Raw genomic sequence first — 71,839 nt, forward strand, 5'->3', positions numbered from 1 at the left:
CGCGGAATGCAAGGCCAGCGACCGACTCACAAACACTGATCAAGCGTGGGGAGGGATCTGAAGGAATGCGAGTAGGTCTTGCCAGGAAAGAAGTTTGCTGCTTCTGAAATGTTTTGGTCTTAGCCACTGGCAGGATTGATCGATTGCAGTTAGCAAAGCGTCTTCTATACAGCCTGTCCAAGCATCTGTTTCTGTACCTCTGCACAACTGTTGCTCAAATTCACTCTTCCTTTCGAATTATCATCTTTGAAGAGCAAGAGAAAAGTCCATCCAAACCACCCTAAGTGTCCTAACAGCTTCCAAGTCCTTTAAATGAGGGTCCTTAACATTTCCCCTTACCCCCTGCCTGGGTTCAAACTTCAACTCCCAGGGTTCGCCCAAGTCCCTCCCCTTGCCCTGTCATCTAATGAATATGCAAATAACATATAATTGGCAGCCAATGGCGTGGGTTCTGGTCACATGGTGCCCATGGTAGGTGAGCGGACAGAAGTTGTGTGTTGGTTAACAGACAGCTCTCAGTCTGGGGCGAGCGCTTCAGTGAGCTTGGACCGATGCTCGGGCAATAGTCCCTGCGGCGGCAGCGGCGGCGGCGGCAGTAGTGGTGGCAGAAGAGAGGAAGGGGGAGGGTCCCGAGGGCTACACACGCTCACACTTTCAAGTTCCCTTGGAGGGAGAAGAGGTGCGGCTGCAGAAAGAGGAGGCCAGGAGCAGTTCCATCCGTCCCGTCCCGTCTCCCCCTCTTACTCTTGCTCCCTGCACCCTGGCTCTGCGAGAGTTGAGGGTTCGGGTGGCAGTACGCGGCAGTGAGGGCAAGAGGGCCAGGAGAGTGGGCACCGGAGCCAGGGGTGCGGGGGAAGATGCCCATCCTGCTGTTCCTCATAGACACGTCCGCCTCTATGAACCAGCGCACTGACCTGGGCACCACCTATTTGGACATTGCCAAAGGCGCTGTGGAGTTATTCTTGAAGGTAAAGGGAGGGGAGGGGAGAGATGGGGAGAGTTCGCTAGGGGTGGGGGTGGTGGTGGATTTAGGTGCTTCTGTAACGTTGGTATCGCCCCCTCCTCCCCCTTTCCCTTCGCGGCCCCCTCCGTCATCCCTCGTCCCGCAGCTGCGCGCCCGGGACCCGGCCAGCCGCGGAGACAGGTACATGCTGGTCACCTACGACGAACCGCCGTACTGCATCAAGGTAAAGGGGCCATCCAGGGGGTGGGCCGGGCGGGAAGCGGGAGCCGGTCGGCCTGGGCAGCCGAGCCCCCCTGCCCCCGCCCGAGGCGGTCCTGCGTCGCCCGGCGGGGCGGGCGGGGCGAGGTGGGGGCGAGGGCGGGAGTGAGTGGCGCCTCCGCGGCTTCCGAGGAGCCGCGGCGCCGGGGGTCGGGGAGGGGGCCGGGGGAAGGGCGGCCCCGGGGAGAAAGCGCAGGAGAGCCGGGCCGGTGGCGGCGACGAGCGCAGCCGCCTCGGAAGATGGCGGACATTTTGCTTTTGTATGAGCCGGAGAGGGAGACCGAGGGCGCTGCTGAGATGGAAAGGAGGGAGGGGAGGGAGGAGAGGGGAAGGAGGGCCCGAGACCCGGAGGGAGGCTGCGGGCGGGCCCGCCCCTTCGGGGCGCACCGCGCGCGGTGGAGGCCGAGGGGCCGGACGGAGCCGGCGACTCCGCCCCGAGGTGCTGCGGGCTCGCGCGCGGGTTTTCCTGGAGCCCTGGCTCCGCCTCCGACCCTCCTTCCCCCCCTCCTCCCTTCCTTCGCCGCTTCTCCTCCCCCTCTTCCTCCCGCTCCCCTCCCCTTCCTGCTGAGAGCGTGGCAGAGCCGGCCGCCGGCCTTCAAAGATTAGACTACTGCTTTTGCGCTTCTGTGGTCTCTAACCCACCCCCACCCAATGGAAAATCAGTCCGCGGAGCCAGCCTCCCAACCCCCAGGCCCGGAGAAACTCTTTTCACTTCTTCTCCGGCATCGGTCCGGTTAAGCCCGGCTCTGTTACCTTAGCTACTGTTAGTGTTTCATTGGCGATTCCACCCAAGCCGCGACAGGGTGGGGCGGAGAGATGCAGAGTCTGAACCCGCGGGGACAGAGCTTTTTAGGGACCTGGCCTACCTATTGACATCATAAATTAGGTTTGTGTTAGTCACGTAGGGATTTGTCCAGGGAAAAGAAAGGAAGGAAGGGGAGGACTCGCTGAGCGCGGTTACAATAGTCAAATGCGATGACTCGATCCACAGGGTTCTGACCTACAGGAGAGAAGTAGGGAGCACTTCACCTCCCTACCCTTGTCCTAATGGTGAGGAGATAAAGAACTGCTTTGCCTGCAGTAGCCCGATAAAATAGAACTCAGACTATTAAAGCAACCTGCATAAGACTCCTGCTTGCATATTGAAAATTTTAAAATACATCACTATAATCCTTGACGTCTTTCGCTAGATACCCTCTTTTTCTCAGAATTCTCTTAACAGGGTCGGGGAGGCACTGGATGTGTTGTAATCCGTTTTAGCCGAGTGAGGTGTTTGAAAGAATGGAACCTACCAAACTGAATAGTTGGCTATAGAGAGCGTTCCTTCAGAAATAAAACCAGAGAGGCTTTACTTTTGTAACTCGTAGCTTCGGTTAACAGTTTGATTAGTAGGGTCCCCTGAAGACCGGTCTGGTTTTGATGCTTTGTTTTCCGTTTTTGATTTATCTATTTAGAAAAATGGAGCAAGTAGACATCTTTAAGAATGCCATAAGCTTTTTAAACATGTCAGTTTCCTACAAGGGTGTGACCATTTTTTCCACATAGAAAAGCAGATGTTTGTCCATCCTAAGTATGAAAGTCTACACCCTTTGAGTACTCATACAGATAAGAACCCACCGTTTGTAGTGTGGCCATTTGAAATCCTCCTTAATTTGAAGTAGTAAAAAGGATAAACTACAAAGCAGTGTGCCTTTTTTTTTTCTTGAAAGGAATAACTTATTTAACATTTTCCTGAATGCCAAGACTCATAGTTTAAACATGATTTTTGATCTATAAAACTTTTATGGCAATATTTACAGAATCTTTGGAAAGGAAAAAGAAAGTCTGGCCCCCTTCTTAACAACCATCATTACAGCTTTTTACCTAGCATTGTAATCATAGTGTACATATTACTTTGAGTTCTGCCTTTTCCACCTATTTTGTCCTATGAATTATTCCCGGTTGCCACATAGTCTTCATAATTAAAATTTTTAGTGGCTATGTAACTTATCCATGGTATTTTAGAGGCTCCAGATAGTTCTGTGAACAGAGGGGAAAAGTTGAATTCTGTTTTTAGTGGAAATTTCATCTGTCAGCTCGTTTTATCTTGCCATCTTCTACACTACATTTTTTCCTAAAGCAAAAAACCTTCTTCCAAGTTGACATTGATCTTTCTTTTCTTATGCAGGGCAGGTATGGGAAGATACTTTGTATAATACTTTCAATTGCTGATCATGAGTTATCTTCTTTAGTCTTTAGGCTTCTCTAAAGTCATTCAGGTTTTTTCATTTTAATCTTACATGATAACTACATGTGCTAGGGAATGGTTAATGATCTTAATGATGTTCTTGTCATTTTGCTGTCTATACCTGAATTTCTAATGATATGCCATATTTTGGTAGCATTTTCTTTCTGTGAGTCCCTTTCAGTCACTCCCTGCTGCCTGCCCCCATCCCTCCCCTCAGCATGTGGTAACTATTTGTTCTTTTGCTTTTAGGATCTAGCCATTTTGGAAGGTCTGAAATTTTAGAACATTTGGTGAATTTTTCTTAAAATTTAGTCTAATCTTTCACTTGCTAATAGCTGGGAGCCATAAATGTTCTGTTTTCTGTCACACTGATTATCAAATAGGTCTTTATTTGACTGTCAGCAGGCATCTTAGTTGCTACTTAAAACTGCACTCTTCGCTGGGAGCCTGAGGTCCTTTCAGCAAAGTGATGTTAGATAGGGTTTTATTTGTTAACTTGTTTTTCTGCAGAATAACGTGAAGTGTATTTTTGGATTTCTGTACAGTTGGAGGGCCATTGTTTATCTCTTGTCAAAGTAACTGCCTACTTATTTCTCAGGTCTTGGTTATATCCAACTCTAAACACTGCAAAACCGATTTTTTTTCCTAGTAGAAGATTCAGTTCTGCTGGTGGTGTAACAGGCGTGAGTTGTGCATTTGGTTGGAAGGTTTTTTTCCTAATAGGCGTGGAACTATTCCCAGTATATCCACTTACAAGCTCTGACAATAAATCTTGTTGTGAAAAGTTACTGTGACTGGAATTCTTCACTAAAGTATACTGTTGAGCATGTGAATATAGTATTTCACCCAGGACTTAGTAGCTTCTTACTGCATACCCCTTAGGACATGGCTATGTGCTCTTTTAAAATTAGTCATACCTGTTTCTTGCAGTCAGCTGGGCATGGATGGAATTAAGTTTGATTTGGGGAACCATATAAAAAGCATATGAAATGCAAGTATTTTGTGCTACATCTGTTTCAAGTGTTGCTTTGTAGACAGGTTTTATACATAGTGTCACAAATGTTAACACTACATTTATACAATGGTATCTTTAGTGTACACAGCTGGGATGAAGCCTTTTAATATTTTTAAATTTCCAGTGTATCCTTATAAGACTAATACATGGTTTTAAGAAGTGGGGTGGGGTTTTTTTTCTTTTTCTTTTTTTGGTATAATAGTTCTTAATAGTTTTGGCTGAGGTTCTGCTGTCTTGTATGTTTTGTTTTGCTATGAGTCATAATTTCCTTTTATTCAGTGAATAGCAGAGGTAAGCTTGTCGCTACTACTAACTCTGAGCAAATTGAGGGCACCAAGAAGAAAGTGAGCCGTGAGACTGAAGTAGATAATAAGTATTCAAAATGGTTTGATGTTTGAAGCTACTTTCTTAAAGCGATTTCTTTTTTATTGAAGGAAATGCTTTTTTTTTCTAAACATAAAACTGAGTCATTTTTCTAGAAATAGCTGAAACACATGTATAAATCATGTACAGACTTTTTTTTTAATAAATAGGGAGAGTTGTTTCAGAGAAATATCCCAAGTCTGTAATTTGAAACAGAGAGCATTTGAAAAAGTGCAATTTTCCCTTGAGTGTTGCTTTTTCACATCCTGTAGCCAGCCTTGCTTACTGGTATCTGTGTGCCTTCGTCAACATGTATCAGCAAAAGGCAGTATTTTGGCTTACAGATTTAAGAAGTAAACCTATGCTTTTTAAAGGATCTGTGTTCCAAGCATTTAGTGGTATTTTTAACTAAGGCTTAACTTTTTCATATGCCCATGAGTATATTTTATGGGGCTTATTTGGAAAAGGAGTGACTTTTAGGGGAGCCTTTCATTGTGGTTGGAAGCTAAGGAAGTGGTTTTGGGTGAAACAGTGGCAACGTGGCCTGTGAGAACAACCGGAGGCAATGGAAGGTGCATTGAAAACTCAAAATGCCACAAAAGTGGGGCATTGACTTTTATAATTAGTTGTTCCTCCCCTGATCTTGCTTCCTTTTCACCTTCCTCATTGGCCATTTGAAGCGTGTGATGATAGTTATTTTGAGACGAAAAAGGGGGAAAGAAATCATCAACAAAATGAGAAGGCAACCTGCTGAATGGGAGAAAATCTTGTCAAATTATATACCTGATAAGGCGTTAACATCCAAAATATGTAAAGAACTCATATAACTCAATAGCAAAAAAACTAAACAATCTGATTAAAAAATGGGCAGAGGATCTGAATAGACATTTTTTCAAGGAAGATATACAGATGGACAGCAGGTACATGAAAAGATGCTTAACATCACTAATCATCAGGGAAATGTAAATAAAACCACAGTAATATCACCACAGGCCTGTTAGAATAGCTATTAACAAAAACACAAGTAACAAGTGTTGGAAAGGATGTGGAGAAAAGGGAACCCTCCTCCACTGTTGGTGGGAATGTAAATTGGTGCAGCCACTATGGAAAACAGTATGGAGATTCCTCAAAAAATTAAAGATAGAACTAACGTATGATCCAGCAACTCCACTTCTGGGTACTTATCTGAAGAAAATGAAAGCATTAACTTGAAAAGATATATGTACCCCCGTGTTCATTGCAGCTTATTTATAATAACCAATATATGAAAACAACCTAAATGTCCATCGATGTATGAATAAAGAAAATGTGATATATACATACAATGGAATATTATTCAGCCATAAAAAAGAAGGAAATCTTGCTATTTGTGCCAACACAGATGGACCTTGAGGGCATTATGTCAAGGGAAATAAGTCAGACAGAGAAAGACAAATACCATGTGATCTCACTTAAATGTGGAATCTAAAACAAAACAAAATGAAAACAAAAACAAAACAAGCTCATAGATACAGAGAACAGATTGGTGGTTGCCAGAGGCAGGGGTTGGAGGGTGGGTAAAGTGGGTGAAGGGTGTCAAAAGGTACAAACTTCCAGGTATAAAATAAATAAGTCGTGGGATGTAATGTACAGCATGGTGACCATAGTTAACACTGCTGTGTGGTATATTTGAAAGCTGCTAAGAGAGTAGATCTTAAAAGTTCTCATAAGAAAAAAGAAAAAATGTTGTAACTTTGTGTGACAATGGATATTAACTAGCTTTTCTGTGGTGATCATTTTGCAGTATATACAAATATCAAATCATTATGTTGAACACCTGAAACGAATACAATGTTATATATCAATTAAACATCCATACATACATACATAAAAAGTAAATGCTCCCAGACTTCTATCCAACCTGTGAATTAAATATAGTTTACTAGAAAGAATTTTAAGAATGAGGTACTCTGCCTGATAGCTCTTTTTCTTTGTGTAAGAGTAGAAGGAGGAATTAGAACTTTAGTGAAAGCTTATACAGAGAACCCTCTATCGGTCATGTGTATACTACTATGTTTATCTGCACTTTTGTTTGTTTATTGTTTTGTTTTGCAGTGAATAAAATATTTCTTGTTTAAAAAAAAAAGAAAGAAAGAAAAGGGGAGATTTAGGGGTAGAAGACTAGATCCCTGGTCAAGGGAGTAAGTGCTACTTTCACATTAGGTACCAGCTGGGAGATGACTAGGGAGTGCTGAGACAATTATGGAGTCCTGTCTGTTCTGTATCCTAAACCTGTCTTGTATCCATTCTTTCTTATTTGCTCCTCCCTTGTTTCAACTTTCATCTGGACCATTGTTTCAGCAGGCACTCAGTTGGTCTCCCTCCTGGTCTTGCTTGCCACTGATTCTTCATCCTCATCGCCACTAGATTGCTGATTCTTAAAATAAAGTAAATTAAAAAGTCATTCCCCTACTAAAAATTCTTCAGGGACTCCCCATTATATTTCAGAATAAAATCCAAACTCCTTAACCTGGTTTTGCCAACAGTGTCTCTCCACACTCTTCAGAGTCACTTCTCCAGACTCACTCTGCCTCTTGCTTCTGTGACATTGCATATGTTGTTCCCTCTGCCTGGGACACACTGGTTGGCCTGACATGCCTCACGTCTTCATTCTACGTTCTCAAAAGTCATCCTGCCCCTCTGCCCACCCCTACTCCAAATAGTGTAACAACTTCCACTATGATCCCTTAACCCTCTGTCTAGAACTTAACCCAGAAAATGCTTCTTGCTTCTTCCTGCAATCCCTTCCTCCCCTGAAGGTAGCCGTTGGTCTGACTTTTACCACCATTGTGGTGATATGACCAAAATGGTGTTTCTGGAAGATAAGTCTGACTTTGGATTGCTACTATAGCAATCTAGGCTTTCATATACCGTATGTTCATTCAACACCCTCTGTGGACTATACTATACTATACTTGGGGCCAAAGGAGACACCAAGAAAGACTTGGCCCGAGGGGAAATTGGAATAGTAAAAGATATGGTCCTAGTCCTCAAGGGTCTTGAGAATAGTCATTGGAAAAAGGTGACTGGAGAATGTGGATTAAGATACGGGAGATGTCAACAACAGTGGACTCTTAACCAACAGATTGCAGGTGAGGGAGGGAGAATTGACAGGACCCAGTGATGATTCAGTTTATCCAGTCAAGATTGCAACTAGTTAAGACTGGATCACAAAAGGGCTTCGAAACCTGCAAGCTAGAGTTTGTACATTTCTCCTGGAATGAAGAGCTATGAGGTGGATTTGAAGACAAATAGGGTAAGGCTTGTTGTCTGTGTGCTTGCATGGTTATTATGCAGAAGCGTACGTTGAGGTGGGCTGGGGAGATGAGAGAATGAGAGGTGGGGGAGATCTAAAATATGTAGTTGAAATTGCCTAGTTTTGCATTAGTGCTGGCCACTTGAGAGCTTTTGACTTTGAGGTTAGGATGGGGGTAGGAGGGGTGGCAGAAGGGCAGGGCACACATAAGGAAAGGGCAACTATTGTCCTTTTCAGTTTGCCTTTGCTTCAGGAAGATGACTAGAACTGTTCAGAAGACAGGGTTCTCAGTTTCACGGAGTGTTCCAAAATGGCAGCTGTTCCACATCTCAGGGAGAAATGTGCTTTCCAGAGAAGGGCAGGATTGAAGGACCCTCTGAATGCGGGGAGGAGGGGACAGGGATGAAGAAGGGAACCAACTGGCTTAATTTAAGTACTTAAATGAAAGCTCTTTGTAAACATGGCTGTCAGTTCCCTTTTACGAAGAGTGTAGATGAGAGATCCAGGCAGTCTCTTTGTGTGCCTATTGGAAGGTTGGAACACGCTATCTCCTGGATAGTGTTCTAAATGGTGATTAGGTTCCCAGACCTTCCTCCCCAGGAAAGCCTATTTAACCCTTAATGCCACTTAGCCATAGAACTATTGTGTTTGCTATTGTTTCTACTGGGAAATGGAGTTGGGTTTCCAAGGTGCTTTGTTAAAAACACATCCTTTCCCCCCCCTTCTTCCTCACAACTCCAGGTGGATTAGTGGTCCCAGAGAGGGGTGGGGACACTGTAAGAGCTCCAGCAAAGAGGGTGAAGGGCTGAGGTGTCCGTGAGTCATTCATGTCAGATTGGCTGTATTTGCGCCGTTCAGTACAGCATCTGCTAGCCACGTGTGGTTATTGAGCCCTTGAAGAGGCGGCTAGTTTGAATCAAGATGTGCTGTAAGTGTAAACTAAACACGGGATTTTGAAGATTTAGTACCAAAAGTATATAAAATATCTCATTAACAATTTTTATATTGACTACAAGTTTAGACAATATTTTTGATATATTAGATTAAATTAAATATATTATTAATCTCACCTGTTTCTATTTTTTTTTTTAAGATTTTTAGAAATTTCATGTAATGTCTGAAACATTTATATTAACATATTTCCATACAAATAACCCAATGAAAGTTTAGTATTAGTTGTTTTGTTTGTTGTTTTATACTGCAGGTTCTTATTAGGCATCAATTTTATACACATCAGTGTATACATGTCAATCCCAATCGCCCAATTCAGCACACCACCATCCCCACCCCACTGCAGTTTTCCCCCCTTGGTGTCCATATGTCCATTCTCTACATCTGTGTCTCAACTTCTGCCCTGCAAACTGGCTCATCTGTACCATTTTTCTAGGTTCCACATACATGCATTAATACACGATATTTGTTTTTCTCTTTCTGACTTACTTCACTCTGTATGACAGTCTCTAGATCCATCCACGTCTCAACAAATGACTCAATTTCGTTCCTTTTTATGGCTGAGTAATATTCCATTGTATATATGTACCACATCTTCTTTATCCATTCGTCTGTTGATGGGCATTTAGGTTGCTTCCATGACCTGGCTATTGTAAATAGTGCTGCAATGAACATTCGGGTGCATGTGTCTTTTTGAATTACGGTTTTCTCTGGGTATATGCCCAGTAGTGGGATTGCTGGGTCATATGGTAATTCTATTCTTAGTTTTTTAAGGAACCTCCATATTGTTCTCCATAGTGGCTGTATCAATTTACATTCCCACCAACAGTGCAAGAGAGTTCCCTTTTCTCCACACCCTCTCCAGCATTTGTTGTTTGTAGATTTTCTGATGATGCCCATTCTAACAGGAGTGAGGTGATACCTCATTGTAGTTTTGATTTGCATTTCTCTAATAATTAGTGATATTGAGCATCTTTTCATGTGCTTCGTGGCCGTCTGTATGTCTTCTTTGGAGAAATGTCTATTTAGGTCTTCTGCCCATTTTTGGATTGGGGTGTTTGTTTCTTTGATATTGAGCTGCATGAGCTGTTTATATATTTTGGAGATTAATCCTTTGTCCGTTGATTCATTTGCAAATATTTTCTCCCATTCTGAGGGTTGTCTTTTCGTCTTGTTTATGGTTTCCTTTGCTGTGCAAAAGCTTTGAAGTTTCATTAGGTCCCACTTGTTTATTTTTGTTTTTATTTCCATTACTCTAGGAGGTGGATCAAAAAAGATCTTGCTGTGATTTATGTCAAAGAGTGTTCTTCCTATGTTTTCCTCTAAGAGTTTTATAGTGTCCAGTCTTATATTTAGGTCTCTAATCCATTTTGAGTTTATTTTTGTGTATGGTGTTAGGGAGTATTCTAATTTCATTCTTTTACATGTAGCTGTCCAGTTTTCCCAGCACCACTTATTGAAGAGACTGTCTTTTCTCCATTGTATATCTTTGCCTCCTTTGTCATAGATTAGTTGACCATAGGTGCGTGGGTTAATCTCTGGGCTTTCTATCTTGTTCCATTGATCTATGTTTCTGTTTTTCTGCCAGTACCATATTGTCTTGATTACTGTAGCTTTGTAGTATAGTCTGAAGTCAGGGAGTCTGATTCCTCCAGCTCCATTTTTTTGCCTCAAGACTGCTTTGGCTATTCGGGGTCTTTTGCGTCTCCATACAAATTTTAAGATGATTTGTTCTAGCTCCGTAAAAAATGCCATTGGTAATTTGATAGGGATTGCATTGAATCTGTAGATTGCTTTGGGTAGTATACTCATTTTCACAATGTTGATTCTTCCAATCCAAGAACATGGTATATCTCTCCATCTGTTGGTATCATCTTTAATTTCTTTCATCAGTGTCTTATAGTTTTCTGCATACAGGTCTTTTGTCTCCCTAGGTAGGTTTATTCCTAGGTATTTTATTTTTTTTGTTGCAATGGTAAATGGGAGTGTTTCCATAATTTCTCTTTCAGATTTTTCATCATTAGTGTATAGGAATGCAAGAGATTTCTGTGCATTAATTTTGTATCCTGCAACTTTACCATATTCATTAATTAGCTCTAGCAGTTTTCTGGTGGCAGTTTTAGGATTCTCTATGTATAGTATCATGTCATCCGCAAACAGTGACAGTTTTACTTCTTCTTTTCCAATTTGTATTCCTTTTATTTCTTTTTCTTCTCTGATTGCCGTGGCTAGGACTTCCAGAACTATGTTGAATGATAGTGGTGAGAGTGGACATCCTTGTCTCGTTCCTGATCTTAGAGGAAATGCTTTCAGTTTTTCACCATTGAGAATGATGTTTGCTGTGGGTTTGTCATATATGGCCTTTATTATGTTGAGGTAGGTTCCCTCTATGCCCACTTTCTGGAGAGTTTTTATCAGAAATGGGTGTTGAATTTTGTCAAAAGCTTTTTCTGCATCTATTGAGATGATCATATGGTTTTTATTCTTCAATTTGTTAATATGGTGTATCACATTGATTGATTTGCGTATATTGAAGAATCCTTGCATCCCTGGGATAAATCCCACTTGATCGTGGTGTATGATCCTTTTAATGTGTTGTTGGATTCTGTTTGCTAGTATTTTGTTGAGGATTTTTGCATCTATATTCATCAGTGATATTGGTCTGTAATTTTCTTTTTTTGTAGTGTCTTTGTCTGGTTTTGGTATCAGGGTGATGGTGGCCTCATAGAATGAGTTTGGGAGTGTTCCTTCCTCTGCAATTTTTTGGAAGAGTTTGAGAAGGATGGGTGTTAGCTCTTCTCTAAATGTTTGATAGAATTCACCTGTGAAGCCATCTGGTCCTGGACTTTTGTTTGTTGGAAGATTTTTAATCACAGTTTCAATTTCATTACTTGTGATTGGTCTGTTCATATTTTCTGTTTCTTCCTGATTCAGTCTTGGAAGGTTATACCTTTCTAAGAATTTGTCCATTTCTTCCAGGTTGTCCATTTTATTGGCATAAAGTTGCTTGTAGTAGTCTCTTAGGATGCTTTGTATTTCTGCGGTGTCTGTTGTAACTTTCCCTTTTTCATTTCTGATTTTATTGATTTGAGTCCTCTCCCTCTTTTTCTTGATGAGTCTGGCTAATGGCTTATCAATTTTGTTTATCTTCTCAAAGAAAAAACTTTTAGTTTTATTGATCTTTGCTATTGTTTTCTTTGTTTCTATTTCATTTATTTCTGCTCTGATCTTTATGATTTCTTTCCTTCTGCTAACTTTGGGTTTTGTTTGTTCTTCTTTCTCTAGTTTCTTTAGGTGTAAGGTTAGATTGTTTACTTGAGATTTTTCTTGTTTCTTTAGGTAGGCTTGTATAGCTATAAACTTCCCTCTTAGAACCGCTTTTGCTGCATCCCATAGGTTTTGGGTCGTCGTGTTTTCATTGTCATTTGTCTCTAGGTATTTTTTGATTTCCTCTTTGATTTCTTCAGTGATCTCTTGGTTATTTAGTAACGTATTGTTTAGCCTCCATGTGTTTGTCTTTTTTACGTTTTTTTCCCTGTAATTCATTTCTAATCTCATAGCGTTGTGGTCAGAAAAGATGCTTGATATGATTTCAATTTTCTTAAATTTACTGAGGCTTGATTTGTGACCCAAGATGTGATCTATCCTGGAGAATGTTCCGTGCGCACTTGAGAAGAACGTGTAATCTGCTGTTTTTGGATGGAATGTCCTATATATATCAATTAAATCTATCTGGTCTATTGTGTCATTTAAAGCTTCTGTTTCCTTATTTATTTTCATTTTGGATGATCTGTCCATTGGTGTAAGTGAGGTGTTAAAGTCCCCCACTATTATTGTGTTACTGTCGATTTCCTCTTTTATAGCTGTTAGCAGTTGCCTTATGTATTGAGGTGCTCCTATGTTGGGTGCGTATATATTTATAATTGTTATATCTTCTTCTTGGATTGATCCCTGGATCATTATGTAGTGTCCTTCCTTGTCTCTTGTAACATTCTTTATTTTGAAGTCTATTTTATCTGATATGAGTATAGCTACTCCAGCTTTCTTTTGATTTCCATTTGCAAGGAATATCTTTTTCCATCCCCTCACTTTCAGTCTGTATGTGTCCCTAGGTCTAAAGTGGGTCTCTTGTAGACAGCATATATATGGGTCTTGTTTTTGTATCCATTCAGCCAGTCTATGTCTTTTGGTTGGGGCATTTAATCCATTCACGTTTAAGGTAATTATCGATATGTATGTTCCTATGACCATTTTCTTAATTGTTTTGGGTTTGTTTTTGTAGGTCCTTTTCTTCTCTTGTGTTTCCCACTTAGAGAAATTCCTTTAGCATTTGTTGTAAAGCTGGTTTGGTGGTGCTGAATTCTCTTAGCTTTTGCTTGTCTGTAAAGCTTTTGATTTCTCCATCAAATCTAAATGAGATCCTTGCCGGGTAGAGTAATCTTGATTTTAGGTTCTTCCCTTTCATCACTTTAAGTATATCATGCCACTCCCTTCTGGCTTGCAGAGTTTCTGCTGAGAAATCAGCTGTTAACCTTATGGGAGTTCCCTTGTATGTCATTTGTCGTTTTTCCCTTGCTGCTTTCAATAATTTTTCTTTGTCTTTAATTTTTGCCACTTTGATTACTATGTGTCTCGGCGTGTTTCTCCTTGGGTTTATTCTGTATGGGACTCTCTGTGCTTCCTGGACTTGGGTGGCTATTTCCTTTCCCATGTTAGGGAAGTTTTCGACTATAATCTCTTCAAATATTTTCTCTGGTCCTTTCTCTCTCTCTTCTCCTTCTGGGACCCCTATAATGCGAATGTTGTTGCGTTTAATGTTGTCCCAGAGGTCTCTTAGGCTGTCTTCATTTCTTTTCATTCTTTTTTCTTCAGTGTGTTCCACAGCAGTGAATTCCACCATTCTGTCTTCCAGGTCACTTATCCGTTCTTCTGCCTCAGTTATTCTGCTATTGATTCCTTCTAGTGTAGTTTTCATTTCAGTTATTGTATTGGTCATCTCTGTTTGTTTGTTCTTTAATTCTTCTAGGTCTTTGTTAATCATTTCTTGCATCTTCTCAATCTTTGCCTCCATTCTTATTCCGAGGTCCTGGATCATCTTCACTATCATTATTCTGAATTCTTTTTCTGGAAGGTTGCCTATCTCCACTTCATTTAGTTGTTTTTCTGGGGTTTTTTCTTGTTCCTTCATCTGGTATATAGCCCTCTGCCTTTTCATCTTCTCTATCTTTCTGTAACTCTGTTTCTATTTTTTTAATGTGGGTACATGAACATATAAAATTACATATGTGGCTTTCACTGTGTTTCTATTGGACAGCCGTGTTGGTCTCTATTTTTTCTTAACATATTTATGATGTTCATGTCCTAGAAATTGTTTCTGAAGGGGGATCCTCCCTCTCAAAGTTCTGTTTTAAGTGAGCACCTCCATAATGGAGTCATTTGTGCATGAAAGGTTATCATACAGTTCAGAGTTGATTGGGTTGATAACCCTTGGCCCTGGGGTAAAAATATGAAAGCATCCCATTCTTGTTTGTATTGAAAGCCAGTTTGGTTGCTTAGACTTTTGGATACAGTTGGTGATCCAACTGGTTGGGTTAGAAGTTTTTTTCCTGGGCTAAGTAGAAAAAAATATGTATGTGAACTCCTAATGTAACTACAGTAATTCAGAATTCTGTTTGTAATATGTGGTCACCAGTGGCACAAAATGTTCCATGCTTCTAGTGCTATTAGAAATATGTAACATATCCCTTATTAGATTTACATAGCTACTTGGCCCAAGAATTCCCAGGAACAGTATTCATCAACAGAAGGAGGATAAAGGATAAATTCTTTAGCTTGGCATAGTGTAAAACCTAAGAAACAAAGAGGGGTTTGTATCACTGCTCTTGTTGAAGGGTTTCTTGAGGTTCCCTAGCAAGGCCCTTGTCTTATATCATGGGAAGTCATCAGTAGCATTAAAAGGAGGGGGGAGGTCCAAGTGGAGCCATGGGCGGGGTCCCATGATTGTTACTTTCTCTAAGCTCAATCCTCCTAAGGGGGATTACAGGAGTGACAATGTTATTTTTTGTTACTGTAATGGCTCCCATTTAAGGAATAAATACCAATGTCTAATTCTGAGCCTGGGTGAGAGTACAGATATGTTGATGAATAGCATGTATATGATGTGGAACCATTTTATAGCCCTAGTTTTAGATCCTCCTAAAACCTATCTTATAGTCAAAGGTGTTATCTGGCTTTCACAGATATGACTCGACTTATATCTACTTCCTTATAATAATGAACAATAATATAATAGCTTTCTAATAATAGCAGCTGACATTTATTGAATAATGCTTATGTACAGGGCAATGTGCCAATGAATGTACAGTGCTTATTTCATTTATCTTCCCAACCAGCCTACATCACAGGTACTATTATTATCCCCACTTAACAGATAAAGAAACTGGGGGCCAGAGAGGTTAAGTAACACAACTGAATAGTAAACCAGGTCTGTCTCTATTCCGAAGTCTTAAGTAATGAGCCACTTCACTTTTCCTATCAACTATGGTAGAATATTCCTTTTAATAATTTCTCAGTGGTATTTTCTCATTATGGTATATGTCCTGGAATCATGTTTTTTTTTTTTATAAATTTATTTATTTATTTATTTTTGGCTGTGTTGGGTCTTCGTTTCTGTGCGAGGGCTTTCTCTAGTTGTGGCAAGCGGGGGCCACTCCTCATCGCGGTGCGCGGGCCTCTCACCGTCGCGGCCTCTCTTGTTGCGGAGCACAGGCTCCAGACGCGCAGGCTCAGTAGTTGTGGCTCACGGGCTTAGTTGCTCCGTGGCATGTGGGATCTTCCCAGACCAGGGCTCGAACCCGTGTCCCCTGCATTGACAGGCAGATTCCCAACCACTGTGCCACCAGGGAAGCCCATGGAATCATGTTTTTTAGACAGAGTTGTCATGCTATTATTTATAGTTGCTTTTGATATAACAGTGTTTGATACTAGAGCAAGCACTCGATGAATGAAAATGACTACTGCTAGTGTTACCATTTTTATTATTTCTCTGATTCTTTGTAGGTGAATAGCATGGTGCATTTGTTTGTGAAACACTTTGGTCTTTGATATCACAGTTATGCCCCTACTCAGGGAAAGAGATGGAGTTGTTGGGACTCTCAGTTGATGGCACTTGAGATAGTTGGGGAGTAGAGGTTGAGCACTGGGGCCTAGGCCGAGTAGGCCCCGTGGGAAGAACGGTAGGCTTGAGAAAGCAACAGGGTGGTTTTTGGCGATCTAATGGCCTCCAGAAATTGATACATCATCTTCACCCTGTCACTCTCCTGATAAATGTTTCTCTTGTAGGGAAAAGAAAGACAGTCAGTGTACTCCACAGTAGCCATTTAGTTTCCTTTAATCCACAACCTGTGGGAGAGGCAGAAGCCATTTTGTAAAAGGCCTGAGTACGCCATACTGCCTTCGCCGAGTTTTATCTATCAGCCTGTGCCTGATCTAATGGTCCGCTCCTCATTTCAGCCAGATCTCCCACTCTCCTCAAGCCACACCCCTGCCATAGGCAGATAGCTTTTTCCCCCGCTTCCTGCTTAGTTACGTTGGTAAGGGATGAATTTCAGAGGATTGGAGGTGCTGCCAACTTAGCCACTGGGGTCTTAACCAGAGAAAAGTTACACGAAGGCTTTTGTTCCAGATGTGCCAGATGTTCGTAGAAAAAATAGAATTCTGTATCTTAAACCATATGTGCGTGATTATCTTAATATATATGTGCCTGTATCTTCAGCCATATGCACCTGCTCTTTCGTTAGTTATATCCTGCCCTGTTAAGTCGAATAGTTCACTAAACTTAGTACTAAGAACCAAACTCTGGACTTGAATGCTATTGAACGAAAGGCTCAAAACATTTGTTTGTGTGAGTAGGGAGTAGTATTACTGAGGAAAGTAAATATAGTTTATTAAGGTCTTAGGATTTACTATATAGCTACTTGGGCTAATTTACTAATGTTTATTCTTTTTGTCCTTGCCTATATTTGAAACTGTTAATGCTTCTTCCTTCCAGAAACTTATCACCTCCTCCATTCTGTTTCTCCACCCCTCTCTCTGATAATTCTTTCCCTATCTGCCAAATTCTTTCCCTTGCTGAATGCATCCTACCTCATTCATGATTTCAAATATGCCTTCTACTCCCCAACTTCAGCTTCTCACCTGGGCATCGCTAGCTGACGACGGGACATCTCTCCACTTGCCTGTCTATCCTGCCATCAGCTCATAGTTAGCATGTCAAACAGACCTCCTTATGGCTCTAAAACTATCCCCTCTTCTATATTCCCCATCGTTTAGTCACTCAGGATTGCAAGGTGGACATTTTTCAGCTTTGATCCTGTCCTTCCATCTTTTTCTGAGGCCTATCCCTTTGCAATGTCCCTTACATATGTTCCTTCAACTCAGTGTCTGCTGCCAACACTTCAGTCCAGGTCCTGACTTCTATGCTTTGGCCACTATAACAACCTTCTTATGTAGTCTTCCAAGTGCTTCCCAAATTCCTACTCTCTACCCATACCAACTGCTAACTTTCTAAAAAAACATGGTTTCATCGTATCACTCCCCCACTCATAAGCCTTCAGAGACTCCCCAGTGCCTATGGGATCAAGTCCAAATTGCTCAGTCTGCCATTCTGAGCTCTCTAGGACCTGCTCCATGTGTCTGTATAAACGTATTTCCCATCATTTCCCCACAGGAGCCCTGCCCTTCAGCCAGACCTCTCTCTTCCACCCCCTGAGTTTGTCTCCCCACTCCTGATGCCAACTCTTAGACCATCAGTTAACCAAAGGGAGAAGAGAGAGAGAGCCAGAGGAGCCGGAGGCCTGGGGGAGGAGAGAAAATGAACCGAAAGCATGCCAGCAAGGGTGTGACTTGAGGGGGAGGATGTGACAGAAGGTGCTTTAAATGCTGTTATAATGATGAGAAGTTGCAGGAGGAAGGGGGAGAGAGCTGGACTCTGACCTTTAGTGGTTGATTAGCCTGAACCAGACCAAGATGTTTTGATTTAAATTGGCCTCAAGATGCCGGGAAGCCCTGCCGTTTATCTAACCAGTCCCTCTCTGCCTTTGTCTCTGTGGAAGGGAGGCCACGCAGCTAGACAGTGGATAATGGGATTCCAGGGAGAATATCTAGTCTTTAATACAGCCGTGACATTGGAAAGTTGGGGGTCCCTCCTGTTATATGTCTCGTAGGAGAACGTGCAAGATGTTTGGAGCAAAGCGCTCCTTTTTCTTAAAAGCTTACGTGTGTATAGACATTGTAAATTCCATTTCATAGTGAAGTTTTTGAGCTATATGTTAGAAGTCTATTTAAAGTCTTCCTAGGTACTTTCATAAAAATTAGATTTGAAAAAGTGGTCATAGGATAGCCTGTCTGGTAGCTACTGATTAGACACATGACCCTGGGCAAGTCACATAACCTTTTACGTGTCAGTTTTCTTATCTGTAAAACAAAGGGATTAGACTAGATTATTTCCACTATTCCTTCTGAAAAAAGTCAGGAGAGAATTGTATAACTGAAAGGCAGGAAGTGGAATAATTCTGGCTGGGACGTCAGGGGTATTTCAGAATTGCTTTAATTTTTGGGGGGGGGGGCTGCGCCGCATGCCATGCGGAATCTTAGTTCCCTGGCCAGGGATTGAACCTGCGCCCCCTGAAGTGGAAGCGCGGAGTCTTAACCACTGGACCTGCAGGGAAGTCCCAAAATTGCTTTAAATTTTAGAAAACAGTTTCTGTAAGTGGTTAAAGTGCTGTATCACGTACCTACTGGTTAAATCGGTCACTCCATCTTATTGGTAAATGTCACTTCATCTTATTGGAGTCATTTCTGCTTGCTGCCAACAGTTTAACGTTCAGGACAGATTCCTAGCAATGGTTACCTCTGAATAGTGGAACTGACAATTTGGTGAAGAGATAGACTAACTTTGTATTTCTGTTGGGATTTTTAACAATGAATGTGCGTTACTTTTATAATGTAAAAAACAGCTCATAAAAAATTTTTGAGAGAATTTTTTTAAAAGAATTAGTCTGGAGGAAAGAGATGCCATAAGATCTTTAGAAAGTAAGGAATGGCCATTCTGCACTCTCCTCTGTTCAACTCTTTCTGTAATGTTTGGGTGGCTTAGTCTCACTCCTGTCCTTGTGTATTTTCCAAGGCCACTTTTGTTGATTTTTATCTTGTGTATGTGTTCATAAAAATATCTCCTATCAGAACCCCAAACCTAAGCAATTGAACATGTGCTCTGCATGATAGCGTTATTTTGTTTGTTTGGTTGGTTGGTTGATTTTTGTTTTTGTTTTTGTTTTTCTAATAATGAGTATTGGTCAGTAGCTACAGTTGAAATGAACTCGGAGTGAAAGAGGAAACTTAACATTTATATCTGACCGAGTTGTTTGGTAAATTCTTTGCAACTCTATGGTATTTTTCTTTCAGTAACAGTTCAGTTGCCTCTTGGACAGAGGAGAAAATTTGGTTTCTACATGTTAGCGTCCTCTGGTGAAGATCAAATTTCTTTTGATCTTATGCTTTCACATGAACTCTGAGAGGTGTGCTACTTCATAATTTTATCTTAATTCCCTTGGGTAAGAATTGAAAAGTCATAAATGAATTTTGCAGATATTTTAGATTAATCCTTATGATTGTTAATCCACTAAAAAAAAAAACCCCTCATCCTAGGTATCTTAAAGAGACCAGTAACACAAAATGGTGAACTTTGTGAGGGTGGAATCAAACTGAATCATGTCTTTGCCTGGTTTACTTAAAAATATGTGGTTATGAGAGTCTTTAACCATCTGCTGAAAAAACAATTCAGCAGGCCACAGACTGTCAAATAAGTTTCTGCAATATATTAGGGGGTCAATTTCTAAGAATTTTTTTAAAAAGTAGAAGACTCAAGTAAGCTAGATTTCTTTTTTGTGGTCTTGGCTGGTAGTATTTCCTGAAGCTTATGGATGAAAATTGGTGGACTCAACCACAGAATGATAACATTCAGAGTTCTCTGGAAGAGAACTGATGTAATCAAATAAAATGGGCTTCGAGTATCTTAGCAAGTTCAGGACACTAAGAAGTGCCCCTGGGGAAGTAAATTTGACAAAAAGGAATCCAAGAGAACTGGATATTCTGTTTTGTTTTGTTTTTTAACATCTTTATTGGAGTATAATTGTTTTACAATGGTGTGTTAGTTTCTGCTGTATAACAAAGTGAATCAGCTATACATATACATATATCCCCATATCTCCTCCCTCTTTCCACTCCCTCCCACCCTCCCTATCCCACGCCTCTAGGTGGTCACAAAGCACCGAGCTGATCTCCCTGTGCTATGCGGCTGCTTCCCATTAGCCATCTATTTGACATTTGGTAGTGTATATATGTCAATGCCATTCTCTCACTTCGTCCCAGCTTACCTTTCCCTTCCCCGTGTCCTCAAGTCCATTCTCTACGTCTGCGTCTTTATTCCTGTCCTGAGAACTGGATAGTCTTAAAACAAGTAACTTTACAAGAGAAAGCTTTACTAGTACACATAAAACACAGAATAATAGAATGTCTCCTTTGAACCTAGAACTGTATCAGTACCTTGAGTCAAGTGAGAAAACCACAAAAAAAAGTGAAATCAGACCAAATTGCTAGAGTAGTAAGGGAAAAATATTGCGTCAGATAGGGTCAGAAAATATAGTGCAAGAAGAATTTTCAAAGTTGATACAAGAAGCGGGACAATCCTATTCTTTCAATGATATAGCGTCTGCCTAATGTGTATTTCATGGTTTTAACAACCTCCTTTAAAGTGCTCTAGCTGTAAACACAATTTAAAAAGACGTTTTATATGGAGACACACACAAAAAATAAAATAAAATAAAATACTGAAAAAAAGACATTTGAACATATTAAAGTGATTTCAGCTGCTACAGTGTTCTGTTTACCTAAAAGGGCAAGTAAACCTCATCTTATATGTATCAGAATTGGAGTCCATTTTAGTTGTGAGAAGAAAATTCTCGAAGTTGAAAACTTTTAACTTGCACAAATATTCCATATAAAGCTAAGGGCAAAGACCAAGGGAAAAGTCATTTGTCTTCTCAGGAGAGAGAGTTGATTGGAAAAGCAGGGCTTCTTATTTTTCATGTCATCCTGTCCCACTGGTCACTTCACCAACACAAGAACAGTTTGTGATGACAAAGATGATAGAATGTTAAATTGGAGAAGAAAGTTAAGTTAGTTGAAAAATGCCGTTGAAGTTGATTTATTCAAATTGTCTGGGTTGTTGCAGAGCAAGTTTCTCCCCAACTTGTGGAGAGCAGATGGAAAAAGGAAAATAGTTTATCTTTCAACAAGAGAAATGATGGCCCTGCTAAATTTAGACTCTTTGGCTTTAACTTGCAACATCTGGGAAAATACTTAAATCCGTTAATCATCTTGTTTGTAAGCACCTAGAAGAAGAGCCCAAGGTTCGGGATAGCCCTCTATATGAGTTTATGAAGGGCAAATATTACCAGGCTGATTTCATTTCCTTTAATAGAAGTTAAAAAGTCTTGTCAAGGAGAGGAAACAACATGTATTTTCTCTCTGCAATCCAGTGAGGCTTTTTATTCATTGTGAAGGGTTTGCTAACAAGCTAGGAAGCCTTGGATTGAATTGAACTGCTCTTCAGGCTAAGGTCCAAAGAGGCTTTCGGGTGCATTTGCCCAAAATGGGTTAGTGCAGTGGCTCAGCACCCAGTCAGAGGGACAGAGCAAGTGATGCCCTTCCAGTGAGAGGTTCTCTCGCTGCATGTGAGAGCCTGGCTTGTGACAATCTGTAATAGAGAAGGATTATTTTTGCTGTTTGAAAAGATTCACTGCCATTCTCTTTCAGGAGCTGTCACCCTAGAGGATTTTAACTATTCAACTGTTTTTTTTATTTATACATATTCCATTTATATGGTCTTTTAAGGGGCACTTCTTCTGTGGAAAGCTAGATGCAGCTGCCCTAAAAAATGTTTTTCAGTTACCTTGGATGGAGAAGTTAATACCGTGTTCATTAAATCTGCACTATATACTGAGTCTAACACGATCATTTATATTTTGGAAAAGGATTGCAAGTGACCTTCAGAGATAGAGCAGGCGTTTACAGAAAGGGCCCTAACACCACTGCCACATGGCCCTCTGGCTCCCCAGTGCTCCTGCCACATCCTCTTCAAGGACAGTTGATCTGTTTTTATCTCTTTTACTTGTTTATACTTCCTGGCAAGATTTCCTTGGAGGAAAGGGTTCTTCATTTTAAAAAATAAAAATAAAATAAAAATCAATGAATCAGAGAAATGGTCCTGCCGAAATGGGATGAAGTTCAGGAAGGACAAGTGTTCGGATGCTGAGGTTTGGGGGAGCCATTAAATAACACCCCTACCTTTCCCTCCTCCATTGACACCAATGGAGAAATAAGACACAGGAGCCAGCCAGAATTCTAAGTAACAGCGTTATTCCTGAGAAAAGCTAGACTGGAGGGTATAACTTAGATGTGTGTTCATAAAAAGCTTCCAAATAGTTTGCATGTTGACAGACCTCCACTATAGTTCTGTCATAGGGGCAAAACCTACCCTTTAAACACCATATGGCAGAGAACATACCAGATAAGGACATGGAAATGGGGTGCAGAGGGTAGCAGAAAATATTTCTTTTAGGCTTTGCCCTTCTGAGGAAAGGAGTACAGACTCTCTCCTTTTTGTGGTGGTATGAGTAGGGAATAAAAGGCTAGTGGGCTAGTCCGTAGAGCTGCGGGGAGAACCCAAGTCATTGACAGACTGAAAGGCCCATACTCTTCCTGCTGATATTCAAAGATGTCTTTAGTTGGCTATACAAATTTAAACCAGACCTGAATTAGCATATTTATTAAGATATGAGGCATTTTCTTTCTGTAAGTCAGATTTATATAAAGGATGGATACAAGGTATGGAATGCTAGGATATGAAAACTGGAAGGGACCTTAGAGTTGGTTTTCAGTTTTTTCATTGCTTAGGTGAGGAAACAGCCCCAGTAAGGGGAAACGACTTACTCTGGACCACTTGTTTTGCTAGTTAGTTACAGCCAGGATTAGACCAGGGTCTTCCAAGTCCTAATTCACTGCTCCCCACACCGAACTGGTCTGCGTTCTGACATCAGGGAAAATAGGCTTAAATTAATGAAATTTGGAAATTCCATTAAACTTATGAACCTTTAAGCTAGTATAACGAGACATGTCTATGAGGTGAATATGTAGAATAGGTAGAACAGTCTCTAGTACAGTGCTTTACATTGGTGGGTTCTAAAGTTAGGCTACCTGGGTTCAAATCCTGGCTGTGCCATTTATTAGTTGTTTTGACCTGGACAAGTTGCTTATCCTCTCTGAGCCTCAGTGTGCTAATCTATAAAATGGACATAATAATAGCACCTACTTCATGGGGTGGTTATGAGGCTCAGATGAGAAGGATAGATATAAAATGCTCTGCTTAGCATAAGTGAGTTCCTGACACATAGGCACTGATTAATATTACCTATGATTATTATTTATCATCATCATCATCATTCTCACTTTACTTCTGGGAGGCTTTAAAAATTTGACCTGTGAAGACAGTAAACTCTTAGTTTAGGATTTCATTCACCCCAGGTTTTTCCTTTGTCCTAAACCTCTATTCTTTAGTCGTCTCAGGTTAGAAGTTTTGTAATCATCTGTTACTCTGTCTCATTTAGGCCTACGGTCTGTCTGTCACCAAGTCCTATCTTGGTGGTTCAAAATGTTTCTCAGTTAACCCCTTCCTCAGGCCTAGATGCCTATTCTAACCTCCTAGCTTATTTTTCCTGACTACAACTTCTCCTTCTCCAGTCTATACTATAATTCACTGCCAGACTGACCTTCCTGAGACACTGTTTGATCCTGTTTCTCCCAGCCTTGGAATCTGTAATGAGTCTATTTTCTGCTGAAGCAAGGCCAAGTTCTGCCTGACCTTCAGTTCCCTCTAGATGATCTCTGTCCAATAGATATATAATGCCAGCCATACACAGCATTTCAAATTTTCTAGTAGCCACAGGTGACACTTTTAGTAATATACTTTATTTACCTAAAAGCATTCAAAACATTATCACTTCAACATGCAATCAATCGAAAAATAAATAATGAGATATCTTCATTCTTCTTTGTTGTTGTTCTAAGTCCTCAACATCCCATGTGTATTTTACATTTATATCACATCTCAAGTCAGACTAGCCATGTTTCAAGTTCTCAGTGGCTGGGGGGCTACTGGATCAGATAGTGCAACTCCAGACTGTGCCTCTCTGACTATCCACTATCCCCCCAACAAACAAGACATACTCAAGTCTTACTTCCTCCTGGTCTGTTAAAACAAAATAAGGATGGTAATACCATGCCTATTTTATAGGATTGTCTTGGGCAAATGTGATGTATGAAAATGCTTTGTAAGCTGTAAAGCTCCATAAAAATGTATGGAAGTTATTATCAGGAGTAAAGGTTTTACTGACATGAGAGTAGGATATCTTTGGAGTTACTTGAAAGAAAAGACTGTATTAAGAAGGTCAACGGGCTGTCCTGAATTCATTTATGAAAAAATCAACTGCAAGCAATGAATGAAGAATATAAACATATACTTTCTCCCACTAGAACTAATAATTATCTTTTTGGAAGAATTCTTCACATTAATAAGGTTCTCTAGATATTTAAATTACTCTGTAGGCCTTTTTTCCCCTTCAGCATTATGAGGACTGGATTTAGGGGCATTAATTCTTCTCTTGAAGGAGCTAAACTGCTACCAAGAAGTTTATTGCTTTGGGTTGTAAGTGTAGCCCATACACTGTGTAGTACTGAGATAGGAATAGCATTCAAATTCCAAATATTGTCTAATTCATTGCAAAGGATTGGAATGGACCTAAAAATTGAATGCCAGTGATTCAGGTGCAGAAACAATTTGTAAAATGTTTTCAATTCATATTAGAAAGGAAATTTTAAAGAGCAATCATTCTGACAGATTGATTAGTGACAATTAGGACACATTATTTTAAACACAGATGAGTTATAGGGTGCTTGCTTAGGTGGTACTCAAACCTTATCCCAACCCTTTACCAGATCAAGTAGTTCACTGATTTTTCTTTAGTCATGCCTTGAACTATCTTGTGGCTCTCAGGAGTTCAGCACTCACTGCAGATATAACTCTGAGTGTACAGTGTAGAAGTTAGATTGCTAAATGAAGCCGTTCTGAAAAAAAAAAAGTCAACTTTGTAAAGTGGCTTCTGGGTGAAAGACCCCACCATTCACAGGCTTGCCCAAGCAAGAGAACTCAACCTAATGTATGACCCTTTTTCTCCCTCACCCATGCCCCTAATTAGCTACTAAATCCTTCTGACTCCACCTCTGAAATACTTCTTTAATCTGCAGCCTCCTCTCCATCCCCGCTGCCCTCGCTCAGGCTTTCATCACTTTTCTCATAAGCTATTGCAACATTCTCCAAACCAGTTTCCCTGCCTCAAGCTTCAGCTTCCCCTGCACCCCACAATTTATTCTCCAACTCCCAGCAGAACGATCTTGCTAAAATACAGATCTGATCATGCCACTCCCCTAATTAAAAACCTCAAGTCATTCCCAGGGCCAACAGATAAAATCCAGACTACTGAGCACAATGTACACAGCACGTTATAGTCAGAGCCCAGCTTATCAGCTCTGCCTCCTGCTGCGTACTCAGAGTGATGATAATCAAATTACTTGCGGTTCCCCAGGAAGCCCCGTCCTTTTATAAACTCTGTTCTCTTCCTTTGCCCTGCCCCCTCCACTCCTCACATCAGTGTGGGGATCCCATGATCTTCTCCTCATGCCATTAGACTTCTTCAAATGCCCCGTCTTCTGTGACAAGCCTTCCCTAACTCCCTGGTCATTTGTTCTTTCCGTCTCCATAACTGCATTCCTTATTCCTTTGCGGCAGGAACTCCTCAAGGGCTAATTCCTCTTGATATCTCCAGCATGTAGCACTCTGCCCAGCATAGCATAGTTGGTCCATAAAAATTTGTTGGATAAATAAAAGAAAGAATTGATGCTATCCCTCTCCCTCACCTGCAGCCGTAGACCTTCTCTTCTACCCCAAATAAGAAAGCTAAGTTTTGAATTCAGTGTGATTTATAATCACCTGCTGATATTTCTAGGTATTTGATGAGGACAATTCAAATCATAATCCTTCCTTTTAACAAAAGTTTAGTTTGTCTAGTTCAGTAAGATTTTCCTTGGGCCACAAGGAATTATTCCCATCCTCTACTTTTCCCAGCTACTATAAGTCATATATACAATCTGGCCAAAGGAATAATACATGGGAAGTTTCTACCTTTAGATCCTTTGACTTACAGGATATGTTAGGAAACACACACACACACAAAGAGGAAACTCACATTTTTAAAAAATTAATTAATTAATTAATTTTATTTTTGGCTGTGTTGGGTCTTCGTTGCCGCACGCGGGCTTTCTCTAGTTGTGGTGAGCCGGGGCTACTCTTCGTTGCGGTGCGCGGGCTTCTCATTGCGGTGGCTTCTCTTGTTGTGGAGCACGGGCTATAGGCGTGCAGGCTCAGTAGTTGTGGTTCGCGGGCTTAGTTGCTCCACAGCACGTGGGATCTTCCCAGACCAGGGCTTGAACCCGTGTCCCCTGCTTTGGCAGGCGGATTCTTAACCACTGCGCCACCAGGGAAGTCCCTAAAAGCACATTTTTAATTTCACAGAATCCAGACTATTGGACTGGAAAGGATCTTAACCAGGATCACCTTCACCTTGTATGGTTATGGACGTTGCATACTGTTCAAGCCTAGGGGGCGCCATTCACATGGGTCACAATGTGAATGGCTCTCCAGGGTTGTAACATGCACAGCCTTACACAGTATCCCTGTTTATATAATCCTCTTCATTTTCAGATAATGAAACTTAGGTCCTAAGAGATGACAGGTTTGCTCAAGGTCATGCATATACTTCATAGTAGGGTACAGGCAATGGGCCCCTTTTCTGCCTTTCAGTCACTCTGACCCAGATTGCTTTAGGAGGCTATGAAACTAGAAAAGATAGCATTTGCTCTAGTTGTGTGGATAATGGTCTTTAGCTGAACATGAAACTTCAGTCATTTCGTTTAGCTCTGCATTATTTGCGCTAGCTTTCCACCTCTAGCTCTACTGGTCTGGTTGGCATGACTTGAACCTTCAACATATTACACTACTGCCCGCAGGGCTACCAAGACTCAGGTGGCCGTTCGTCCCACAAAGTTGCCGGGCTGTGCTGTCTACTGTCTCCTTTGCTGGCCTATTCCTCTGTGACCTACTGTTAGCTGCCATCTTCTTTTGGCTTCTCTTCTTGGCGTTTTGTGCTGCTTTGGCTTTATAACCACATTGCTGACCAGTCAACGTGGTCCTTTCCTTCCGTTCTACAAATGATTCAATCAGAGCATGTTGGCTGTTGACCTTGGGTCTTTGGTTCTTTGCTGCTGTTCATAGCTGCTGGGGGTGCCTAGGCGATGCTGCTTCTTTGTCAAAACTTTTTGTTTCTTTTCTTTCTCCCCTATTCCAGATTTGCGCCTTTCTGAGTGCTTAAAGATGCCAGAAGGATTGTCTCCACGTAGTTGTGGAAAATATTGTTTGGGAGAAAAAAATCTTGGTTAGAAAAGTTCATGTGGGCTTCCCTGGTGGCGCAGTGGTTGAGAATATGCCTGCCAATGCAGGGGACACGGGTTCGAGCCCTGGTCTGGGAAGATCCCACATGCCGCGGAGCAACTGGGCCCGTGAGCCACAATTACTGAGCCTGCGCGTCTGGAGCCTGTGCTCCGCAACAAGAGAGGCTGCGATAGTGAGAGGCCCGTGCACCGCGATGAAGAGTGGCCCCCGCTTGCCGCAACTAGAGAAAGCCCTTGCACAGAAACGAAGACCCAAACACAGCCATAAATAAATAAATAAATAAATAAATAATTTTAAAAAAAAAAAAGAAAAGTTCATGTAAATCAGACACTCAATAGCTAATTGTCTCTATCAAGGACGATGCATTTAAAAAATTACTCCTTCCTCTGCCCCGTACTCTGTACTCATCCTCAGTGTCAAACTAAGGTAAATACTGAGGTGTTTTGGTAGGTTTGATTGAGCCTGAATAGCAAACTAGACTTCTTGAGCCGAAGCCCTCCAGCCATAATGGACTGAATGCATGGTTTGCATCTTTGCTCTTGATCATTAAGGCTGGCAGATCTTTCTGAACCTAATGGCCTGCTTTTGTTCCACTTCATCAGTCGAGATATAGAATAGAATTAGATTAAGGAATTATTAATTTGTTAGAGGTTTGATACTTGCTATTTGGTGGTTGTTTGCACTTTATATATCGTTCATGGTATAACTGAGAATTTCTTTGTAAATGTTTGGTTTTCAGGCTGGTTGGAAGGAAAATCACGCAACATTCATGAGTGAACTAAAAAATCTTCAGGCTTCTGGACTGACTACTCTTGGTCAGGCTCTAAGATCCTCATTTGATTTGTTAAATCTCAATAGATTAATATCTGGAATAGACAATTATGGACAGGTAAAAAAATTTTTGAGTGAGTATAGCTAATTTATTTTGGTGACTTGGGGTAAGAATTTAAAATTGGGCATGGCTACCAAGTTTTCTGCTCCTTTTTATAACATCCAAAAGGAGGTCCATGTATCTTTTAAATACATACTTTAACAAAAATCCTTTTGGGGGAGTCTTGTATGTGGCTTGACCATAAAATAGTTAAAATTGCCTACGCATCAGATCATCAGCTATCATGGGATGAATAAATTGCTGAGAAATATTGGAACAAGACAATTGAAGAGAAACTTTCAGAGTCCTTAAGTCCCTCGTCCCTCTCAATTCAACGAAAAAGCTCTAGTATAAGAGGAAGGCAGAATAGCATTTGCTGATGCTATCATTACACTTTCCTACTGTAAAAGCTCTGCTCACAATAACCAGTCCCTGGCCAGGTTGCAGAGCATAAGTCACTAACGTCCCCCTCACTGTGCCAGGATTCTGAATGATACACGGGTGTGGGGGATGCTGCCATTATAATCCCTTTAATATCTTTCTTTTATGATTACTTGGAAAGCAGAGGGAGAGGGGGATTTGGATGTTATAGTTTGGGATGGTTCCTGAATTATAAGAATTCCTCAGTTTATTCTGAATGTTACCTCTGCAGGGATTGTTATTTTGATTCCCACCCACTTCAGTCCCTAATCTTTTCCTTCTTATTGATCCAGGCAAATTTGATCACACACTTGAAAGATCACAGGCGAGGCAAATGTAGAAGTTGAAATACAATGTTATTACTTTACACAGCTCTAATACTTCTTAAATGTATTTTAGGGGAGAAATCCATTTTTTTTAGAACCATCTATTTTAATTACCATCACAGATGGAAACAAGTTAACAAGTACTGCTGGTGTTCAAGAAGAGGTGAGATTTCATTTTTTCAAATTTCGTTTAAATGGCAGAGAACATGCAGCTCTTTCAGTTAAGAATAAGTTTGATCAAACATTCCATCTTGGTAATCCTTGAAAGATTGCCTCATTTTATTGACGACATCAAAGAAAGGTGAACTCTATAACTCTTAAACTGTCTTCATTTTTGTATGGGTTGTTATGATGAAACTTTTCCAATTTTGCCTTATCAGCTTCATCTGCCTTTGAATTCTCCTCTGCCTGGAAGTGAACTAACCAAAGAACCTTTTCGTTGGGATCAAAGGTTATTTGCCCTGGTGTTGCGTTTGCCTGGATTGGCTTCTACTGAACCAGAGCAGCTAGGGAGTGTACCAACTGATGAATCTGCCATCACACAGATGTGTGAGGTCACAGGAGGTATTGGCAATATTTACTATTTCTAAAGGAAAAATTCAGGGCAGCAGAGCACCGTTTTTCTTAAATGCCACATCCAGTCTTTACTTCTTTTCCTTCCGAATCTTTCAACTCTGCTGCTTAAGCTCATCATCAATGTGATGTTTGCTGCCAGTGTAGTTTTGATGATTTCAAATTGTATTTTAGGATTTCAGATGCTTGTATTGTTAAGTAGTGTTTTATTTGATAAAACTTGTACTATTTGTTTTTCCTTCTGGTATAGGTCGCTCCTACTGTGTTAGAACACAGAGAATGTTGAATCAATGTTTAGAATCTTTAGTTCAAAAAGTTCAGAGTGGTGTAGTTATTAACTTTGAAAAAACGGGACCAGATCCACTTCCTATTGGAGAAGGTACAGTAGATAACCCTTTTTTTTTTTTAACCTTAAAGTGTTATATAGGAGAGTGATCTGAAGTTGAGAAAACATTGAACTAATCGCAATAGACGCAGTCTTCACTAGCCACACACAATCAAGTGGTTACAAACATCCATCCAAACAACTACCATTCATTCATTGCCTGTGGATACATTTCAGGTAGCCAAATTCTAGCTTTAATTCAATGTCAAATCTTCCGCAGAAAATTCTCCCTTTTCCCTACCCATTTCATATTCCTGGTCCCAGTCTTGGGATGACACTGAATTCTTCACTTCTCTATTCATGAAATATCTGGAGATTGACTACAGAGTGCCATTTAACCAGCCATCTGCTTTTGGTCTTGTGAGCGCCAAACGTGCCAAGCTATCTTGATGAAATCTGTGAGTGTTTAGCCAGGAACTGCTAATATTCTATAAGATCCTACACCAGTATTTTTCTGGCCACTTTTTAACTGCAGAACCTTTTCTCTTCAAATGAGATTTTATACAAACTTCAACATCTCAAAATATGAAAGCAGAGCTACTTTTGTATTGGGAAAGGGAGTCATACCCCATTGCACGGCTTCCTCAGAGCTCTGTTCTAGGGCATCGCTTCTCCTCATTCCTACACACACATACATACATATGTGTACCTAGACTCCATCATCACCACAGTGCTTGTCTGATCTGATCCATACATTTTAATCGCTGTGCCCACAATTAGTGGTAGCTGCCTGGAGAAGCAAAGGGAGTAAGTGCAAAGGGGCAGAAAGACACACATTTCTTGCTGAAGCAGTGGATCCTGTGGTTCCTGACCTTTTTGCTATTTAGTCCCCAGAACCCTTTGAGAAGCTATTAGAAAAAATAGAGACCCCTCTCCCCAGGAAAATGGACATGGTCAACACATACACACATAATTTTGCATTTCATTTCAGGGGTTCTTGGACTCCAATTTAAAAACACCTGCTGTAGGGACTTCCCTGGCAGTCCAGTGGTTAAGACTCCGGGCTTTCACTGCCGAGGGCTCAGGTTCTATCCCTGGTCAGGGAACTAAGATCCCACATGCCGCGTGGCCAAAAAAAAAAAAAACACACAAAAACCAAAACCAAAAACAACAACAACAACAAAAACCACCTGCTGTAGAAGACTGAGGCTTCACAGCCCATTTTAAACTAATTAAATTAGTTGTAAAGGAAGGACGTGTTATATTGGTAACAATTGACCACTCAGGTCTATAATTTTGTGTTCATTACCTTCATGTGAACAGGGAACTTTCCTACTAAAAACCAGTTTGATGGTGTCACGTAAATAGCTCAGACATTCTTTCTAGCTCCATTTCCCCTTTGTCCAGAGTTCTTAACCTTTGAGATTCTGGTGAAAGCTAAGAACTTTCTCCTCAGAAAAATGCACATCCCCAGAATTGTGAGCTCAACTTTAGGGGGGGTGTCTTGGTCCCCTGAAGCATTACATGTATTCTCTAGAGCTCCATGGGCCGCAGTAAATCCCCTGCTCTAAAGTAATTACTTGTTTAAAGTAATGCTTAAGTAAATCAAATGATATTGAAGAAAAAAATGAGACTCAAATCACTAACACATATCTTTTACAAATATAATTTAGACTAATGAATCATCCCCTTAAAGGTTATGTAACTCTGCCTTGTCCTGTTTTCCGGGGGCAAATGAAATATGCTAGTTCAAATAATTAAAATGCATTCAGGATATATTACTCAGCATTATACGATGCCCAGTTTCCATGGGATTTTAATGGTGGGATGGGCAAACTATAATGAATTAGTCCACATAAACTTGATGCATTTGCTTTGTGTTCCCTCCCCAACTATATACATAGATTGTGTTGTCAGCATTCCTTCTACCTTTTGGTGCATTTGCCTTTGTGGTCATTGGGTCTAACTGTTTAGTAAAGAATACTTTTTTTCATCTAGTTGAAATAGAAAATCTAAATAGAATTTATGACCTATTTGTCAGATTCAAAAATGTAAAACTATACCAGGGAATGAACAATTTCATTTGCCTAATTTGGAAAAATAACTGTTGTGGTTTATTTAGTGTGTTTAATTTATGTGTCCAAATCTCAGAAAATTTAAAACTAACTTTGTAACAGTCTTCCATATAACTACATATTTTGGTTGTAATTAAGGAATTGGGGGGGGCAGGATGTTGGATTAGAGGGGGTGGATTAGATGATGAAAAGAGTTGCTAGAGAGAACATTCAGAAATCCTAGTAGAGTCACTTTTTACTTCCATCTTTCATGAATCACTGATTTGGTTTTGTTTTGTACTTTGCTTTTAACTGAAAAATCTGTACAAGAAGATCAGAGGCTGTGAAAGGAAATTCATGCCTTAGTCTGTCTTTTGTTTAACTTTTAGATGGACTTATGGATTCATCCAGGCCAAGCAATTCATTTGCTGCTCAACCATGGCATAGCTGTCATAAGCTCATTTATGTGCGACCTAACTCTAAGACTGGTGTTCCTGTTGGACATTGGCCAATTCCAGAATCTTTTTGGCCAGATCAGAATTTACCTTCACTAGTAAGTGTCATAAAACAAAAAGGTAAACATCATTCTGGATTTTCCATTAGTTGATTGCAGAGAACCTTTTAAAATAGCTTGGAAGCTTTTAAGTTGTGCTTTCTATTTCTTACTGAAAAGTCTAGCTTGTACCTAAAAGCAAGAGAGGACCTCCTTTCTGTTCTGGCATTCTTTCTTTCAGTTGCCTTTGCCACTTGACCCGCCCTCTTCAGATGTTAAAATATTGTTATTTTTGATGCTGTTGCAATCTGTGACTTGGTTGTTATTTCAGAGCCAGAGCCGCTGACTTGATTTACATGGTAAAAACAATCTCTAAAAAGGGCAGGCATTGATTTTCACGTACATCCCCTGGAAATTAGAACTTAGTTTGCACCTTGTATAGGTTCTAGAAACATATTCAAAGCAGAGGTCATTCTACTTCCTCCGAGGGAGCCATTAGACATGTAGTGGGACTTTGTGGGCCTACTTTTCAGGTTTTTGTAATCAGTGGACTTGAGTTCCTTGGCAATGCACCTTTCAACAATGGGTAATTAAGCAATATTTTTAAAATAATCTCTAAGCAAGGGTTTATCTTTTTGTTCACTGTATTTGGTGGAAGAAGGTTTGATATTGTAGTTGCTCCTAGCACCAGATGAATTGGCTTGGGAGGGGGGAAGGCGCGGTGTCTAGTAATAAGGGAAACCATATGAAACCCACTCTCCCTTTCATCTTCCTCCCTCCCCGCGGCCAATATAAAAAGGCCAGAGTAATCCTTGAGGGAGGGAGGGGGCACAAAAAGGTCACTGCTCTTCCAGCACCTTCTTGGTTCAGCTAATCTATAGTCTATCTAGGTTTTAGACATTTCTGACATGAACTGCATTTTCTCCTGGATTGCTATTTTGAGGCTCCTGCATTTTTTTCAGAGGTGGCCACGAAAGGCCTGAATGTACGACTGAAGAACCATCTTCAGCCCCTGCCGTGGGTGAGGCTCTGTCTCCTAATCCCATCCCTTGGGGCACCAAGGTGGCACGCTTGTCAAACCTCAGGGCCCAGTTACTCTCAGCCCCTTCAAACCCCAGACTGAATGTTTTCATTACAAATTTGCTTCATTATTGCTGGTGACAGGGTTTCACTCATGTCTTTTTTTTTTTTATTAAGTTCTATTTTTTTGTAATTAATTTATTTTATTTTTGGCTGCGTTGGGTCTTTGTTGCTGCGTGTGGGCTTTCTCTAGTTGCAGCGAGTGGGGGCTACTCTTCATTGCGGTGCGTGGCCTTCTCACTGCGGTGGCTTCTCTTGTTGCGGAGCACAGGCTCTAGGCATGAGGGCTTCAGTAGTTGTGGCACACGGGCTCAGTAGTTGTGGCTCACCGGCTCTAGAACGCAGGCTCAGTAGCTGTGGCTCACGGGCTTAGTTGCTCCACGGCATGTGGGATCTTCCCGGACCAGGGCTCGAACCTGTGTCGCATGCACTGGCAGGCGGATTCTTAACCATTGCGCCACCAGGGAAGTCCCCACTCATGTCTTTTTATAGGTTTCAATCTAATAAGCCAGAAATATTTTGCAACTTTGATTAAAATAAAAAATTTTTTAAAAACCGGAATAGAAGGAATTTCAGGAAACTCACACATAGCTCGTAGCTTCAGCTTTAAAAGCACATTGGAAGGCTATTTTTCTCAGCTTCCAAAACATCTTGTAGGCTTGTAAATCATAAAGCCAAATGGGCATGTTTTTCCCTTTTATGAAGGAAACAGGTGTTTTGTCGTATTCACATCAGCCTTACAGATCTCTCAGCCAGAGTAGGTAGAGCCACGTCTCACTCTTGACCCTGGAACTTGTCCAATCTCTTTTTCTCTCCATTTGCCCTTGCTGCCACCATTTCTGTCTCTGGTGCTCTCCATCCCCACAAGCTAAAGCCATTAATCAAATGGCTGCTCCATCAATCTGCTCTGGTACCCCAGGTACACGGGCCTTTCAGCCCAGCCAAAAGCATCCCCAGCTCTAGCTGTTCAAGGAAGTGTGTGGGTGTGAGAAATGCTGTAAAAACTCAGCTGCGAAGAAAATTTCAACCAGGCTCTGGAGTTGTGATGGGCTCCTTTTCAGTCTCTATCTTGCCGTTTCCATGCCTTTACAGTCATTCACCTTGCTTGTTAGTAGCTCCAGCTCTGTCATTACCTCATTAGAAAGCTTCATGGATTTCTTCTTCCCCAGCAGTGTCTGGCCTGTCTGAAACCTCATGGTACAGAGGAGTGAAGGGCAGGTAGTCCTTGGAGGTTGCAAAGTGGATCTGAATTTCAGAGTTCTTAATATTCAAAGCAGTTTTATTTTTTACTTCCCTGAAACCGTAGTTATGAGTGTTATAATTTACCTTTCTCAATTCATCTTTCTCAAAACAGTAGTCTGGATCTCAGCGATGGTTTAACAAAACATAAAAGGGTTGCAGAATTGTCAGAAATGTAAGCTCTCTTGATAACGGATTATATTTTCCCCTCTTGTTTTTTAGCCTCCACGAACATCTCATCCTGTTGTGAGGTTCTCCTGTGTAGATTGTGAGCCAATGGTAATAGACAAACTTCCCTTTGACAAATATGAACTTGAACCTTCACCCTTAACTCAGTACATCCTGGAACGAAAGTCTCCCCATACCTGCTGGCAGGTACTTATCCTTTGTTGTCAGCCAAATGTCTGGAACCACTCTGAGATCTGGGAATTGTTTTAAGAAGTTTCAAAGGTTAATCTGGGAATAGTCGAGCTGAGTCTGTTGATAATGTTTCTCACAAATGCTATCAAATAAGCAACAAGTCCAAGCAAATAATTTCAGACTGATATGAATCACTAGCCTACTGTACACTGCCATTTAAGGAAGTATGATCTGATGAAGCCTATGTATTAGAGGATTTAGAGGACTCCCCTAAAGCCTATCCAGGGACCCCAGGTTAAGAATCCCTAACCTAGGGACTTCCCTGGTGGCCCAGTGGTAAAGAATCCGCCTTCCAATGCAGGGGACGCAGGTTCAATCCCTGGTCGGGGAACTAAGATCCCACATGCCGTGGGGCAGCTAAGCCCGTGAGCCACAACTACTGAGCTCGTGTGCCTCAATGAGAGAGCCCGCATGCCGCAAACTACAGAACCCATGTGCCCTGGAGCCTGTATGCCACAACTAGAGAGAGACCTGTGCACCGTAACAAAAAGATCCCGCATGCCTCAACAAAGATCTCGTGTGCCGCAACTAAGACCTGACACAGCCAAAAAACATAAGGAAAGTAAATAAATTAAAAAAAAAAGAATCCCTAACCTAAAGGATGTAATTCTATTCACCTATGGATTCTTCAGCTGAAGCAATGTTCTCAGTCCTTATTGTGAACTTGACAGCTTGGAACTACAATATTTTTTTTTAATTAAAAAAATATTTAAAAATTTAATTTTTAAAATTGGGATGCAGGATCTTAGTTTCCTGACCAGGGATCGAACCCGTGCCCCCTGCAGTGGAAGTGCGGAGCCCTAGCCACTGGACCGCCAGGGAATTCCCAGTACAAGATTTTTTTTTTTTAAAGTATTTTGTTTATTTATTTATGGCTGTGTTGGGTCTTCGTTTCTGTGCGAGGGCTCTCTCTAGTTGTGGCAAGCGGGGGCCACTCTTCATCGCGGTGCGCGGGCCTCTCACTATCGCGGCCTCTCTTGTTGCGGAGCACAGGCTCCAGAAGCGCAGGCTCAGTAATTGTGGCTCACGGGCCCAGTTGCTCCGCGGCATGTGGGATCTTCCCAGACCAGGGCTCGAACCCGTGTCCCCTGCATCGGCAGGCAGATTCTCAACCACTGCGCCACCAGGGAAGCCCACAAGATATTTTTGACCAAAAAATAAATAAATAAATAAGCCTGAAACTACTTTATTTGTGTAATGTAATCAAACCCTTCTTCCTGTAGTACAAACCACATTGGTGAGTGTAGTGTGGGTTTTCCTTGGATGAGGCAAATGTACAGGCAAATGCACATACACTGGCTCTTCCAAGGGTTATACTTCAGCCAGAAGGGCTTGCTGATTTGTTAATAGACTCACCTTTGGATTTTAATTTGTGAAAATCCGGACGTGGCAGTCACAGCCTTTTTATTTGAATATAATAAGGAAGCCCTACACTGTAAGGATGTTTGTTCTATTTCTAAACTACAGCACCGTATAGCAATCAGTAATTGTTAGGTTCTGCTTACGCAAGGAACACTTTCAGACTGCCATCTGTTTCATCCTAAAATGTGAAATCATTGCTACTAGTTGCCTTTAAGCTACTTGAATTCTCCAAAGATGCTAAAACTGGGTAGAAAAAAAAGGAACAGGCATAAAACAAGGATGTAAAAGTGCAAGAAACAGAATGATCTCATAAATATAATATTGAGCGAAAGAAGCCAGACGTAAAAGATCACATATCATATGATTCGACTTTATATAGTTCAAAAAGAGGTAAGACTGCCTGACTCTGTTAAAAGTCGGGACAGTGATTTCTCTTGGGGGTACAGAGTAGTGACCAGAAAAAGACACGAGGGGGTTTCCGGTTAGGTTCTATTTCTTGATCTGGGTGCTGATGACACACGTGCATTCGCTTTTGAACATTCATTGAACTGTATACTTATAATTCATGCACTTTTTTGAACGTATGTTTATATTTCAATAAAATACACCAAAAATGTGCTAGAAATGTAGAGATAGGGATGATAGAATGCTAAGTTAAAATCAAGACAGAGGCTTGAATTTATGAATTGAAAAACGTTTTGGAATAAAAGCAAATAAAATTATAAATCATACTTCTTCCCTAAATGAAACCCTCTTTTGTATGTGGCACCTCCCTTGTAAATCTTCTCCAAAGGAACTTAAGAAATCCTTAAGATCCCTGCAGCACCCCTCAAATATGCGATATGTCTTTCTCTCGCATCTTACGTTACTTTGGTTTAGAGTAGTTTAATGCGATGAATTAGTGGGAGTGAAAAAGAATAAGATGAGCCAGGAGCTGGGAAATTTGGCAAAATCATAATGGAGACTGGATTCTAACCCTAGCTCTGCCACCAGCTATGTGGTCTTGGATCAGCCACTTTCTCTAGACTAGATGGTCTCTAATGATCCCTTTGAACCCCCAAATTCTATGAATCTGCAGGTGATAAGAAATTTGGAAAAACTCAGTGGGCTTATGGGAAGGAAGGAAGGTATGAAGGTGGGAAGGGAGGGAGTAAAGGCAGAAAGGGAGTGAGAAAGGAACAAAAAACAGTGCTTTTCCTTTCAGGGGAATTACAGGTCTGATCCTTGCTGGCTGTAACTTTTTTATCCTTTATGATGATTTTCCCCCTTTTCTATTATACACACTTAGGAAACTGGAGGAAATCCAACATGTTTTATTACAATTATCTGTTTCTATTAAGGTTCAGATTAAGACATGAAATCTAGTAGGTGAGTCATGTTTTAGCACAACCCATTTTTTTGTGGAGGCATCCATTACATAGGAAGGGTTTATTCTTAGCTACAGCTAAGTATAGCAAGAATTTAGTGAGCTGGTAGGTGATATGGCTGGTACCAAGAATTAGCAAAGTAAGTGGGTTCTGTTCACCATCAGGGTTTGACTTTTGTCTTAAATAATCCTGCTGAAGGGCTTTAGAAAAGGTAAAGGTCTAGGTCCCTAAAAGTACATACTGATGCCCTGATTTGGACCAAAGAGTGACCATGGAACACAGAGAAAACATGATAGCCAGAGGACTCCAGAATAGCATATCAGGTGTATGGGACCTGACAATATAATACATATCACATCAGGAATATCAATAAGGAATAAGATGCTAGTCATATGGAATAAAGATTAATGTTTTCATTTTTATTGAATGTTTGCTCCACCAGGATCATTTACAAGAGAAAGTGCCTTCCAGATTGAACCAAAGCATCTCCTTGCTCAATATAATTGCATCAAAATAATTATCACCAGTGCCTGGCTTGTAACAGACTGCTCAATAAATATTTATTGGATGAAAAATGAATAAATGGGTAGGGGAGTGGGGCATAAAAGGGAAGTAGAGCAAAACTTAATAGTAGTACACATGAGGAGTGTTAGCATAATCCTTTAAATGGGCTTTGTTTTTGTAATTGCATAGGGGCTTGTTCCATTTTCCTAAGAGTCTCCACTCTGGTCACCACTTGTTCTTTTGAGAAGTCAATTTGTTTTCATGGCTGGTATCACTTAGTGGTATTTCAGCCTTATTTTCCATCGTGCTAACCAAGTAAATATTTGGGTATTGTTGATGCAGCCTGTGGTCTCTGAATCGTTATTGCATAGTACGGTTTCATTTCTTAACGCAATTTGCAGAAGAATTGCAATCTGAACACTCTTCTTTAGTACGATATGTTTTGACATAAATATAGTGAAAGCACTATTCCCATTTTTAAATTACAATTAAATTGTGCCAGAGATGTCAGTATGGAATGTTGCTGTGTTTAGTTTTACATAAAATCCTTATTGTCGTAACGGTACATTACCTCACCATCTTCTCAGGTATTTGTTACTAGCAGTGGAAAATACAATGAACTTGGATATCCGTTTGGTTATTTAAAAGCCAGTACGACTTTAACTTGTGTAAACCTCTTTGTGATGCCGTACAACTACCCAGTTCTACTCCCTCTTTTAGGTAAGTCAAGTATGTGCCACTTAGTCATCTTTGAAATACAACAAAAAAGAAAAATCGACGATGAACTAAGCATTTTAAACGTAGTCAAAGAGTAATGGATATCAGGATATATAAAAGTCTAAAAACTGATTTGGAAGGATAGAATTTGCATCCTGTTTTCTGTTTTGTTCATTTTCCTTTCGTTGTTTTTACATCAAACAGAAGAGACTCTTCACCTCGGGGGGCGTGATTCTTATGCTGCTCTCTGGGTTGCAAGCTCCAATGCTGTCACCCCTGTTCTCTCCAGTTTTAAGTGCACTTGGCTTTTGGTAAACTAGTTTGGGCCCCCCAAAGTTGATTGGGGTTAACACTTCAAGTATCTGATGGTTTTCTTCAGAAAATAGGGCTTCCGTGGGGCTGTTGGCCTACACTAAGTTCCTCCACAAAAGAATATTGAATGCTCTTGAGGCATGTGTTTTAGGCAGAGTAGCAAGTTAAGGAAATAGATACAAGAGTGAATTCTGCAATAACTGCAGTTGTAGAAGCTGTGGCTTCCATGGCAAGATTCTAAAAGGAACAACTCCAGAAGCTGTTACTCAGACATCACTGAAAATGTGTGTGATTTCTTTTTCTCATTTAAAGAGCCACATCTGTTTAGAGTAATACAGTACCACACGGTATCCTTCTCTTTGTAAAGTTGTGAACATTTTTAGTTGCTGAGGTTTCTTAATTTTTGCAAAAAGGATCAAACCTTTACTAAGTTTTAATATAGTCATTGAAAGCATAAGATTTTTATTGCTATCAATATTATATGTATTAAATGTCCTGAAAAAGCAATTCTTTTGAATGTTGCAAGTTAAGAAGGTTAACATAAGAATCATGTTAGTAGGGTGGTAGGTAACCAGATTATCACAGTTGGCAAGATTATCTCTCAGTCAGGAAATTAGGAAATTTTTTTTTCTATTGAGGATCAGTAACTACAGAAATTAAGGCATTTGTAGCAACTTGTCTTTTTTTTTCCTTTCTTAAGTATGCCACATTCAGTCACTTTTTTTAAAAAAAAATTAAGAACTGGGAACTTGTGTAAAAAATAAAGTTCATCTCCATATTAAGACCAGTTATTACCAGGAGGAGGGAAAGAGAATAACCGAAAGAGGATAATCTGATGTTTATTTACCACTATATATCCGCTGCTTCACAGTTTACGCTATTTATAAATTTTATGTAGTGTTTTCACGTACATAATCTAGTTCCTCAGAACAGTCCTGTGGGAAAAGACAGTTATCATTAAACTCATTTTATGGATGAAATGGAGGCACAAAAAGGTGAAGTGATTTCTCAGAGCTCACTGAGCTAAGTACATAGTATGTGTCTGAGCTTGAACTCAAACCCCTGCCTTTTTGAAGCAGGAAATGGGGAGAAAGGAACCGGAAGAGAAAATATCTGTAGTTTTTGAGGTGTTGGCAGTGTCATTTTACTCTCGTTCCACACTCTCATCTCATCTTTCAAATGTGGATGAGCTGATTGTTGATGACATTTTTACTGTACCATCCTGGAGACTGCATGTGAATGGAAATCTAATACCATGGAAATCATTTTCTGAGCTACAAAGATAGTGACTAAAGCCGTGTCACCCTAACTGCTCTCTACCCTTGATCTAGTCTGTGGAAGATTTTCTTTTTTCCTCTCGCCCCCATTAAAAAATAAATCCGACAAGAAGTAATTAGACTAAATTGGCTCCTGGGTGGAATCATTGCAATTGGCATTGTTAGAAATATTAAGACTATTATTGACTCTCATTGTCTAATCTATTTATATCTAAATGTCTCTTCAGTCTTGTAGTATTTACATTTGTCAGTTAGTTTCCAAAATCTGCCTAATTCCCCACAGACTTCACACAAAGACATGGTATAACAGGATATTTCCACGGTCTCCCGTTCCTTTCTGTCAAGGTATGAATGGTCTTTAAAGGACCCGCATGCTACAATGAGCCAGAAATCTCTTCAGATCTTTTTTCCTTTGTTCTTTCTACCCTGTACCAAAAGAACAAAAGACCTACATTTTATGACTTTGTAAATTCATTTAAATTAGTTTCAGCAGGAGTGAATAATTTATTATAGTAGTAAAAGGAAGAAAATGATGTAGTTGCTTTTCTTAACCAAATAAATTCAGAATTTCAAAGAATAGCCCTATTTGTAGAGAAATTGTGCATATGGCATAGGGATGGTTTTGTTCCTAGAAGGAGAGCATTTGTTTTTTTGGATAAAAGCCAGTAAAACATGAAGAAACAATATAGAGAGTGAATTTATAATATCTTTGATATTTATAGTAAGTGTGGCAGGTTCATGTTGGTTGATGTCTGGGGATATCAATTTTGAATTATTATATTAAAAAATTTCTTATCATTGGAAGGAAATAATGAGATATTTTGGGAATTTTCCATGTAGTGTATATGATGCATTTGGATTATTTAAATAATTAAATTTGAGTGTAAAAATATAGGGGATATCTCCTTTTTTAAGGAAAATATCTTTAGTTGTATTAATAATGCACCATATTCAAGAACCATATTTAGTTGTACAGAATTTTCAACTTCAACATACATCTCTACTTGCTTTTACTAGTGCCATCAGCCAATTGTTAACTAATGTTTGAGAGACCCAAAGTTTGGCTCAAAATGCCTGACCACTGAAATCAAGGAAATGAAGAGGGGGGAAATATGGATAAACAAAATATATGCTGATTAAGGAGAATCCAAAATGTAATTTAGAGCATGCCATCATTGCCCAGAAATTATTGAGGTATAATTGACATATTCTATTAGTTTCAGGTGTGCAACATAATGATTCAATATTTGTATATATTGCAAAATGATCACCACAATAAATCTAGTTAACATCCATCACCGCACATAGTTCCAATTCTTTCCTTGTGATGAGAAGTATTAAGATTTACTCCTTAGCAGCTTTCAAATATGCACTACAGTGTAGTTAACTATAATCATCACGCTGTACATTACATCCCCATGACTTATTTATCTTATAACTGGAAGTCTGTACCATTTGACCCCCTTCACCCATTTCACCCCCACACACACACCTGGCAACCACCAATCTGTTCTCTGTATCTATGAGTTCATTTTGTTGTTGTTGTTCTTGTTGTTTTAACATTCTCTATTTAAATAAAAGAAATATTCCATCCACCAGTGACCATGGATTCCTTCTCAGGTGAAAATTACTACACTAGAGTTACCAATATGTAAGATAATATTTCACATAGATCAGAATCAGTGTTTTAATATTATATTTTATGTAGCTTCACAGATGGAAGATGAATATGTAACCTGAGAATGTATTTCATTTTCTAGAAAACTGCTATATATAATTTTGGTACATAGTACCAAAGAAAGATAATCAGATAAACTCCGATGAAATGTTCATCTAATGTAATTGAAACTGGAAATTTCTAGGAAATGATATAATAGATGTGGGTTGCTTGATTTAGATCTTGGAATTTAGGACTGGAATAGTGTAATATTTTCTTGGATTTTCTCTTGCAGATGACTTGTTTAAAGTTCACAAGCTTAAGCCAAATGTGAAGTGGCGACAGGCTTTTGACAGCTACTTAAAAACTCTGCCTCCATACTACTTATTAGTATGTATTAACTCTATCCAATCAATCAAAAACTTCACCCCTGAAATAAGATAGTTTTTTTTTTAATTTGTAAATTTGGGTCGCCATTGTCTTCTCAAATTATGTGTAAGAGCCTGGGGATGTCATGGCGGCACAAAAGAGAACTGCTTATTTTATTTCCTTTAACTGCCATGGTTATTGTTATAAAACACATCTATGTTTCTCTTATAAAAGCTAACCTTGTGAAATTATAATTTTGGAATTTAAGAAAAATAGGACTGGATTTATGTATTATATCAACTTCCCTTTTTAACTCTAGAAATTCGCACTATTGGGTTTTCCTCTGAAAAAAAAACAAACAACCTGAAGACATTATATTTACTTATGGCTTGTTAAATGTGTCCTTGACACAGCATGAAGTAGGGGCACTGGTTAGAGGGAATCCAAAAAGAGTAAAAAATCACTTGGCGTCATTTGGATTTTTACAATTTGAGAAAAATATTCATAATTATTTTGAACTGGTCATATAATCTAAATCAAGATTATCAAAATCATTTCAGAGGTGGATGTGGTAAACTTTAAGCCAAGTTTCTAGAGGTGAAAAGGCAGAATCTTAAGTGGTACCGTTGGTGTCACTGGGAGGAGAAATTGGGGTGTGTTAGTATTTACCATGGCAGGAATGGGGTGCACAATCAAATGCAATGTGAAATGATTTTATGACTTGGGAATTAAGACTGAAAGCAATTTACCTGTTTGAATTTGCTGTTACTTGCTCTTCTTATCCCACTCTCTTCTGATTTTTTTACTTTCTGCTCCTTACTTCTCTGCTATTTTCATTGCCACTTTTTAATGTTCCATGTTTGGTTTTATGTGCAGCACCTTGACTTCTAAGAAATGAATCATGTCCCTTTGCCCCTTATAACTGAAGTTTGAGTATTTTAAGATTTATTCTATTCTTACTGTTGTGTATTTTGTTTCCTTATAGCCATTAAAGAAAGCACTAAGGATGATGGGAGCTCCAAATCTGATATCAGATAATTTAGATTGTGGACTTAGTTACAGTGTTATCTCTTACCTTAAAAAACTCAGCCAACAGGTAGTATTGGTAAAAACAAACAAACAAAAATCCTTTGCCCTCAGAAGTGCATTTCCTTATTCTTTAGTGTAACTGTAATTTTCAAATTAAATGTGTATATATTTCTACACTTTATGGATTAGTAATAATGTGATTCTCTATGGCTTCTAGCTTCACCATTAAACTGCAGTTAAGGGTCTGTCAGTATCATTTGATGCTGTACCATTTCTCCTTTCGCTTGCCAGTTTGTTCTACCCACAAGCTGGTTGATATTTTGTGGCCTAGGAGGGGCAGAGGCTTAATAGAATTATCCATGGGTCACATTTTGTCTATGCTCAACCTAGTTTCTCCTCAAATCACGTTGGGCTAGAGCATCCCCCTTTTTAGGTCAGCACACTGAGGCATGGTGTGATTAATGACTTGCCTGAAATGCGTTTTTTGGCGATAAATATCAGTATGCTTTTTCTTGGAGAGGGGGAGGTGAGACCAGTGCTCCTCGCACTGGAGGGTGACAGGCCCTCCATCTGTTCCCCCACCTCATTTGCCATTATTCACCTTGTCCCTTGCCTGCCCCTCTCTATTAGTACCTCATCCTCCACTCACCCCTACTTATCATACTTCTCACCTCTACCTAGCCCATTCTTGTAGGGTGGAAATGTTTGAGAACTACTGAGTTAGAGCTTCACTGCCATACAGATGTGTTATGTTATATGACAAATTAATGCAGCAGCTTTACTTTCTTCTTGTGCACAAATGTATTCCCAGGTAGGGAATAGTAGTAGCATTTGCAGTGACAATAATGCTTCAAGTTGGATATGTTTCAAAGCTGGGCCTTTAGAAAACAGAGCAAATAAGTGTCAGAGCAAATAAGTGTCAGATTTCTGACACCAAAGAACCAAAATGACTCCACAATTTGGGATGCTGACACACCTTGCTAGGAACTGGCAAAAACTTAAGTATAGTCTGGAGCTTACCAGCTCCTACCAGACCAGTGTGCTCATAAATGCAAAAGAAAGTAAAGGCAAACCCAGATCTCTGATCTATTAAGTGTCCCCTTAACCCCTTTCCCTCTCTGCTAATAGATTTTTGTTGTTGTTAAATGTTTTGTTTTGGTTATTTATTTATTTATTGACCTATTGATTTATATTTTTTTATTTGATGTTTACCTTAGGCCTTTAAGGCTGTGTCAGCAGGGTATGGCCAGAAGGAAGAATAGTGAACAGAGTTGAAACTCATGCAAGTTCTGGGGCTTTCTGGGACACGTTGCTTATATAGTTTTATCAATGACCTTTCAGGACCAATTTGTGGAAACAGACCCTTCATTTGCTCTTATCCCTTATTTCATGACTAAATTTTTAAAAAGATAATAAACATACTTAATTCCAATAATTAGGGAAAATTTATGAGTATCTCTGACCAGACCACAAGAAATTCAAAATTAATTTGGGCTTACTGGACATTGGTGGAATTCCACCTTTTAGAGAAAAAGAAAAGATCGTTACTAATTTATACTAGCTCTAATTACTAATTTAATTACTAATTTAATAACTCTATGTCACCAGTGTTCTTTGAACCATCTCAGATGTATGTAAATCACGAAATATGCCCAAATATATTGCTACAATACATTCTCAAGCAATATTTATCAATATGGTATAATAGTGTCTATTAAGAGGATTTTTTTGTTGTGAGTTAGTAAGAAACTTACTGAGTGCGTATTACTTGTTGGGGGGTGGTCTGATATTAGAAATAAACACTATAAGTTTTTTTCAGACATAATGTAATCTATGTAATCTGAATTTTAGCACTAGTGTACTTTTATAAATACAGAGTTTTACCCTTTATGTCTGGGTCTGAAATGAATATGTTGACTTAGACTAGATTTTACAGTAACAAAATGTGATTTTAAATGTCTACGAATATAATTCTTACGCATGATTTTCATTCTCTCCATGATTCAATCATAATTTTGACACTAGACAAGAGAAAAAAAAAGTGTATTATTTGTCTTTCTAGCCCCCTCTCTCTGTTTGCTGTGGTAGTACAGAGAAGCACAGGAAAATGTTTAATTATCCGTTTTTCTGTGATTTGCGATTGAAATTTGTTCAATGGGGTTCTTAAAGTATTATCTTTCTTAAGTAGTAAAAACAATAGTGATAATATAGATCTTTTCATAACATACTATGTACTTTCATTTTAGACCAAACTAGAGTCAGAACGAATACTAGCATCAGTGGGGAAGAAACCTCCCCAGGAAATTGGAATCAAAGTGAAAAATCATTCTGGAGGTGGAGTGTCCCTGACTCACAATAAAAATTTTAGAAAACTATTGAAAGAAATCATAGGAGAAACAGCACCGAGACTGGCAGAATTGAATACCAAAGAATTTGCCGGCTTCCAAGTAGGGCTCTTAAACAAGGTAAACTGTGACATAAATAGCTTGTTTGGGGTGGGAGGTGGTAAGGTCTGTGAAAGATAAAGGGGAGAAGGAACAAGAGTAAGCAGAGAGAGCTTTCAGATCCCTTGCAGAACATTTGGTCCTATCCAAAATGTCCATAAGACATTTGGTCCACACCAAAAGGTCCTTGAAATCTGGTTCGATCCAAAACATATCCATGAGCATATTTGGTTCATGCCAAATGGTTTTGGACAGAACCAAATATCAAGGGCCCTTTGGTGTGGACCACATGTCTCCATGGACATTTTGGACAGGACCAAGTGTGACCAATTATCAAGGACCTCTGGCGTGGACCAAATGTTGTACAGACATTTTGGACAGGACCAAATGTCTGCTAACCATCAGATTACGCTGCTGAACTAACACTTGTGAGAGGACGGGGGAAGGAAGGAGAATTGGGTATGAAGAGCCTCAGACATAGGTGTGGCTTCTTGAAAGTCTTGGCCAGCCCAGAAGGGAAGCCTGGTGCCACGATTTCCCATAGAGGAGGTCCACGTTGGGCAGAACTGGCCAGGCCCTAACGTCCCCCATCATTCTCCATCCCTGGCTGGGGGCAGCCTGGGGAAGAGCACAGCCTGGGCTCCAATGCTACCCCAGATCCCGAAGGTACTGCGGCCGGAGGTGCTCAGATCACCGCAGCCATTGTAGGATCAGCCACTGCTTCCCGGATGGACGTCCCAGCAGCTCACCTCCGTGGCTGCCGGCGGACTGCCTCTAGATGACAAACAGTGGGCCTGCAAGGCTGCGCCCGGCACAAATCTCAGGATCTGATGTTTTAAATGACATACTTGTAAAAGGATATTCCCAGTGGCCTTAAAGCTGCGTGGGTGTATTAGAATTCAGAACAGGGCTAGCGAAGGCAAATTTTCCACTGGCAAAATTCTACTGTAGGTAGTTGTAATGAATATCCCTCTCTTCACTAAGATTTTAAGAGGATTAGGAATTATATTTCTATATTAAAAGCCTCAGGAGTAACTGAAATTGTTTCATTTCAAATAGGATTTGAAACCTCAGACATATAGAAATGCTTATGATATTCCACGTAGAGGTCTTTTAGACCAGTTAACCAGAATGCGATCCAATCTGCTGAAAACACACAAGTTTATTGTTGGACAAGATGAAGGTAAGTGAACAAAGAAGTACTTTTTGTTGATTAGGGAAATGTCAAGTCTGACTCTCACGAAGATGTTTATTGCATAACGAGTAAGTTATTTTGTAATACTTTATTATTTATAATGCCTCTTTTCCCTGAATCCCTTCAGCTACCCAGGCACAAGTTTATTGTTCTCGGGTTTAAGGAGAAGTGTGCATTAATCGGTGCATATATTACACTACACGTTTTAGCTCTTGTAAGTCTCAAAACAGCCCCATGAGATAGATGCTGTTTTTATGCCCATTTTTATGGACATTGGAACTGAGAGTGAGCATTTTAGTAGTTTGCCCAGGTTTAGTGAGTTGGAAAGTGGCAGAACCTAGGTCTATCAGATTCCGGAAATTGCATGCCCCGACGCTATACCGCCCAGCCTACTGTGATGAATTCAATCCAAATTCCTCATTTACAGGAAAACAATGAACCTGATATTGTCTAGGATAATTGGTGACGGTGTGTAATTCCCCTTTACTCCATTTTGCTCGTTTTAAGCAGGGTCATTTGTCCATTAAAATGTGCAAATCTTAGCCTGGCCAACCTCCTGAAATTATACGTCATTTTGTTTTTGTTTTTGTTTTTGTTTTTTTTTGGCAGGGGGGACTTTTCTAGGAAGAGAGCCTGTAGATCTAATCAAATTTTCCAAGAGGGTGAGGCCCGCTAACCAAGATTCTCTGGATGATAAGAGAAAACCATGGAACCTAGGCTCCTTTTTTTTTTAATAAATTTATTTTTAAAATTTATTTTATTTTTGGCTGCGTTGGGTCTTCGTTGCTGCGCACGGGCTTTTTCTAGTTGCGGCGAGCAGGGGCTACTCTTAGTTGTGGTGCGCGGGCTTCTCATTGCGGTGGCTTCTCGTGTTGCGGAGCACAGGCTCTAGAGTACAGGCTCAGTAGTTGTGGCTCACAGGCTTAGGCTGCTCCGTGGCATGTGGGATCTTCCCGGACCAGGGCTTGAACCCGTGTCCCCTGCATTGGCAGGTGGATTCTTAACCACTGCGCCACCAGAGAAGCCCCGAGCCTAGGCTCTTTAAAACACAAAATATGGGGTTTTGAGTTGGGATGGTGGTATAGGGAATGTCAGCCCATTCTCAAACCTGGTATGAAGAGTGAGGGAGTTGTTCTTGCCCTAGGGATTTGAGCTTGTAGGCCACAGTGATGGTAGACTTGAGTGCTGAGTGGGATGAAGAGAGATGATTTTAGATCCTAGGCTGCTAGATTCGAGATTTTAGACTATCGGTTGCCGAGATACACAATGCTAAATCAGACTATGATCATGTCCTCTCAAAAGGACCACACACTTCTGCTGTATAGTATCTGTTTCTTTTCCGGTGATTTTGCAGATTCCCTTCATAGTGTTCCAGTCGCACAAATGGGTAACTATCAGGAATATCTAAAGACATTGGCTTCTCCACTTCGAGAGATTGATCCAGATCAACCAAAAAGACTACATACTTTTGGCAATCCATTTAAACAAGATAAGAAGGTGGGATATCTATTTCTATGTGTGCCTAAATCGTGATAATCTTGCAATAATTCCTTTCTTCTTGGCAACATGTACGTAAATCAGAGGTTCTCCTTCTGTCTGTTTAAGAGATAAAATACGCCTCCAGGGCTCTTTGTGAATGGAAAGTGGGAGCCTCCTTATGCAAGAGTGTGTTGGTTAAAAAAAGTGATAGCTGGCATTTATTGTGTACGTAGTAGGAGCTGATGTTTTAAATGATAACATTGAATGCTCACAACTGCAGATGAGTACTACTATCTGCCCTATAATATGAAATCACAGCTCACAGTGGTCAAATGGTTCACCCTGAGTGACACAACTGATAAGAGCCAGGATTTGAACCCCCGTCTTTCCAGCTCCAGAGTCTGTATTTGTTCCCATCTCCACACACTAATTCCTTTAATATTGAGATCACCATTTATTTCCTCTGTTTACATTATTCAAATCTCTAGTGCTGTATCTAGACAGTTATAAAGTATTCCTCTTGAAATATGAAGTACTAAGTGGTGTTGCCTTATTGGCTTGTTCTATATGTGAGATGTGTGTGTGAGATATACATGTGAGATGTGTGCATGCACATGCGTGTGTGTGTGTGTGTATCTCTGTGTGTATAAGTGAGAGATATACTGACTTGAACATATAAGCATGAAGACAAATGGAGATTATATCTGCATTCATGGAGGAGACCATTGTTATAAAGGTGCAGACCATGCAATAATGTCTTCTGTAACAAAAATAGACTGAAAGGTATTCTGCTTCACCTGAATCTTCAATTAACTGGAGTTTTTCTTAATCTTTCTGTGTCTTGGTTTCCTCATTTGTAGCACTGGAGATAACTATGACACCTAACTAATAGAGCTCTGTGGAGTATTGAGTTAGTACCTGTACACCATTTAGAACATTACCTGACACGTGGTACATGCTCAGTGACTATGTTTTCCCCTTTATGTACTGTTTCGCTTTGGGAAATGCTTTGGAAAAGTCATTTATCATGATTTTATTCAAATAATGGGAGCGCGCATTCTTGGGTTATCCTTGGACGAGAACAGCTTTTAGTTAACCTTCTATACTGCTGGCTCTCATCTTTTATCTATTCCCAAGGGTGAAAAGCCCCCTCCCTCATTTCTGTCCAGCACCAAGGTGGACATATTTGAATCTCTGTGAGATTGCTGTTGGGGGAATGACGTTTTCCATCTACCTGCCCATCACCATTTTCATGCAGCATTCTGTACAGTGACTATCAATATTTCTTAAGGATGCGTTTAAAGCACACAAAAGGGAATGAATTCCCTTACCAAGGGTTGATGCAAAATGGTTTGTAACTTCTTCAGAAAGGTCACTGTGGGTTTATTCCCACTTTGGAACTCTCATCGAGTTGCTCATTCCCCAAGCTTTCTGGATAATCATGATTGTGTTATGTTTGACCTTACAACAAGTTTCCTCCTCGTTCCACTTAGACTAGATTGAAATTGAGTAGCGTTTTCTGAGAACAGTCTCTGTGGGGAATGGCAACTCTTTGGCCCATGATTAAGATCTATATTGCTGATGTAGCGTATGATTGTATATGCATGTGAAGAGTTCTTGCAGTGTTGTCTTTAATGGAATATGTTCATTGATGTTTTCTAGGGAATGATGATTGATGAAGCAGATGAGTTTGTAACAGGGCCACAAAACAAAGTGAAACGTCCTGGAGAACCCAGCAGTCCTCTGTCATCTAAGAGAAGGCGGAGTATGTCCCTGCTGTTGAGGAAACCACAAACACCACCTACTGTAACTAACCACGTGGGCGGAAAGGGACCACCCTCAGCCTCGTGGTTCCCATCTTATCCAAACCTCATAAAACCCACCCTTGTACATACAGGTATAGAGTAGTGGTTGTGATTTCCTTATGGCCCCTAGAGGACTAAGACACTAAACAATTTTCTTTTCCTTTGTATTCATTTCTTTTGTATTCAGTTTTTGTTCATTAAGTAAACCGTTATTAAACCATCTATGTGGTACGTACAAAGGGCCCCATGGGGAGTGGAGACCGTGTTTCAAGGATCTCAATAAATATGAGGGGAGGAAGATCTCTACTTACATAGTAATTAACACAAGTTGGAGAAATGGCAAGAGATACGCCTGTTTGCTTTGCCAGGGCAGGGCGGAAGGATGTGCAGCCATTTGGAGTTGCTGAGTCAGTAGGAGCAAATGGGCTCAATAAGGGATGGGTCTGCATGTGTGCTCTGTGTCCTCCATTCCTCTCTGTGCTCCAACCCAGTGCAGTCTGACGCGGCCTCCTCCATTCCACTGGATGATGCCCAATATAAATCCCGCATCCCACCATTGCTCTCCATTCCTCTGATCTGTGCTACCCTCATGTCACCAGGCTACTCCAATAGCTTCTTATCTGATTTCCCTATTTCCCATCTTCTCCACATCTCTCACTTTCTGCCCTGCAAACAAAGTGATCACGCCAACACAGAAATGAGATCACGCCACATCCATGCTGAAAACCCATCATCACCTTTCCTAGGCACTCAGAACACAACCCGAACTGCCGACGCTGGTCTACCAGCTGTGCACGACCTGGCCCCGCCATCCTCTCCTAACGCGTGGCCTGTCGTCTCCTCCTTGCTCTCTGTGCCTCTGTCCTTTGCTCTGTGCTCCCTGGCCAGTCCCCTCCCCGGGTCTGTGCACGTGCCCTTGCCGCAGCCTGGAACTCTTCCTCTGCATGAGCACAGGCCGGCTCTCTCTCCTCCTCCAGGCTCTGCCCAAAGGACACCTACCTCCTCAGGAGGGCCTTCCCGACCCCGTGGTCCACTGGGGCTCCCCCTCCTGCTGTCTGTCCCGTCCCTGCTTGCTTCTTCCCTAACACGAATTCAAACTGTGATTGTTTTGTTGGATCATTGTGCACTCACTGCCTGGCCTCCGCATGAGCATGGAGGTTCCGTAAGGGCGGGGCTTGTTTCCACCTGTCCTGTCGGCTGCCTCTCCCCAGCTCCTGGCACGGTGCCCGGCACAGAGCAGGACGAGTCAACGGAGGAGAGGTGTCAGAGCTGGAGTAAAAAGAAACTCACTTTTCTGAGACAGAAAAGATGGATGAGGAGGATCGTATACTGACAGGGATTGGGGGTGGGGTGAAGGGGGACATACAGAGCCTTCAGATCCAATGGCCACCACCTCTGTGTCCTCAGAACTTTGGAGGGAGAGAGGCGGGAGTTTGGCGGGGGGTGGGGGCATGTAATCTGATGTCAAGCTCGGTAGAGCATGGCATTTCATAGGTAAATGACAGAAATCATGACACCAAGTGAGACTTGCTGCTTTTCAGCTTGTAAAGCACAAGCTGCAGCTAAACCCTCAGCACCAGGGACCTGAGACTGTTTAGCAGTTGTACTGTCTTACTTGGTTTCCATACGTATTCATGGTGCCGTGAAGAGAAGAAAGCGCGTTTGTCGTATTACCTTCCTGCGCTCAATTTGAGGGGTCTCAGGCTCCGTCTGGTACATCCGCTTGCTTTATGAAACAATTTCCTCAAAACTGAGGAGCGCCGGGCTGTCCCTGTGGAGTTGCCATAATGCACCTACGTCACAGCTCCACTTGTTAATTTGGTTTCCAGATGTTACTGTCACTCACGACGCTCATGAGGAGAAGATGGAAAATGGTCAAATCTCACCCGATGGCTTCTTGTCAAAATCTGCTGCCCCAGAGCTTATGAATATGGCAGGAGATAGTATCCCACCCGACCAAGTGGATTCTCTGTCTGATGATTTCACTAGTCTCAGGAAAGATGGCCTGATGCACAATCCTGGTAGTAATGCACTCATAGGAGGAACCAAGAACTGCAATGTCTCTGTAGAGGATCGAAAAGTGTCAGTAACATCTGCTTTGGAAACTGGGCCAAATACGTTGCAAATAACTCCTGCTATGGCACAAGGAATCAATGCTGATATAAAACACCAGTTAATGAAGGAAGTCCGAAAATTTGGACGAAGTAAGTAGTGACAGAACATCTATCAGTAATGTAATGGGAGGTCCCTTTCCTTTTAGGATTCAGAATAGATTCAAGGTATCTCTTGAGGTGCATTTTTGGGAAGTATTGGGTTTTCACATAATTTAAAATGATTCCTCTTGCTTTACCTAAAAAAGACCCAATACACCTTTCTCTCTCTTTTTCCCCTTACTTGCTGTAATAGTTTCCTTTTGCTGCTGTAACAAGTTATCACAAACTTTGTGGCTGAAAGCTGTAGTATCTTAGAGTTGTGGAAGTCAGATCTGAAATCATTTTCACTGGGCTAGCATGAAGGTGTTGGCAGGCCAGGGTTCCTTCTGCAGGCTCTAGGGAGAACCTGTTTCCTTGCCTCTTCCAGCTTCTACAGGCTGCCTGTGTTCCTTCGCTCGTGGGCCCTTCCTCCATCTTCAAGCCAGCAACTTAGCCCCTTCTCTCCTCTCTAACCTCTGCTCCCACCCTTCCATCTTTTCTTTCTGACCAGCTCTACTGCCTCCCTTTCGTAAGGATATTTGTGGTTACATTGGGCAACATGTATAAGCATGGATAATCTCCCCATCTCAAGAGCCATAACTTAATCACACCTGCAAAGTAAAGTCTCTTTTGCCATATAAGGTAATATGTTCACAGGTTCTCAGAATTAGGACATGGACAACTTGGGGGGCCATTATTCAGCGGACCACATTTAATTAGTGTTTAGAGTTTCCCTAGCAGATATGTGCAGATGTCTTGATTTGACAGTTTCAAATACAAATTATACCTAACTTTCCACACACAAGGAATGATTACCGATGGTGTATAACGATTGAATTTTATTTTTCATCCATATTTTTAAAAATACTAATTTTTAAAATATCTGCAGAGTATGAAAGAATTTTCATTTTGCTTGAAGGAGTGCAAGGACCTCTTGCAGTGAGGAAACAATTTGTTGAATTTACCATCAAGGAAGCTGCAAGGTGGGTGTAAAGAGGAAGTCTTCATAGTATTTTCTTTTAAGAAGGCAGGCCCAAGGCAAGACAGGCGGAGGCATTGGTGCTGCTTTGCTTTTCTTTTTTTTTTAATTAATTAATTTATTTATTTATTTTTGGCGCTGCTGGGTCTTCGTTGCTGCACGCGGGCTTTCTCTAGTTGCGGCGAGCGGGGGCTACTCTTTGTTGCGGTGCGCGGGCTTCTCATTGCGGTGGCTTCTCGTGTTGTGGAGCACGGACTCTAGGTGCACAGGCTTCAGTAGTTGTGGCATGCGGGCTCAGTAGTTGTGGCTCACGGGCTTAGTTGCTCCGCGGCATGTGGGATCTTCAGGACCAGGGCTCGAACCCGTGTCCCCTGCATTTGCAGGCGGGTTCTTAACCACTGTGCCACCAGGGAAGTCCTGCCTTGCTTTCCTAAGCCCTGGCCCTCAGTCATAGTTACAGCTGTCTCCAGAGGCATTTAGATTAATACTACCTGAGGCCAACTCATTCATCCAGGTCTGTGGAGCCTTCTGGACTCCTCACACTCTGAGGTGGGCCTGGGCTCTCAGTTGGTACTCTCAGTATTAGCTAAGCCCTATGTTTACATGAACATACATTTTCTATTTCCCATGTGAATGGCCAGTTCCACTTTGTACCCCGCACGGTACCTCACGCTTCATAAATGCTTTAAGGACCTTTTGGTTAATAAAATTTCTTTTTCTTTTTTAGGTTCAAAAGACGAGTCTTAATTCAGTACCTTGAGAAGGTACTAGAAAAAATAGAATCCCATCACCTTCTCAACAACGTTAATCACATCAACAGCAGATCATGATGTTAATGCAAAGACCAAGGAGGAAAAAAGAATAAGTTTTCTGTGCTGTAGGATAGAATGAGATATTGTTGAGTATCCTACGATGTTTTAGTCAAGGGAACTGCCTTCCAGAGGCTAAGAAAAAGCAGTGGAGCTTTTTGTTTTCAGATCCTCTGGCGGGAAAAGCTGGCTTTTGCCCTATGAGTTTTCTTTGAAAGTATTAATTGGTTGTTTTGTTGTTACTTTTCCCAATTGAGGAGGGTGATGTTATTAATCCAGCAGGTTAAAATCAGTAAACTCTGTCGCCCCTGCCACATGTGATAAGGGTTCACTCTTGAACTTGGCCGTCCTGGTCATTTCCAGAGTGACGAGGGGCCACGTGCGGGTGGAGCACTCCTTGGTGCTCTTACTATGTCCTTTAGAAAGAACAGGTGTTCAGAGGCCAACTGGTAATCTTGTGTGTGCTGAACAAAGTTTTCAACCATTCCGAGTTGTGCCTTTAAAACCATGCAATATTCAGGACAGTTTGGATCAAAGAGTAAGAAAGCTGCTATTTGGGTAACTTATTTCTCCGTGGGAGGGGCAGGGGAAGTCACCAAACAATCTACCTCCAACTCTGTTCTATTTTGTCTAGAGACATTACAAAGTGCACCTGAGGCTGCCTCAACCCCTGACATTTGTTCTCGCATGTGACGACAGAAAGTCTTCAGGTGGACTTGTGCATTCTGTGCTTCAGAAGCACTAAAAGAAAAAATAATGTATATATTTCCTTTAATGTTTATACAAAGGTTTATATGGAGCAGTATTGTTATGTCTGTATTAATTTGCAAAAATTTAAGTGTACAAAGAGATTTTGACTTGCATATATAAAATAAATCATTTTATTGATTTTTCACAAGGTCACTGATGCTAGAGAAATTTCTACTTTTCTCTTTCTTCTGATCTGTTATTCCTTTCAGAAAAAAAAAGTGCACACTATTGTTTTTTTTTTAATAGATTTATTTTATTTCTTTATTTTTTGGCTGCGTTGGGCCCTCCGTTGCTGTGCACGGGCTTTCTCTAGTTGCTGGGAACAGGGGCTACTGTTCTTTGCAGTGTGAGGGCTTCTCACTGCAGTGGCTTCTCTTGTTGCGGAGCACAGGCTCCAGGCGTGCAGGCTTCAGCAGTTGTGGCACACAGGCTTCAGTAGTTGTGGCACACGGGCCTAGCTGCTCCACGGCATGTGGGATCTTCCCGGGCCAGGGCTCGAACCCGTGTCCCCTGCATTGGCAGGTGGATGCCCAACCACTGCGCCACCAGGGAAGCCACCACACTGTTAAATTAAGATGTTAGCAGAAGGATGTAAACTTCAAAACGTCACTCACGGAACTGAGTGAAATTGGTGAACACGGTGGAGTAGGGCACTCTGGGTAGGGTACTCCAGAAACCCTGGAAACACTAGGAAAAAATGAACAGAATCAAGTTTATTGGAACTCTGGAAGATCGTTAGAGGTTTACAGCAACCAAGCAAATGTTAAGTCAGTAGAAGAGCCATTGAAATGTGATAGGAGAATATGCTGGCATTTAAACTTATTCTTGCCCCAGCCCTTCCCTAGTAGAGCAGCGGTCTTGACGATGTCAGCCTGCATTCCAAGTGAGGGTTCTTGGCTCAGGAGGGAGGAGTATACCTTACTCCCAAGGAATTGTGTTTGTTTCAAGCTGTCTAGAAGGCTCCCTGAAGGACTGACGCAAGGGGATTTTTTGCTTTTCTTTTGTTTTAACTCTAAACTCTTTTAGAGTGGAGAAGCAGCTATGTGAAGGATGTTCCTCAGAAACTTTCAAAGGCAAGTGAATAAGCTGCCGATGCTTATGGCAAACAACAGTCATGCCAGAATTCTGGAAAGAAAAACTGAGGAGTGAGATACTTTGGAGAAGAAGGGCTTTGAAATGTTCCCATGTATATCTGGGTATCTAGAAAGCCATGTGCATGCCCAGGGCAGGACTCAGTCAGAAAAGACCAGAGAAGACCATAAGATTTTACCTTTGGCTAATCTTTAGGGTCAGCAAAATAAATGACAAGAACAACTAGTTAGAAGATCGGTAAGGAGGGACTTCCCTGGTGGCACAGTGGTTAAGTATCCACCTGCCAATGCAGGGGTCACGGGTTCAAGCCCTGTTCTGGGAAGATCCCACATGCTGCGGAGAAACTAAGCCTGCAAGCCACAACTACTGAGCCTACGTGCCACAACTACTGAAGCCTGTGCGCCTAGAGCCCGTGCTCTGCAACAAAAGAAACCACCACTAGGAGATGCCTGTGCACTGCAACGAAGAGTAGTCCCCACTCGACGCAACTAGAGAAAGCCCGGGTGCAGCAACGAAGACCCAACACAGCCAAAATAAGTAAATAAATTTATATTTTTAAAAAAAGGAGATAAGTAAGGAAATAGAGGACTTGAACAGCACTATAAACCAATTAGGTCTAATAGACACATGTACAACACCCCACACCACAACAGCAAAGTCCATATTCTTCTCAAGTACTCATGGAGTATTCTCCAGGGTTGACCATATATTAAGCCACAAAGCAAGTCTCAATAAATTTTATAACATTGAAATCATACAACAAATCTTCTTTGCCATAACGGAGTCAAACCAGAAATCAGTAACAGAAGTTGCACCCTCACCCCATACCATATACCAAAATTAATTAAAATGAAACAGTACCTACCTATAAGAGTTAAAACCACAAAATTCTAAGAAGGAAACTTTGGAGTAATAGTTTATGACCTTGGATTTGGCAATGGTTTCTTAAATAAGACACCAAACACAAGCAACAAAAGAAAAATATAGATAATTTGACTTCATTAAAATTCAAAGCTCTTGTGCGTCAAAGATCTCAATCAAGAGAGTGTGACAGGACAGCCCATAGGACAGGGGGAAATATTTGCAAAGCACATATCTGATAAGGGTCTAGTGTCCATTATATAAATAGAATTCTTTCAACTCAACAACATAAATATAATTTAAGAAAGAAATAGGCAAAGAACTTGAAAAGACATATCTCCAAAGAGTGTATACAGATGGCCAACAAGCACATGAAAAGATGCTCAGCATCATTAGTCATTAGGGAAATGCAAATCAAAAGCACAATGAGTTAACATTTCACACCTACTAGGTTGGTAATAATCAAAAGAAAGAACAAGTGCAGAGGATGCAGAGAAATTGGAATGGAGTACTGATACATGGTACAGCATGGGTGAACATTGAAAGCAGTATGCTAAGTGAAAGAAGCCAGAGGAAACAGAGCACATATTGTATGATTCCATTTATATGAAGTATCAAGAACTGGCAAATCCATAGAGATTGAAAGTAGATAACTGGTTGTGAGGGGCTGGGGAAGGGGGAAATGGGAATGACTGCTGATGGCGTTTCCTTTTAGGATAGTAGAACAGTTTTAGAACCAGATAGTTCTGTGATGGTTGCACAACGTTGTGTGAAGGTACTTTATGCCATTGAGTTGTACATTTTAAAATGGTTAATTTTACGGAATTCCCTGGCGGTCCAGTGGTTAGGATTCCGTGCTCCCACTGCCAGGGTCCTGGGTTCGATCCCGATCGGGAAACTAAGATCCTACAAGCCACGTGGCGTGGCCAAAAAAAAAAAAAAATGGTGAATTTTATGTACAATTTACAGCAACAAAATGCTCCAGAGCAGCCCGGCTGCCATCTGACACCACTTGATGCCATGTGGAGCAGAATGATTGCCAATCTCAGCCATGCTCAAATTCCTGACATACAAAATTATAAGATGTAATAGTGGTTTTTTTGGTGTTTTTTTTTTTTTAAATCACTGACTTCTGGTTTCTGGTTCCTCATGTAAAGAGCTTGGAAGCCACCACTCTGTCCCAACAAGTAGAAGACTGAACAGACTGGATCTGTAAGAGTGGGAGACATCGGGCAAACCTCCAATATTGGTGAGACAGACAGGCAAATAACAGGGAGTCATGGCTTACTGGAGCAGAGATTCATGACTGAGAACCACTGTGAGAACCAGTGCCGGGGTAGGAAAACCTGAACTATAACTGACAAATTGCTAGGTGCTCAGTGTGGACACATCTGAGAATTAAAAACGCCAACTTTTGGTTGTCAAGATGTCAGTTCTTCCCAACTTGATCTATAGATTCAATGCAATCCCAATCCAAATCCCAGCAAGTCCTCTTGTGGATATAGATAAACTGATTGTAACGTTTATATGGAGAAGCAAACAGTATTGAAGGAAAAGAACAAAGTTGGAGGACTGATGCTACCTGACTTCGAGACTTACTGTAAAGCTACAGTGCAACCTAAATGTCCATTGACAGAGGAATGGATAAAGAAGATGTGGTACATATATACAATGGGATATTACTCAGCCATAAAAAGGAATGAAATAATGCCATTTGCAGCAACATGGATGGACTTAGAGATTGTCACACTGAGTGAAGTAAGTCAGACAGAGAAAGACAAATATCATATGATATTGTTTATATGTGGAATCTAAAATAAGGTACAAATGAACCTATTTACAAAACAGAAATAGAGTCACAGATGTAGAAAACAAACTTATGGTTACCAGGGGAAAAGGGGGGGGAGGGATAAATTGGGAGATTGGGATTGACATACACACACGACTATATATAAAATAAGTAACTAAGAAGGACCTACTGCATAGCACAGGGAACTCCACTCAATACTCTGTAATGACGTATATGGGAATAGAATCTAAAAAAGAGTGGATATATGCATATGTATAACCGATTCACTTTGCTGTACACATGAAACTAACACAACATTGTAAATCAACTATACTCCAATAAAAATTAATTAAAAGAATAAATAAAGCTACAGAGGTGCGCAAGGAGAGGGGATTCAGAGCACCGTCTAAACGAGCTCCAGAGACGGGCGCGAGCCATGGCTATCAGCGCGGACCCCAGAGACGGGCATGAGACGCTAAGCCTGCTGCTGCCGCCATCAAGAAGCCTGTGTGTGAGCACAGGTCACTCTCCACACCGCCCCTCCCGGGACCCTGTGCAGCCCGCCACGGCCAGGCTCCCGTGATCCGGGGACAACTTCCCCGGGAGAACGCACGGCGCGCCTCAGGCTGCTGCAACGTCACGCCGACCTCTGCCGCCACAGGCTCGCCCCGCATCCGTACCCCTCCCTCCCCCACCCCCACCTGAGTGAGCCAGAGCCCCCGAAGCAGCTGCTCCTTTAACCCCACCCTGTGTGAGCGAAGAACAGACGCCCTCAGGTGACCTACACGCAGAGGCGGGTCCAAATCCAAAGCTGAACCCCAGGAGCTGTGCAAACAAAGAAGAGAAAGGGAAATCTCTCCCAGCAGCATCAGGAGCAGCGGATTAAAGCTCCACAAACAACTGATGTACCTGCATCTTTGGGATACCTGATTAGACAACGAATCATCCCAGTTTGAGGAGGTGGACTTTGGGAGCAACGATATATTATTTTTTCCTCTTTTTCTCTTTTTGTGAGTGTGTATGTCTATGCTTCTGTGTGTGATTTTGTCTGTATAGCTTTGCTTTCACCATTTGTCCTAGGGTTCTGTCTGTCCGTTTTTTTTTTGTATAGTTTTTCACACTTGTTATCATTGGTGGATTTGTTTTTTGGTTTGCTTGCTCTCTTCTTTCTTTCTTTTTTTAAATTTTATTACTTTTTTATTTTTAATAATTTTTTAAATTTTTTATTTTAATAACTTTATTTATTTTATTTTATTTTATTTTTTCTTCCTTTCTTTTTTTCCCCTCCCTTTTCTTCTGAGCTGTGTGGCTGACAGGGTCTTGTTCCTCTGGCCAGTGGTCAGGTCTGAGCCTCTGAAGTAGGAGAGCCGAGTTCAGGGCATTGGGCCACCAGACACCTCCCAGCTCCAAGTAATATCAAACATCATAAGATGCGGTCCTGCCCACCAGAAAGACAGGATCCAGCCTCATCCACCAGAACACAGGCACTAGTCCCCTCCACCAGGAAGCCTGCACAACCCACTGAACCAACCTTAGCCACTGGGGGCAGACACCAAGAACAACGGGAACTACAAACCTGCAGCCTGCGAAAAGGAGACCCGAAATACAGTATGTTTAGCAAAATGAGAAGACAGAAAAACACACAGCAGATGAAGGAGCAAGGTAAAAACCCACCAGACCTAACAAATGAAGAGGAAATAGGCAGTCTACCTGAAAGACAATTCAGAATAATGATAGTAAAGATGATCTAAAATCTTGGAAATAGAATGGAGAAAATAGAAGAAACGTTTAACAAGGACCTAGAAGAACTAAAGAGCAAACAAACAATGATGAACAACACAGTAAATGAAATTAAAAATTCTGTAGAAGGAATCAATAGTAGAATAACTGAGGCAGAGGAACGGATAAGTGACCTGGAAGATAAAATAGTGGAAATAACTACCGGAGAGCAGAATAAAGAAAAAAGAACAAAAAGAATTGAGGACAGTCTCAGAGACCTCTGGGACAACATTAAATGCACCAACTTTGTTTTTTTACAAATTTATTATTTATTTGTTTATTTTTGTCTGTGTTGGATCTTCGTTGCTGTGCGTGGGCTTTCTCTAGTTGTGGCGAGCGGGGGCTGCTCTTCATTGTGGTGCATGGGCTTCTCATTGTGGTGGCTTCTCTTGCTGTGGAGCACGGACTCTAGGCGCATGGGCTTCAGTAGTTGTGGAACGTGGGCTCAGTAGTTGCGGCTTGCGGGCTTTAGAGCACAGGCTCAGTAGTTGTGGTGCACGGGCTTAGTTGCTCTGCGGCATGTGGGATCTTCCCGGGCCAGGGCTTGAACCTGTGTCCCCTGCATTGGTAGGTGGATTCTTAACTGCTGCGTCACCAGGGAAGCCCCTAAATGCACCAACATTTGAATTATAGGGGTTCCAGAAGAAGAAGAGAAAAAAAAAAGGGACTGAGAAAATATTTGAAGAGATTATAGTTGAAAACTTCCCTAATATGGGAAAGGAAATAGTCAATCAAGTCAAGGAAATGTAGAGAGTCTCATACAGGATAAATCCAAAGAGAAACACACCAAGACACATATTAATCAAACTATCAAAAATTAAACACAAAGAAAAAATATTAAAAGCAGCAAGGGAAAACAGCAAATAACATACAAGGGAATCCCCATAAGGTTAATAGCTGATCTCTCAGCAGAAACTCTGCAAGCCAGAAGGGAGTGGCAGGACATATTTAAAGTGATGAAAGGGAAAAATCTACAACCAAGATTACTCTACCCAGCAAGGATCTCATTCAGATTCGACGGAGAAATTAAAACCTTTACAGACAAGCAAAAGCTAGGAGAATTCAGCACCACCAAACCAGCTTTACAACAAATGCTAAAGGAACTTCCCTAGGCAGGAAACACAAGAGAAGGAAAAGACCATACTTAATCTCTAAATAGAGGCAATAACAAAATCATGATTCTGTCTAACCTGATGCATCTCTCCCACAACCAAGAAAACACTAACCTTTCTCTGATAGAAGGCACAAAGTCCTATCTTAAGTCTTGTTCATTCTTCTACCTGATTCACACCTCAGTTTAATATCCTGTATCTTAAATACTGAAAAATATAATTAGCTAATAATACATCTTGTGTTAGAAGATAAGGAGATGAGAGGCTGTCAAAGTCAAAATTATTTGGTTAATATATATGTGAATCAATTCATACAAAAACAAAGAAGTAATACTCATAATCATTACAGTCCTTGTTTATGCATATGGTTATGTGGTTACTTCTACTACCCATCCCACATCTTTTTACCCTCACAAGCCCTTTCCCTGGTGATTGATTGTCCTTTTCCTGATGGGGTGACCCAGCGTTTCACTCCTGAGATTCATGGCCATTAGGAGTCCTGAATGAATTAGGATGGTGTAGTTTCCGTTGACTTTAATCAGTGGGCATGAGAGCACTGAGAGGTCTCCTACAGGAGCTGCTACAGTGTTGAAAGGAAGGGGTGATGGCTGGCATCCTTGTCTTGTTTTTGATCTTACATGGAATACTTCCACTTTTTCATATAGGAATAACGTATGCTATAGATTTCTGGTGTGTAACCTTCTTAACATACTTTCAAATTTTTCTTTATGAAGAGTTGTTGCATTTCATCCCATGTGTTGTCCGCATTCATTGGGATGATTGTATTACTTTCCTCTTTTAATCTGTCAATAAAATGCGATGGTTCTATTGCCGGTAAGCTCCAAATTCACCTTTTTGTCCTGCTTCCATGAAAATGTTCTGGGTCCTTTCCATTTTTTTCTTGTGGCAGTTGTTACTGAAGTTTACCACTAGAGGGAGCCAGAGACAGTGAAAAGCTAGAGTTTTGCTTCCTGGTCCTAGGTTGCTGGCACAGCTGGCTTCCGCTGGACACCAGGCTTCTCCAGCGCCAGCCTCTGCACCTCACGTGGCTTCTCCAGGGCCCGGCTGGTGCAGGGCGGTGTGGCCAGCACCACTCCATAGCCACAAGCTTCCTTTAGACCTCCCTGGGGCAGTAATATATCAGAGTGTTTCTGGTGAGACACCTCCCCGTGTACAACATTGCCAGTCACCTCAGGAAGATTTCCAGCAACTTCCAGAGCACAGATTTCCAGAAAGTTCCACTGGTGTGGCTCCACTACAACTTTATTGACATTCTGTGAGTTTCTGCCAGGCTCCTCCAGCCAGGTGAGAATTTCAACACTGGGAGAGGGGATCATTTTCCTTGGGTGAAAAAGTATCTCCTGTGTGGGTTAGTTGAGTACTTTATTTCAGCCCTGTAGTTAGGTGCTGTCTCCAGGGCACTCCTAGCTCAGCCATGTTTCGGGAGGGACTTTTCCTCGGGTGACCTATCTCAGCCCTGGGACAAGGGATTTTGCCTTGGGTGCTTCATCTCTAATTTCAGAGGGTGGCACCACAAAAATTCTCTGCCACACATTGAGTCACAGCTGGGCCTCTCCAGCAAGGTCTAGACTTCCGCCCTTGAGGGGGTGGTTCCTTGTATGCTCACTCTAAGCGTGGTGAGGACTTTTGCTGGTCCTCCATCTCAGCCTGAGGGTGGTTACTCTTCCTGGGAGAGGGCTCTTACATGAATGCGCTATCCCAACCCCGGGGGTGGATGGTTGGTTCCTCGTGGGCTCTGTCTCAATCTCTGTGGGATGGGGCTATTTCTGAGGTGCTCTATCTCAGCCCTAGAAGGGAACTTTCCATAAGTGCTCTCTCTCTCTCAGTCCTGAGGGATGACATTTCTTGGGGGCTCGATCTTGCCCTTGGGGAGGGATACTTTCCCTTGGATGCTTTATATCAGCACTGTAGAGGACTCGGTTATGTTGAGGATGGTTTCCTTGGTTTCTCTATCTCTGTCCTGGGGTGGGGGATGACTATTCTTTCTTTAGGTGCTGTATCTCAACCTGCGGGGGACACTTCCTTGGGTGTTCATCAGGGTGAAGTTGGGGGGGTGCTTTCCTTGGATGCTGGACCTCAGCCTGGGTTAGGAACTCTTCGTTGGGTGCTCTATCACATGTTTAGGAGGGCAGATTTCCAGGAGGTTCTGCCACTGTGGTACCACAATGCCTTCCCTGTCATTCAGTGATCCACTTCCAGACTTTTCCAACAAGGTCTCAGTTTCAGCTTGGGGAGGGTGCAGTGGGATTCTCATGGGCGCTATATCTCAGCCCGGGAGGAGTACTTTTTCTTGGTGGCTCTATATCATGTTCCAGAGCATGGAGTTCCAGCAAATTCCACTGGTGTGACACTACAACATCTTCTCTGCCACTCTGTGAGCCACAGCTGGGCTTCTCCAACATGGTCTGGATTTCTGCCCATGGAGTGGAGGGGAGTGAGTCTTTCTCTAGTGGGGGGTGCTCTTCTTTGGGTGCTCTGTTGTCCATTTGGGTGGGAGGACATTTCCTTGGATGCTGTTTATCAGTACTGCAGGTTGTGGCTTCTTCACTGAGTGCTCTCTCTCAGCTCGGGTGGGGAGAATTTTCTTTGATGTTCTACCTCAACCTGAGGCTCTTCTTTGGGAACTCTCTCAGCTGTGGGAAGGGTCAAATCAGTGGCTGCTTTATTTTAGTCTTGGAGCAGGGTGCTTCTTCCTTTGTTGCCCGGCATCAGCTCTTCAGTTGGGGTGGGGTGGGGGGAATATCCTTGGGTGTACCATTTCAGCTGTGGAGGGATATCTAATTCGGATATTCTATGTCAGTCTGGGATAATGGCTCATCGTTAGCGTGCTTTGTATTACTTTTGGGGTGGGAGCTCTTCCTGTGGTTCTTTCTCTGTCCTGGCAGACGACTCTTCCTTGGGGAATCTGTCTCAGCCCTGTTAGGTACAGGCTTTTCCTTGGATTCTCTATCTCAAACCCCAGGTGGCTTGTCCTTGGTATTCTATTTCCGCATTGCTGGGATTTTCCTTAACTTTGAGGAATAGGACTTTTTCTTGAGTGCTCTATCCCCTGGGGAGGATTCTTCTTTGTGTCCTCTAACTCTACCCTGAGAGGATCTTACTTGGTGCTCTGTCTCAACTTGGAGGGGGTAGGGTGGTGGAGAATTGTACTTACGGTGCTCTCTCTTTCCCGGGAGGGGTTTGAAGTCTTCTTCAGGTGCTCTAAGTCATCCATGAAGAGGGCTCTTCTTTGGGTCTCTATCTTAGCTCTGTAGGAAAGACTCTTCCTTAGGAGCTCTATCACAGCTCTCCCTGGTGCAGGGGCAGTGGGGAGGGACTTTGCCTTGGGTGCTCTATCTCAGCCTGGGCAGAATTCTTCCTTGGGTGCTCCTTCTCAGCTCTGAGCAGGAGAGTCTTCTTTGTGGGATCTAACTCAATCTTTGGGGCATTCTGCCTTGAGTGCCTTAACTCAGCCAAGGTTGGGGGCGAGTGGCTTTCCCTTGAATGTTCTGTCTCAGCAATGGCTGGGGGATGGGGGTTAGGGGATGGATTTCCTTGGGTGCTATAACAAATTATCATAGACTGGGTCGTTTATCAACAACAGAAATTTATTTTGTACAGTCTGAAAGCTGGAAGTTTGATATCAGGGTGCCAGCATGGACAGGTTCTGGTGAGAGCTCTCTCCCAGGTGTGACTTCTCCTTTCATCCTCCATCGTGGAAAGAGAGCCAGCTAGCTCTTTGGCCTCTTCTTATGATGGCACTAATCCCATTCCCATGAGGGTGGAGCCCTCATGACCTATTACCTCCTAAAGACCCCGCCTCCAAATACCATCACACTGATATTAGGGTTTCAGTATATGAATTTTGAGGGGTGGGCACATTCAATCCACTGCAGGTGCTCTATTTCAGCTTTGGAGATAGTGACAGCTCCTTATATCTGCTCTTTCTATGTTTAGAGCTCTCGACTTCTTACTAGACAATCTCTTGATACTCTATTCCCCGTTATAGTCAATAATTCTTTATATTAAATGTTCACTGTTCAAATTACTATCTGGTTTCTGAATCTTGACTCAACACAGTCTGAAACAGAATTGGTGCCGTGCATGGTCCCTAAGGTAGACCCTTAGGATGAGATTTGGGAACTTATTTGATTGTGCCTTTGGGCTTGAGTACAGTGCTCTGCTTCTTGCTAATGGGAAATGGGATGAAAGTAATCCATGGCATGAGGTGACATCACAATTTGTAAAAGTGTCATGATGGATGACTGCCATAAAGCGCCAACTGAAGTAGTGGGGAGCCAGTGTATCAAAATGGTTCCAGCAATGCACAAGAGTTCACTTGCATCATATACTCACAAATATATGGTGTAGTCTGTCTTTAATTGTAGCCATTCTGGTGGGTGTTTAATGGTATCCCATTATGGCTTTAATTTGCTTTTCTCTGATGATTAATGAGTTGGAGCATCTATTTATGTTTAGTAGCCATTTGGATATGTCCTTATGAAGTACCTTTTAAGGAATTTTGCCCATATTTGGATTGTCTTTTTCTTATCAATTTGTAGGAGTTCTGAGTTCAACTCCTTTGCTGGATGTATATACTATGAATATCTTCTATGAGTCTCTGATTTACTTTTTTTTAACATCTTTATTGGAGTATAATTGCTTTACTTTTTCAGTCTCTTAATAGTGTCTTTTGATGAAAAGAAGTTCTTAATTAGATCTGACTAGTCAATCATTTTTTTTCATATCTTATTTAAAAATCTATGCCCAGAGTCATGTACCACAATGTTCATTGCAGCTCTATTTACAATAGCCAGGACACGGAAGCAACCTAAGTGTCCATCAACAGATGAATGGATAAAGAAGATGTGGCACATATATACAATGGAATATTACTCAGCCATAAAAAGAAACAAAATTGAGTTATATGTAGTGAGGTGGATGGACCTAGAGTCTGTCATACAGAGTGAAGTAAGTCAGAAAGAGAAAAACAAACTCAGGAAATGGTTTAATAAAGACATTGTTAAAAAGATTTTTTGTCTGCATCCCAAATTTAAATTAAAAGTTGTATGCAAGATTTTAAGGATGCTTTTTGTGCATATATATCAATATTCATAGATGGTACAACACTGGAGGATATCCATTTTTATAAAGACAGAACTCTAAGAGGAAGAAAGTGGGAAATTTGCCGTTAGTATACTGATATCTGACTAATACTCAGTTTATGTTCATGTTGCCTCACTTTTAGCCATTTCAGATTGTTCCTAGCCCTCAATAGGTCCGTGATGGTTGTAGGAACCAGGCAACCTACTACATGTCATCTGTAATTCTAAAATTACTGTTACTTCCTCTGAGAAGCCATGTCTGTGCATATGTAAGTATGTTTCAGTGGGGCAGTATAATCAAGAGGATTTTTCATTTAACACATGATCATTAAAATGAAATAATTTTTTTCATAGAAATCAAATCATCAATTCATTGCCTTTATTTAACATTTAACTTTTAACTCCTGATAGTCTAGCAGAGCAGTCATGTACCACAATGTTCCCTGCAGCTCTATTTACAATAGCCAGGACATGGAAGCAACCTAAGTGTCCATCAACAGAGGAATGGATAAAGAAGATGTGGCACGTATATACAATAGAATATTACTCAGCCATAAAAAGAAACGAAATTGAGTTATTTGTAGAGAGGTGGATGGACCTAGACACTGTCTTACAGAGTGAAGTAAGTCAGAAACAGAAAAACGAATACCATATGCTAACACATATATATGGAATCTAAAAAAAAATGGTTCTGAAGAACCTAGGGGCAGGACAGGAATAAAGACGCAGATGTAGAGAATGGACTTGAGGACGCAGGGGGGAGAGGGTAAGCTGGGACGAAGTGAGAGAGTGGCATGGACATATATACACTACCAAATGTAAAATAGCTAGTGGGAAGCAGCTCCATAGCACAGGGAGATCAGCTCGGTGCTTTGTGACCACCTAGAGGGGTGGGATAGGGAGGGTGGGAGGGAGACGCAAGAGGGAGGAGATATGGGGATATATGTATATGTATGGCTGACTCACTTTGTTACACAGCAGAAACTAACACTGGAAGGCAGTTCCCTTGACTAAAACATCGTAGGATATTCAACAATATCCCGTTCTATCCTATAGCACGTAAAAAGTATTCTTTGTTCCTCCTTGGTCTTTGTGTTAACATCATGATCTGCTGTTGATGTGATTAACGTTGTTGAGAAGGTGATGGGATTCTATTTTATTCTAGTAGCTTCTCAAGGTACTGAATTAAGACTTGTCTTTTGAACCTAAAAAAGAAAAAGAAATTTTATTAACCAAAAGGTCCTTAAAGCATTTATGATGCGCGAGGCACCGTGCGGGGTACAAAGTGGGACTGACCATTCACATGGCAAATAGAAAATGTATGTTCGTGTAAAGATAGGGCTTAGCTAATACCGAGAGTACCAACTGACAGCCCAGGCCCACCTCAGAGTGTGAGGAGTCCAGAAGGCTCCACAGACCTGGATGAATGAGTTGGCCTCAGGTAGTATTAATCTAAACGCCTCTGGACACAGCTGTAACTATGACTGAGGGCCAGGGCTTAGGAAAGCAAGGCAGGACTTCCCTGGTGGTACAGTGGTTAAGAATCCGCCTGCCAAGGCCGGGGACATGGGTTTGAGCCCTGGTCCTGAAGATCCCACATGCTGCAGAGCAACTAAGCCCATGTGCCACAACTACTGAGCCTGCGCTCTACAGCCCGCGAGCCACAACGACTGAGCCCGCGTGCCACAGCTACTGAAGCCTGTGCACCTAGAGCCCGTGCTCCACAACAAGAGAAGCCACCGCACTGAGAAGCCCATGCACTGCAAGGAAGAGTAGCCCCCGCTCGCCGCAACTAGGGAAAGCCCGTGCAGAGAAACAAAGACCCAACGCAGCCAAAAATAAATAAATTAATTAATTTTTAAAAAAAAGAAACGAAAAGCAAGGCAACACCAATCCCTCCGCCTGTCTTGCCTTGGGCCCGCCTTCTTAAAAGAAAATACTATGAAGACTTCCTCTTTACACCCACCTTGCAGCTTCCTTGATTGTAAATTCAATGAATTGTTTCCTCACTGCACGAGGTCCTTGCACTCCTTCAAGCAAAATGAAAATTCTTTCATACTCTGCAGATATTTTAAAAATTAGTATTTTGAAAAACATGGATGAAAAATAAAATTCAGTCTTTACACATCATCAGTAATCATTCCTTGTGTGTGGAAAGTTAGGTATAATTTGTATTTGAAACTGTCAAATCAAGACATCTGCACATATCTGCTAGGGAAACTCTAAACACTAATTAAATGTGGTCCGCTGAATAATGGCCCCCCAAGTTGTCCATGTCCTAATTCTGAGAACCTGTGAACATATTACCTTATATGGCAAAAGAGACTTTACTTTGCAGATGTGATTAAGTTATGGCTCTTGAGATGGGGAGATTATCCATGCTTATACATGTTGCCCAATGTAACCACAAATATCCTTACGAAAGGGAGGCAGTAGAGCTGGTCAGAAAGAAAAGATGGAAGGGTGGGAGCAGAGGTTAGAGAGGAGAGAAGGGGCTAAGTTGCTGGCTTGAAGATGGAGGAAGGGCCCACGAGCGAAGGAACACAGGCAGCCTGTAGAAGCTGGAAGAGGCAAGGAAACAGGTTCTCCCTAGAGCCTGCAGAAGGAACCCTGGCCTGCCAACACCTTCATGCTAGCCCAGTGAAAATGATTTCAGATCTGACTTCCACAACTCTAAGATACTACAGTTTTCAGCCACAAAGTTTGTGATAACTTGTTACAGCAGCAAAAGGAAACTATTACAGCAAGTAAGGGGAAAAAGAGAGAGAAAGGTGTATTGGGTCTTTTTTAGGTAAAGCAAGAGGAATCATTTTAAATTATGTGAAAACCCAATACTTCCCAAAAATGCACCTCAAGAGATACCTTGAATCTATTCTGAATCCTAAAAGGAAAGGGACCTCCCATTACATTACTGATAGATCTTCTGTCACTACTTACTTCGTCCAAATTTTCGAACTTCCTTCATTAACTGGTGTTTTATATCAGCATTGATTCCTTGTGCCATAGCAGGAGTTATTTGCAACGTATTTGGCCCAGTTTCCAAAGCAGATGTTACTGACACTTTTCGATCCTCTACAGAGACATTGCAGTTCTTGGTTCCTCCTATGAGTGCATTACTACCAGGATTGTGCATCAGGCCATCTTTCCTGAGACTAGTGAAATCATCAGACAGAGAATCCACTTGGTCGGGTGGGATACTATCTCCTGCCATATTCATAAGCTCTGGGGCAGCAGATTTTGACAAGAAGCCATCGGGTGAGATTTGACCATTTTCCATCTTCTCCTCATGAGCGTCGTGAGTGACAGTAACATCTGGAAACCAAATTAACAAGTGGAGCTGTGACGTAGGTGCATTATGGCAACTCCACAGGGACAGCCCGGCGCTCCTCAGTTTTGAGGAAATTGTTTCATAAAGCAAGCGGATGTACCAGACGGAGCCTGAGACCCCTCAAATTGAGCGCAGGAAGGTAATACGACAAACGCGCTTTCTTCTCTTCACGGCACCATGAATACGTATGGAAACCAAGTAAGACAGTACAACTGCTAAACAGTCTCAGGTCCCTGGTGCTGAGGGTTTAGCTGCAGCTTGTGCTTTACAAGCTGAAAAGCAGCAAGTCTCACTTGGTGTCATGATTTCTGTCATTTACCTATGAAATGCCATGCTCTACCGAGCTTGACATCAGATTACATGCCCCCACCCCCCGCCAAACTCCCGCCTCTCTCCCTCCAAAGTTCTGAGGACACAGAGGTGGTGGCCATTGGATCTGAAGGCTCTGTATGTCCCCCTTCACCCCACCCCCAATCCCTGTCAGTATACGATCCTCCTCATCCATCTTTTCTGTCTCAGAAAAGTGAGTTTCTTTTTACTCCAGCTCTGACACCTCTCCTCCGTTGACTCGTCCTGCTCTGTGCCGGGCACCGTGCCAGGAGCTGGGGAGAGGCAGCCGACAGGACAGGTGGAAACAAGCCCCGCCCTTACGGAACCTCCATGCTCATGCGGAGGCCAGGCAGTGAGTGCACAATGATCCAACAAAACAATCACAGTTTGAATTCGTGTTAGGGAAGAAGCAAGCAGGGACGGGACAGACAGCAGGAGGGGGAGCCCCAGTGGACCACGGGGTCGGGAAGGCCCTCCTGAGGAGGTAGGTGTCCTTTGGGCAGAGCCTGGAGGAGGAGAGAGAGCCGGCCTGTGCTCATGCAGAGGAAGAGTTCCAGGCTGCGGCAAGGGCACGTGCACAGACCCGGGGAGGGGACTGGCCAGGGAGCACAGAGCAAAGGACAGAGGCACAGAGAGCAAG

The 71,839-nt window shown here is 41.5% G+C and overlaps 2 protein-coding genes across 10 annotated transcripts in view; one reads left to right on the forward strand and one right to left on the reverse strand.

Annotated features, from left to right (window-relative positions):
- The first annotated feature begins 487 nt into the window (after nt 1-487).
- INTS6L (integrator complex subunit 6 like) lies at nt 488-55,953 on the forward strand. 9 transcript variants are annotated; one of them, XM_057538482.1, is made up of 19 exons: nt 488-968; nt 1,110-1,187; nt 28,495-28,644; nt 29,446-29,535; nt 29,753-29,936; nt 30,196-30,324; nt 32,714-32,877; nt 35,359-35,511; nt 39,377-39,509; nt 43,048-43,142; nt 44,107-44,217; nt 46,397-46,615; nt 47,654-47,777; nt 49,144-49,286; nt 50,931-51,165; nt 52,903-53,277; nt 54,155-54,248; nt 54,972-55,008; nt 55,688-55,953. In XM_057538482.1, the coding sequence occupies exons 1-19, from the start codon at nt 858-860 to the stop codon at nt 55,796-55,798; spliced, it is 2,736 nt and encodes a 911-aa protein (XP_057394465.1). In that variant the 5' UTR covers nt 488-857; the 3' UTR covers nt 55,799-55,953. The 9 variants fall into 9 exon arrangements, with proteins under 9 accessions (XP_057394465.1, XP_057394466.1, XP_057394468.1 ...); XM_057538483.1 differs by having other exon boundaries at nt 54,185-54,248; XM_057538485.1 differs by having other exon boundaries at nt 50,931-51,033.
- A 12,727-nt stretch (nt 55,954-68,680) lies between these two features.
- Nucleotides 68,681-71,839, reverse strand: part of LOC130706403 (integrator complex subunit 6-like) — a 3,886-nt gene continuing 727 nt past the window's right edge. The window contains exons 2-4 of the mRNA XM_057538285.1: nt 70,479-70,853; nt 69,508-69,601; nt 68,681-68,746 (exon numbers count right to left, since the gene is read on the reverse strand). Of these exons, the coding sequence (XP_057394268.1) occupies nt 68,698-68,746; nt 69,508-69,601; nt 70,479-70,853 (518 nt within the window). The 3' untranslated portion in view covers nt 68,681-68,697. The remainder of the gene's footprint in view (nt 68,747-69,507; nt 69,602-70,478; nt 70,854-71,839) is intronic.

This window comes from Balaenoptera acutorostrata, chromosome X (assembly GCF_949987535.1).
Source record: "Balaenoptera acutorostrata chromosome X, mBalAcu1.1, whole genome shotgun sequence".
Classification (NCBI taxonomy): Eukaryota; Metazoa; Chordata; class Mammalia; order Artiodactyla; family Balaenopteridae; genus Balaenoptera; species Balaenoptera acutorostrata.

Excerpts from the sequence above, each read along its gene's own strand:
- INTS6L (XM_057538482.1), top strand. The coding sequence starts at position 858 with ATGCCCATCCTGCTGTTCCTCATAGACACGTCCGCCTCTATGAACCAG. Across the intron at positions 28,645-29,445 it reads GAATAGACAATTATGGACAG|GGGAGAAATCCATTTTTTTT; the intron begins GTAAAAAAATTT and ends AATGTATTTTAG. Across the intron at positions 51,166-52,902 it reads ACCCACCCTTGTACATACAG|ATGTTACTGTCACTCACGAC; the intron begins GTATAGAGTAGT and ends TTTGGTTTCCAG.